At 33.4% G+C, this 60,242-nt stretch overlaps 3 protein-coding genes and 3 pseudogenes across 4 annotated transcripts; 1 reads left to right on the forward strand and 5 right to left on the reverse strand.

Moving 5' to 3' along the window:
* Positions 1–851: 851 nt before the first annotated feature.
* LOC128185597 (paramyosin-like) lies at positions 852–4,110 on the reverse strand (annotated as a pseudogene).
* A 3,980-nt stretch (positions 4,111–8,090) lies between these two features.
* On the reverse strand, positions 8,091–13,586 carry LOC128185424 (uncharacterized; annotated as a pseudogene).
* A 1,647-nt stretch (positions 13,587–15,233) lies between these two features.
* LOC128185704 (uncharacterized) lies at positions 15,234–18,858 on the reverse strand. The gene is made up of 3 exons (XM_052855336.1): positions 17,865–18,858; positions 17,335–17,463; positions 15,234–15,824 (listed from the first exon to the last, which is right to left on the reverse strand). The coding sequence occupies exons 1-3, from the start codon at positions 18,592–18,594 to the stop codon at positions 15,415–15,417; spliced, it is 1,269 nt and encodes a 422-aa protein (XP_052711296.1). The 5' UTR covers positions 18,595–18,858; the 3' UTR covers positions 15,234–15,414.
* Positions 18,859–29,311: 10,453 nt separating this feature from the next.
* Positions 29,312–32,588, reverse strand: LOC128184878 (uncharacterized). Its single transcript, XM_052854510.1, has 3 exons — positions 31,803–32,588; positions 31,273–31,401; positions 29,312–29,734 (listed from the first exon to the last, which is right to left on the reverse strand). The coding sequence occupies exons 1-3, from the start codon at positions 32,530–32,532 to the stop codon at positions 29,325–29,327; spliced, it is 1,269 nt and encodes a 422-aa protein (XP_052710470.1). The 5' UTR covers positions 32,533–32,588; the 3' UTR covers positions 29,312–29,324.
* Positions 32,589–35,331: 2,743 nt separating this feature from the next.
* Positions 35,332–38,765, reverse strand: LOC128184288 (uncharacterized). 2 transcript variants are annotated; one of them, XM_052853719.1, is made up of 2 exons: positions 38,533–38,765; positions 35,332–36,940 (listed from the first exon to the last, which is right to left on the reverse strand). In XM_052853719.1, exon 2 carries the CDS (start codon positions 36,903–36,905, stop codon positions 35,580–35,582), a length of 1,326 nt encoding a protein of 441 aa, XP_052709679.1. In that variant the 5' UTR covers positions 36,906–36,940; positions 38,533–38,765; the 3' UTR covers positions 35,332–35,579. The 2 variants fall into 2 exon arrangements, with proteins under 2 accessions (XP_052709679.1, XP_052709680.1); XM_052853720.1 differs by lacking the exon at positions 38,533–38,765 and adding an exon at positions 37,057–37,132.
* Positions 38,766–42,008: 3,243 nt separating this feature from the next.
* Positions 42,009–51,422, forward strand: LOC128184564 (carbohydrate sulfotransferase 1-like; annotated as a pseudogene).
* The last annotated feature ends 8,820 nt before the right edge of the window (positions 51,423–60,242 follow it).

A 60,242-nucleotide genomic window follows, 5' to 3' on the forward strand; every position in this document is an offset into this window, starting at 1 on the left:
ACTTTTAGTTTACTAAGAAATTAATCAATTAAATTCATTTTACTAATAAAATGTGTTTACATCAATGAAATATTAATCCTAAGTATAATATCAGGTCGTCATCTGCCTCGACTCTCGAGAAGAGTCGGTCATGTTCTTCGAGAAATACTAAAGGAAGACTGTATTCATACGCACCAGATTTGGTCTTCTGTGTAATGTGTAAATATCACTCAAATAAAGAAATGCAGTTTGATAGGGGGAAAGAAAGTCAATGTAAATATATAACTTTACACTGCAACCTTCTGTTCCCCCTTAAGTCATTAACAATTAAATTAAATATCAAATATTGTGATTCCTTACTGTTAACCCACATGTAGGTGCATTACTGTTTCACGTATTTTAAAATTTCGAATGAGGTAAGCATAAATGCGAATTATTGGAAAGTTAATTTATTAATGAACAGTAGTAGTAAAAATATATATAAGTGGTACATAGGACTTCTTTGGGTAATAATTCAATACAGAGAAAACTTAAACTTACAGAGGTTTTTATCTTACGTTACATGGATTTTAATCACTATATAAGGCTGAACAAAATTGTTCTTTTCAACTCCAAATACCATTGATCGTTTTTCTTCCATGCAAATTGGTTGTTTAAAATGCATTTAAATGATTATTTTGGGGGAATGAAAAGCAAACCAAAACTCAGATCAAATCAAAAATAACATCATATATGTCGTTATTGCTCAAATTCATTTCAACTAGAAGACGTTTATCTTAAAGAAATAAAAAGTACTGTGAATTCCTTATTTTTTTCTCAATAATTCTTTGTTTTATTTTATTCGTACACATTTCAGCAATCATGTGTGACAATAATGTGCTGTAAGGGAAGGTTTCATATCGATGGAATACATCACTCAGATCAGAAAGAAATATGAACAACACACCAAAGAACAAATGTTTTCTTGTTCTACAATTTCTGTTAATAATACAATTGATCTCAATTAAATAATTTTAACTAGTAAAGTTTAAATCCAGAAAACGTTGTTATGGGAGTACTAACACTGTAGTAACCGACACCACTGTACCGTTTGACCCACACTCTGTCTGCGTTCTGAAGATGTAAGATAACCAGGTTGGTTCCTGTCTGGTGAATTCTAACGCTGCTTCCACTCTCGTACCAGGCTAAGGCCCTGACCTTACTGGATCCATTCAAAACTATGTCTAACCAGATGTCTTTTTGATGGGCAGACTGGACAGAGATAAAGAACACATATGTCCCCGCTGAGGGCGCTGTAAAGATACCAGTACTGGGGTTGTAGCCGGCTCCTAGATTGTAGATTACTGTGGGGAACACTAGGGTGTCTCCTGTCCAATCATTATCATATGATGACATACCCGCTGTAAACGCATGGTGGCTACTCTTATCTACAATTGGAAAAATAACTAATTGTAATTTAAAGTGTATATACTGCTTAATAGACATGAAGTTTATTACATGGTTCTGTGCTTTTAATGAGTAGGTATGTTTAAAATAATTAAGAGAAACATATTTGAATATAGAATTGATTAAACAATTACAACTATGTATTCTACATATTTCATTTTAAGCATTCTAATTAGAACACTTTGATTTTTTTGAATGAATGCATTACGGAATAAAAAATAGCATAGAACATTCAAAACTGTAGAGAAAAAGGCCCTAACAAAAATTGGAAACAAATTATTAATGTGTGTGTGTGCATGCGAATGGGCATGCAATAACTCATCAGTTTTATTTAAACAAAGAGGAAGTACTTTCTTTGGAGAAATTATTATTTTCAATATTCCATCACACTAAAAATAACTCAGTTGAAAACATGCACGGCTTATATAAGTCCTTTCTAGAGATCAAGATCACTCATACGTGTACAAGTTGTTTAGCTTCATGCACATAAAAATATATTTAATATATACATGTTTACAGATGAAAAATTAGAGTTTTGAATATTTATTAAGTAATGTTTGCAGTTATAGAGCATTGCGTATGACTGGTAGTAGTTGCACGTTATAAACATGTATGTGAAGGATAACAAGATTACTCTCGTCGGTGTTGTCATTTATGCGGTTATGAAGGACGCTAGTACTGCAGTTTAAAACTAATTTTGAATTAAGCTATTATAACATATAAGCACGCACTTCAGAATAGGGCGAAATTAACTGTTTGCAAGTGTAAAAGAGCAAAAAAAATTATAACTTAGGGCAAAAATAAAGCTATTTAGATTCCCTACGTCACAATTGAATAATTTTAATAATTCTATATCAAGTTATGTTTTATGAACATGAAACAAAAATGTAAACTTCAGATTTGTAAAAAGAGTGACAGACTTTTAATGCTGTAAACGTCGATAAATTTGCGATGTCTGTGTAGAAAGCGTCCATATGGTTCTATTTTGGGAGACAAAAATACAACAACAAACGGCCATATATTGTGCATGGTAGTACTATTTTAAAAACTGTTTGCGCTGAGAAAAAATGTGTTTTAACACCCTTAACCCCACGTCACCTACAAGGGGTTTTCTAGTAGACAATTTATATATTTACAATTATACATGTCACAAGATATTATTTTGATAAAATATTAATACGAAATTAAATTTGTCAAAGTTAGACCTCTTTAAGTTTTAGCAACATAATTAATATCAATGATTTCGAAGTATCCTTTTTGCAAAATTCTATTTTAATTGGTTTATTTGTGATTTTCTAGCAACACATGCTTTTATTATATAATAGGTCATTTGGTATGAAAAAAAATGTAAAGTTCATCTTACCGCAGTTCAATCTGGACAAGTTCATGTTGGCCACTTCCAAAGAAGCCACAGCAGACGATAGTTTAAGCTGCTCATACTCCGACGTTTTTAACTGTGTTTCAAGCTTAGTGACTGTTCTATTCAAGATTTCTGAAAAAATGAATTAAACATTTTCTAAAACCAATTCATACAAATATATAAAATGGTTATATAAGACAAATAATACATTTTCCAAAAGAATAATGATAAATAAACCTAATCTTGTATATAAAACTTTTAAAAACTATGTTATTGTACAGATAAACCAGTGTTCGATATTTTAAAGGTCTGCCCACAGGTTTGTATACTAGGAAAAAACAAATTTCACAAATGAAATATCTGCTTAAGATGGAATTCTTATCAAACATGTGCTCTGCTACCATGGAAACAATTAACTAAAAACCATTTACAGTGACTTTTCGGGGTTTTTTAATCAAAGCAAGCACATTTCTATTTTTTACGATATACAACACATGTAAATACCTGTGAAGGTTCCTCTAATTTCCGATTGAGAATCAACTATATTTTGAATGAGCACTTTGTTATTAGTGAGATTAAGTTCGGTTTGAACGATTTCCTCTTTTAATTCTTCAAATAAATTGTTAAAATACCGTTTAAGTTCTTCGTATTTTTTATCCCTCGACTCATTTTCAGTCTCCGTGCTTTCCTTGAAATCTAACAGCGTGACCGAGAGGTAGCGTACCTCTATTTTGATATCATCAAGGACACTATGAGTTTTGTTAAACATTTCTCGCCTTTTATCGTCTGAATCCTTCTGGATGACGTTTAATTCGTCGCGCAGAGTACTAAAGTTCTCGTTAACTGATTGTAATTTAGTTTCGAGCTCCATGATTCTGGCCTCATTTATCCTGCTACTGTTCTTTAGTTCACTAATTTTCCTGTTGAAGAGAGTTCACCTGAATCTTTAGTGCATCAATCGTTTGCTGTTGTCCGGTAAATCTTGCTTCACTTGCAGCTAGACTTTTCTTTATAACGGTAACGTCATTTACCAGTGCATGGACATTCTTTACTAAAGCGAGGCGGATGACAGTCTCTTGGTTAATCATTTGTCGTAGGATGCTCAAATCGTTCCATTCCTGGTCTTTGCTCTCCAATGATGTTGAAGTCTTGTTTTCTCCATCAGTAAGGAACGATGAGATTGGTTCTGCATCAGAAAAACTTAGCAATATCGCTAAAATACAAACCACTCTCATTTTTTCGAACTGTAGAATAAACTGTTTTACACTACAGAATGAGCTATATATTTATAGTAAAACAGCCCTACCCACAATTTTCTGACGTGTAAATTTTGTAAGATTTGGGACAATATTTGAAGTGTCACGTCCACTGTTAGGCAGAGATAAAAACCAAAAACTGCTTCATTGGATACTATGTTTAATTGTTGTCCTCAAAAAAAGCTTTTCCTTTTCATCTCGAAATACATTTTATCTTTCAAAACATACTCACTCTAAAACAACCTAGTGAAATGTTGCCACTAGTGATAACGATTTTTCAAAGTATGTCAAACAATTTTAACATCTTACAATGCCCCCATCCCCGCCGAAATCTAATAACATAAGTGGGATATAAATAAAAAGACATTGTGAAATTATAATTGGGCTAAATATTTAAAATTATTCAAGCTCGATTGCCATAAAAAGTATTATATATTATCAAACCTTATAAATATGAATTGTATGTTGATTTTATTATTCAAAAACTCAACTTCTTATCAACAATAGAAGACACTCAAATAACACCTAATGCTATGATTGACCTTTCCAAAATATAACCAGTGTATCCCAACAGGGTATTAACTTTTGGAACTTAAGATAACTGAAGAACAAAATACCAATGTTAAAAGATATAATATTATGTGGGGATATCTGGTAATGTCATATGTAGTTTAAGACAAAGATATAGAGTGTTCCTTAATTACTATACTATAGACTATTTTATATACATAAAATCAAATAAAAAAAGACAGAAAATTTATATCGATATTGTGTTTTTAGATTTTAAACAGGCTTTCAGTAGCGTTTTGAGAAATAGAAACTGGAAAAAATCATTTTCCTTTGATAAAAGTGGAACATGTTTCTTTTTTTAACTTAAAAAAAAGATGTGTGTTGGCATAAACAAAAAACTTTGCGAGTTGGGTGTTATTATTTATTTTTGAAATGTAAAAATGAAATCGGCAATAGAAAATTTATAACCGTTTCTATTTTCTTATTTATCTGTGATTTATAAAAGTAGCTTACATAAAAGGTAGCTATCAATCTTCTAGAAATTATTATCTAAAATATGGACATTCGTTAACTTTCAAAAAATTAAAGTTTTTTTAATTTTACGTGTTCTTATGTTTTTATTCATGTACTTGATCTCCCATAGTTGACAATCACTTTATCCAGGGTCAAACGATCACATAAAATAGATACATATTTGTGATACGTAATATCATTAGGTTATATCTCATTATATACTTAGCTTTGCACTATATTTAAAAGTCTTTAAAATAAAACATACGAGGCTTAGCGTAATTTCTTCCTCAGCAGGTCAATACATTTTATCATATGTTACTGAAAAAATGTACCCAATTGCGCTCATATTTTACCTTTAACGATGCAAAGTACCATGAATATTATGCCAGGTTATTTCCCACCATTAATATGGTCTTGAAATAGTATATTGACTTATTAGATAATATCGAAATTGGTATTTTGGAGCACATTCTTATGGTATTAGCTACTTTTCGTCTTCCGTAATCGTACTCGAAAACACTTGTAAACACTCGTAATACATGTATAATAAACTTTAAACGGGCAGACTGCAGTCACATCACATCAAAAAATCTTAACAACTCCTGAAAATCCCAATCCCTTGGAGGGGTAGGTACATCTGTAACCCAGTTTTACTGTCTATTTTCTTATATTGAATTCAAATTTTAACATTGTCCCCATAAAATACGGGGAGGGGGCAACTAAATGTTAATTCATTTTTTATATATTTATCATTGTTGCGCCGTTCATTGCAGTCGGAAGCCCATCCCCTGCCCCCCCCCCCCCCATCCCTCCCGATGCTTTGTGCCTAAACTGGCCATTGATGAGAGACATCACCTTTGGAATTTTGGTACAACTCGTTTAGTACGAACACGGATATAGCGAATTCTCGGATATAGCGAAGTTTTTTGAGTGTCCTGTAAAATACCTAACAAATTTTGGCATTATTTTACGGTTATAACGATTTCGAATATAACGAATTTACGGATAAAGCGAACTGATTTTGAGTATTTTTTTTTTTAGTTTTAGTCTCCATTTGCAAAAATAATAATATGGTGTCAATTTATAAAATAGAAATTATAGTCTGGTGAAAGAAAACCTGTATATAGTGAATTCGCTATAAATATTACGAATTCGGTATATGGTTATAACGAAGGAAATCTGTTGATCCTTAGGACTTCGCTACAATCGAGTTTTACTGTATCTAGATTTTTTACAAGACACTTTGTACTAACTTTTGCTCTAAATTTTGTTCTGAACATTATTTAAATGTTAACATAATATTTCTCTGCTTCAAGTGTCATGTCATTTTAATCGGATACCCATAACAAATTTAAAGCTTTGGGCGAATTTTTAGTGAACCGGAAGTGTCCAGCAAAGTCCCTATGGTCATGTTCAGGAAAGTATCTAAAGATCAATCCTATTGGATGTCATAGGATATATCTTACAGTCACTCTAAGACAAATCTTAAGATGTATACCGAACATATTTAAAGTTAAGATGTCTAATATCGACTTAGTTTTCTTTCTAAAAGTAATATCAATAGAATAAATGTGAAAATATTATTGTGAAAGTTTATCACAAACATACATGAATATTAAGTATTAATTTTACATTTCTAAGGTCAGTGTTATTAATGTGATACATGCATTTGGTTTACAATGGCATTTATTTATTTTCGTATTACCATTACATGGTAATATGCATGCCCTAATTTGTTTCTTTTTAATTGCATCTCCTATTTTAAATATCATTGAGCCATGGTCAGTCACCTTACTAGATCAAAATCACCGAGAGTTTTAAACCCTCATACAAGTAGTTATGAGATACAAATTGAACTCATTTAATTCCAGGGTTAAATAGGATGGCCCGGATGAAAATTTTCAAAGCGAAGAAAGAGGGACCTCTGTGCCGTGGAAGCTTTTGGCACTTTACGTGACGTTGATTTGGTGAAATTGTGCTGGTAAATGTAGACACTGGTGTTTATATATGCATGTACATGTCATAATATTTATCATGTGTTCATCACTTTTTTTCTCTCAAAAAATTAGATTAATTAGAGCTATCAATGATATTTTTATCATCATTTTGCCATTACATTAAAATCAGATATATTTTGCTGCATATTATTAATTTGTATGCAAAATGCAAATTATAAAAGGCTCTTTCAGATCAAGAGATCTTTCATAAATTTTAAAACGGAAAATAGTCGAGAAAGTTAGAATACGGATATTGTACCCAATTGACTTATAGGAGTCATGCGCGGATTTGGGAGGGGGGGGGGGGTTGATAAGCGTATATAAATAATTCAATGATATATATTGTTTACTTTTGTTTACTTTTAAGGCCCAAATACAACTAAAATAGAAAAGTATAGGTAAGTATATTAAGTCACGGCATCAATGATATATCTTCTTATAATATTCAAATGCACGTATAACTACAGTATGTGTGCTTTTATATCTCAAAATACTCTGACATGGTGTAGCTATCGGTTTTCTTCTTCTTTTAAAGGTGGATGTTCACATTCAACATGTTTACTGTTGATTTTATTGAGAATATGGCAGAGGTTGTGATATCTTAAAGTTATGATGGTTTTAAGAGGCGTTGTAAGTTAGGAATACGTTATGTTTTCGATCAAGTTTAGAAAGAATCTTCTTAATTTGTCATGAAACTAATTAATATAATTATATATGGTGCGGATTAGAACGCAGCTCCACTTCACTTCCGATGAGAGTCGTTGCATAGAGGAGTAGAGTCTATGTTGGCATACAGAATTTAATGTCATTAAGTCATTTTGTAAAGGATACATAACCATCTGCATCTATTAGTGGAAACAAAACCTTGAATAAACCAAGTACATAAGAAGAAGAAAAACTTCTTGCCATAAAGTTACGCTGTTTTGTAGATGCTATCATGTATATACATATATATATCATTTTTCTTTCGATCAGTCAGTTTGTCCGATTACCAAAATAAATCAATAATACGGTTTAACATTCAGGACATTAAGTAAAAAGCGTGTAACCCCTTTTTAATTCCACAGTTTTTGGTGAATCAAATGTCAAAAAGCGATAAATTTTTCGTCGAATTCGCTCGAATTTTTGTAGTTCCATCGCCACCTTTTGTTTCGCTCGTAGTTCGTCTTCGTCGATAAATTCGGTACTGACATGTGGATCGTGTCTCCTGTGGTGAACCCCAGGCAAACTTCTGAGTTGTCTCGAGTTGAATCGAGGAAGCTGCAGTGGCAGGTGCTGTTCGGTCGAAATCGAGGCCCTTCTTGGAGGGGGCAGACTAGTTGATCTAGTTGTCCCTACAGATATTTAATTTTGTTTTTCGATTAAAACTGTGCGGCCGAGGATTCGTGAGGTCCTTCTTTACCAGAGTTGTATAATTTCGCTGCAGGGAGGGTGTGAACTGTAAGCTCTGCGATCGCTCGAATCTAGATGGCATTTTTATTTCCAGGTCGGATTCGAATGTATCCCTTGTTTCAGCTTCTCGATCGACAGCAGAGTCAACGGATTATGTTGATCCACCAAGCAAAGGAGCTGGTTGGGATTTGTGAAAACTAGAATGTTCTTTTGTGTCAGATGTCCGACGAACGGGTAGCTAATTCACATCCAACTCGGGCATCGATTCTCGACGGCGTTTTTAATGTTTTCTTTTCAATAGAACACAAGTCCCATCTGTGTATTGATCGATGGTCGTGCATATCTTTAAACATTTTAGACAGAGACATTTTCGGTCTATTCGAGTCAATTTTCTTTTGGAAAGACATGTTCTCCCTCATTTTACCAGTTACCCGATATCAAAATCGACCACGCATACCAGGACAGAAGACGCAGAATCCACGCCCAATAATGATCAAGCTAACAAGTGTGATGGACAAGGAAACGGTTATTCACAAATCCAGAGAAATTCCGTACAACAATCGTCCAGGGCTAACTGAGGATTTCCCTCCCGAACTAAGAGACCCAAGAAAAAAACTAATACCATTCCTAATAAAAGCAAAGAATAACGGGGAAAAGGCCTCGCTTACTAGAGATAAGCTTCGAATCGAAAGCAAAATGTACTGTCTAGAAGATTTGGAAAACGATGTTCATAAATAGGAACTCGGCCGCCCACTGTTTACTGTAAATAAGGACATTGTAAATTATGACATTACAAATGATTATTCTAGTGTTATTGAAAATGTACAACCCGCGATGAACATTAGTGTTGTATCATGGAATATAGAAAGCTTAGCAAGTAAATTACGCTCCAATAAAAGTGAAGTGTATTCCCTGATACAGCATTATGATATCATTGGTTTTATAGAATCATTTCAGAGAAAAGACAATGAATTTGATCATGAATTTGAAAGTAATGAATGGGTAATATTTTCAGTCATGCGTACAGTTGGTAATAAACCAGCAGGTGGTGTAACAGTTTTAGTTAAGAGGTCCTTGGTGCTACAACAGTGTGACAAAAATATTTAGTGTTGATGATAGATTGTATTTGCATATTAAGGATATATTTAGTGATCAAGAGTGCCCAAATTTAATTTTGGGTTTTATTTATATACCCTCAAAGGGGTCTATATACTACAATTCTAGAGACACTGAATGTGGAATAGACCTTCTAGCAGAAGATGTATATGAAATAAAAAATGACCCAAGATACAATAACTGTAGATTACTACTGGCTTGTGACATTAATGCAAGAACAGGTGCTAGTGTAGATTATATGCTTGATGATTCAATTAAGTATATCCCAGTGTTAGAAGACTGTGAGGACGAACTGTTTATGTCAGATAAATTCTGTAAAAAGCGAAAAATTCAGGACAAAGAGACAAATCATTTTAGTAAACAATTACTAGATCTGTGTGCAGTGGAGGGAATTCATCTTGTGAATGGTAGAACCAACAGTGACTTGTTAGGAAACTTTACATTTATTTCTAACAGAGGGTGTAGTACAATTGATTACTGCATAGCTGATTCAGCAATGTTTAAGTACATTAGTGATTTTAAAGTATTAGATGTAGATATTTCCCTCCATCTACCTATACTTTGTACATTAAATATTGTAAATAATAGTATTGAAGCCATGGAGGTTGATGTACAACTTGAACATTTACCAAAATTTAAGTGGGATATAAGTAAGTCTGTTAAATTTTCACATAATATGCATAATCCAGATGTGTTATCAGAAATTAAATGTATTACTGAGTCATGTAACTTAAGTACAAAGGAAACTGTCTGTAATTTGAGAGGTGTCTTGGACAGGTGTGGTGAGCACATGGAAGTAAAAGGTGAAAAAACAACAAAGGCAAATACAGAAAGAATCAATCAAAAATGGTTCGACAAAGAGTGTGAACAACTCAAGAAAACAAAGTGCCAACTTCTTCACAAGTACAGAGTAACGCACACAGCAAAACAGCTAGATAAATACCTTGAATGTAAGAAAAGATACAAGGACCTATGTATAAGTAAAGAAAGAGACTATAGAGAATTTATGAAAAATAAATTGTGTGAAGCAACCAAAGACTCTACCGAGTTCTGGAGAACTATAAAGTTGCTGAAGTCAAGCCAATCAACAGTAAAGAAAAAACCTGTTATTTCAGCCAGAAAATGGACCAATTACTTCTGCAACTTATTTAACCAAGAAGAGACAATAACAAATGACTTTACTGAACATGTAAACAATATGCTAGAACAACACAAGGAAGGCTGCGATTTGTACAATTCTGATGAGATTCTTGACAATGAAATCACAGAAGAAGAAATTCAGGAAGTTATCAAAGGTCTAAAAAACAATAAAAGTCCTTGACAAGATGGAATCCCAAACGAATTTTACGAAGTATTCCAACAAAGAAGTAGGAAACCTATTGAGGAAACTTTTTAACCAAATATTTAATTCAGGACAATTTCCAGAGTCTTGGTTCAAAAGTGTGATTATTCCTCTCTTTAAAAATAGAGACAGAGAAGACCCTAATAACTATAGGGGAATCTCACTACTTGATTCCTGTAGCAAAATATTCACAACAGTTCTGAATAAGAGACTCAATTTATGATCTCAGACCATGGGTCGTATTCCCGAGGAACAAGCAGGATTTCGTCATGGATATTCCACAACTGACAATATTTTTGTTCTACAATCTATAGTGCAGAAATACATTACAAAAAACGAGGGAAGATCTATTGTGTCTTTATAGACTTCTCCAAAGCATTTGACTCTATCGATCGTAAAAAAACTATCTTATTGTCTTATCAATAAAGGTATACATGGTAAGATGATCACAATATTACAGTCTATTTATCACCGTGTGCTAAGTTGTGTTAAAATTGGAATATTTTACATGTAATGTCGGTGTTCGTCAAGGATGTATTTTAAGCCCATGGCTTTTCTCGATGTACATAAATGAATTTATTGAGATGTTACGTAACTCTCAGTGTGAAGGAATCCATATTACAGAACAAATATCGGATATAACCGCCCTCCTGTTTGCTGACAATCTTCTTATGACATCAGACACTGTAAATGGACTACAAAAGAAACTAAACGTACTACAAAAATACTGTCTGAAGTGGGACCTAACAGTAAATATGGACAAATCAAAAGTAGTGGTTTTCAAGAGAGGTGGAGTAATTGCAGGCACAGAAAAATGGATGTTCAACGGGAAACCTATGGATGTTGAGTCTTACTACAAGTACCTTGGTACCACATTTTCCTGTCGACTGAAATGGACCCAATGCTGTAAATCACTGGCACTACAGGCACAAAAAGCATTAAATATGTTAAAACATTCTTTGAAAATCCTGAAATAACCGTGATCCCAAGGTGTGTTTTAAACTTTTGACAGCATTATCGTTCCTATTCTAACATATGGAGCAGAAGTCTGGGGAACTGATATCAACGAAGAGATTGAAGCTGTACAGAATGACTTTTGCAAATGGATATTGGGAATAAGCAAAAAAGCCACCAATATAATGGCTACAGGAGAATGTGGAAGAATACCCCTTTATGTTATATACATGATAAAACCAGTGAAATACTGGCTGAAAATACAAAAAATGGAAACTTCAAGATATCCAAGACAGTGTTTCGAGATGCTTTATGATTTGGATTTGGATTTCTTTCAACTCCAAACTGGGTATCTAAATTGAAATCAGTCTTAAATCACTACAGCTTTGGGGACGTTTGGTTAAGTGGTGGCCCTGGAGATCCAAAGGTCTTTATGTAAAAATTGAACCAAAGGGTGAGAGACTGTGTCCTACAGGAATGGAACTCAAAGTTAGACAATTCACCAAAGTGTGCTTTCTATGTTATGTTCAAAAAACAACTTGCATATGAGAGTTACCTCTCCTTTCTAAGCTACCCCTTAAAACAGGCATTAGCCTCTTTCAGGTGTTCCTTACATAAATTACGTATTGAAGAGGGTAGATTTGAGGGAATTGATAGTGCGGATAGATTATGTCAACTTTGTAATTTAAGACAAATTGAAAATGAAGTACATTTTCTATTTCACTGTCCAATGTTAGAGGACTTAAGAAGAAATTTTTTATTTCACTGTCCATCAGAAAGAAAAGATGTTCCAATTTGTATTGACCATCTTTTTAACAGCAATGACCAAAATGTCATCAAATGTACAGCAATTTTTATCAAAAAAGGTCTGTCAATAAGACAAGAAATGTTAACTCTATGACAATCTATGTTAAAACAATACAGTATTGTTACAAATTTTCTATGTATATGCATTATGTATATAACATGTTTATGTGGCATATAAATATGATGCCTAGATGTACAATGGGCAATATCCTTTAAGTACCAAATAAACATCTTATCTTATCTTATCTTCTCCCTCATTTTTTCACAATATGCGCAAGTTTTGTGATTCTATGCAGGTCTGGCTCTTGGTTTTGGTGTTCAATTTCTTTGATCCTATGTAACGAAAAAGCTGTCAACAGTTTTGACTTTTTCTCATCTTTCTTTGACAAAGCAAACAAAATTTAAGGGATGACTTCCGACATTCTTCTCTATTCACCACAAGTACGAGTTAACATTATCCCAATCTTTCTCTTCAGTCAGAAATGTGCCTCGGTGTAGCTTTGGTTTTTCTACTGTCCCTAGTTTTCTTTAAGGTAAAAGCGGACCAGGAACTATTCTATGATGCCTTAAAACAATGGCTCTGTTAAGAAGTGCATATCTGACTTCAAATTTTCGGTAAGCACAAAAACAATTCGATTCATTCTGTTTTAATTCTGTCTTAATAAATTAATTAGATAATGATTGAAAAATGTTGAATCCATTTTGAATTCTTTTGCTGTTGTTATGTATTCGAACATTATGCTTCAATTACACCATCAAAACTTTAAGATACTTCCGCTTTTTGTTTTGAAAAGACGATATTAAGGTTGTATGGGACACTTCCATATTGTGACGTATTGTTTATTGAAATAAACTATAAAATAGAGTGTAATTATATAGGTAGTTTCTTTCCAAAAATGGTCACCTAACTCCATAGCGCAGTGGTTTAGAGGGTTTACTACGAAACTGTAAGTCATGTGTTCGAATCCCGCTGGGGGTTGTACAATCTTTACCTTTTCAATTATTTTTAAAAGCTATTTTTTGGTAAAATATTGTAAAATTTGAAAATTCTAAACCGGTGAAAGTTTTTCAATTATATAGTACTTTAATCCACATTAATATCGACAGATGTCCCATACCACCTTAAATGATAAGTAATAAGTTTTATAATTTCGTTTTGGTCGTCATATCAATAGAAAATTAGGCCTAAAAATTTTTGTTTGTATAATTGTTAAGTCAGTCAAATATTGCCATGAGAAAAATATTTGAATTTTAAAGTGGATTAAAGTGACAATAACTATTGTACCCAGTGTGTAATAAGAATGAAATTTGGCTACGTAAAAAGGATTGAAATTGTTCTAAACTCTTTTCAAATAATAATAATTACTAAATTGGATTAATTAGAATAAAAAACAAATAAAAAAATAATAAAAAATAAAAGAAAAAAGTTATAAACTTATAATGCTTAGAAATTAAGAGGGCTGAATGGTCGTTGCTGTTTTTAGACTCTTCTAATCTCCTTAAAAGAAGAGCTCAAATAACGATATAGCAAAGTATTCAGATTTCAAAGCATAAAGATGTGGGGGGGGGGGGGGTAAGTGGAGGTCATGCTTCTAAAATATAATCAGTATTTTATGCTGCAAAAGCATTAACAGATTATTTCCACTTGAGCTACTTCTTCCTTGAGTGCGTTAACGATTAAAACAGTAGATCAATTTATAAAATAGAAATCGAAGCAAATCAAACTTATCAATCAATGCCTCACCTAGATAATAGAATCCATCTTGGGCAAGTCTACCGGCTTGTTTTTTTTTTCAGATTTTCTGGTGCATTATCAAAGGACCGGATACAAGTTTTTTCACACTTGCATATGCAAGGTTTTTTATCCATGCAGAGTCCACATTCTGCAGACCTGCCATATCACATCATTTAAGTAAGTTAAAAATAGCAAATGGGATTTTTGCTGGAAAAAATATACACAAAGAAAGATAACTCTTTATCCTCATCTTGACTGCCATAACCCGACACGTTATAATTCAAAGCTTTTTTAAACTTTAATTTCTAACGTAAATATGATATATTTAGACTTACTAACATTATAGATCCTAATGATTAAGTTCATTACAGTTTCACATATTCACTCCGAATGAGGTGAGCATAAATTGTAAATTGCGAACTAATGGAAAGTGTATGTATTAATGAACAGCAGTGGCAAAATGATATTTTAAAAAATTATACTAAAATTCCTTATGTAATAATGTAAAATAGAGAAAACTGAAACTAAATGTAAATAGCTTATTAAAAAAACGGTGGTTTGGTTCTTACGTTAATGTTTTTCATAATACTATTGCTGAAAAAGTTATTTTCCAACTCCAAATATCTACGTTTATATTGCATGCAAAATGGTTGTTTAAAATGCATTTTAATAATTTTTTGTGTGTGTGTGTGTGGGGAGGGGGGGGGGGGGGATACAGCAAATCAAACTCAATCAAAAACAAGAACAACATCTTATATATCGGTATCGCTTACACTCATTTCAAAATAGAATATATTTTTGTTAAAGAATAAACAGTTTTCCTTTCAAAAGTCTTTATCATATTTGTTCTGACACATTTTAATCCTATGATGAAATACAATAATGTGCTGTTAAAGAAGGTTCTATATCGATTGAATACATCACTCGGATCAGAAAGGAACAGAACACCACAACTAAGAAACAATGTTCTGTTAATAATGCAATTGATCTCAATTAAATCATTTTAACTAGTAAAGTTTAAATCCAGAGAACGTTGTTATGTGACCACCATTACTGTGGTAACCTGTACCACCGCCTCGTTTGACCCAGACTCTGTCACCGGTCTGTAGATGTAAGATAACCAGGTTGGTTCCGGTCTGGTAAATGGAAACGCTGCTCCCACTACCGTACCAAGCCGTGGCCCTGACCTTAATCGATCCATTCAACACGATGTCTAATTCGATGTTTTTTTGATGAGCAGACTGAACAGAGACATAGAACACATATGTCCCCGCTGAGGACGCTGTAAAGATACCAGTACTGGGGTTGTAGCCAGTTCCTTCACTGTAGATTACTGTGGGGAACACTAGGGTGCCTCCTGTCCAACCAGAGTTACCTGATGATAATCCCGCTGTAAACGCATGGTGGTTACTCTTATCTACAATTGGAAAAATAACTAATTGTATTATAAAGTGTATATACTGCTTAATAGACATGACGTTTATCACATGGCTCTGTGATTTTAATGAGTAGGTATGTCTAAAATAATTAAGAGAAACATATTTGAATATAGAATTGATTAAACAATTACAACTATGTATTCTACATATTTTATTTTAAGCATTCTAATAAGAACACTTTGATTTTTATGAATGAATGCATTACGGAATAAAACATAGCATAGAACATTAAGAACTGTAGAAAAAAGGCCCTGACAAAAATTGGAAACAAATTATTAATGTGTGTGTGCATGTGAAAGGGCATGCGATAACCCATCAGTTTCATTTAAACAAAGAGAAAGTACTTTCTTTGGAGAAATTAATATTTTCAATATTCCATTAAAATAAAAATAAATCAATTGAAAACATGCACGCTTTTCGAGGGGTCAATATTACTCATACGTGTACAAGTTGTTTAGCTACATGTACATAGAAATATATTTAATATATACATGGTTAAGAGAATTTGTCTAATAAGACGGAATATACCGATGAAGAATTAATTTTAGATATTTAAGTAATGTTTGCAGTTTTAGAGCATTGCATATGACTGATAGTAGAAATATGTTATAAACATGTTTGTGAAAGATAACTCTGGTTTACTCTCGTCGGTGTTGTCATTTATGCTGGTATAAAGGACGCTAGTACTGCAGTTTAAAACTAATATTGAATGCAAGCTATTATAACTTATAAGCACGCACTTGTCAGTCGAATAATTACAATTAATAGGGACAAATTCGTCCAAATATTGTTTTAGCCCCTTTTGTTACTAGGCGAATTTAAGAAAGCTCGAATTTACATATTTCCAATTATCTCTCTTTTATCACATCTGTGTCTGCGTTAATTCAGAACAGGGCAAAATTAACTGTTTGCAAGTGTGAAAGAGCAAAAAATAAAATAACATTGGGGAAAATAAAGTTATTTACATTCCCTACGACACAATTGAATTATTTCAATAATTCTATAACAAGCTATGTTTTATGAACATGCAACGTTAACAAACATGTGAAATTCAGATTTGTAAAAAGAGTGACAGACTTTTAATGCTGTAAACGTCGATAAATTTGCGATGTCTGTGTAGAAAGCGTTCATTTGGTTATATTTGGGGAGACAGAAATACAACAACAAACTGCCATTCATTGTGCATGGTAGTACTTTTTTAAAAACTGCTCGCGCTGAGAAAAAATGTCTTTTAACACTCTTTAAACCCACGCCACCTACAAGGGTTTTTTTTTAGTAGACCATTTATATATTTCCAATAATACATGTTACATGGAAGTTAAGACCTCTTAAAGGTTTACGTTTTATCAACATAAATAATATCAATGATTTCGAAGTATCCTTTTGCAAAATTCCATTTTTATTGGTTAATGTGTGATTTTCCAACAACACATACTTTCAATATATACTAGGTCATTTGGTTGAAAAAAAATGTAAAGCTCATCTTACCGCAGTTCAATCTGGACAAGTTCATGTTGGCCACTTCCAAAGAAGCCACAGCAGACGATAGTTTAAGCTGCTCATACTCCGACGTTTTTAACTGTGTTTCAAGCTTTGTGACTGTTCTATTCAAGATTTCTGAAAAAATGAATTTAACATTTTCTAAAACCAATTGATACAAATATATAAACGATACAAAATGTTTATATATGACAAATAATACATTTTCCTAAAGAATAATTATAAATAAACCAAATCTTGTACATAAAACTTTAAGAACTGTGTTATTGTACAGATAAACCAGTGTTCGAAATTTTTTAAATGTCTGCCCACAGGTTTGTATACTAGGCAAAAACCAAATTTAACAAATAAATTATCGTTCCTACCTACTTCTGCCTAAGATGGAATTCTTATCAAACATGTGCTCTGCTACCATGGAAACAATTAACTAAAAACCATTTACAGCGACTCTTCGGGGTTTTTTTTAATCAAAGCAAGCACATTTCTATTTTCTTACGATAAACAACACATGTAAATACCTGTGAAGGTTCCTCTAATTTCCAATTGAGAATCATCTAGATTTTGAATGAGCACTTTGTTATTAGTGAGGTTGAGTTTGGTTTGAACGATTTCCGCTTTTAATTCTTCAAATGAATTGTTAAAGTACCATTCAAGTTCTTCGTATTTTCTAGTTCTCGACTCATTTTCGGTCTCTGTGCTTTTCTTGAAATCTAACAGCGTGACCGAGAGGTAGCGTACCTCTATTTTGATATCATCAAGAACGCTATGCGTTTTGTTAAACATTTCCCGCCTTTTTTCGTCTGAATCCTTCTGTATGACGTTTAATTCGTCGTGCAGAGTACCATAGTTCTCGTGAACTGATTGTAAATTAGTTTCGAGCTCCATGATCCTGGCCTCATTTATCCTGCTACTGTTCTTTAGTTCGTTGTTTTCCTGTTGAAGAGATTTCACCTGAATCTTGAATGCATCAATCGTCTGCTGTTGTCCGGTAACTCTTGCTTCACTTGCTGCTATACCTTTCTTCATAATGGTGACGTCATTTACCAATGCATGGACATTCTTGACCAAAGCGAGACGAATTAATGTTTCTTGGTTTATCATCTGGCGAAGGATGCTCAAATCGTTCCATTCTTGGTCCTTGCTTTCTAGTAATGTTGAAGTCTTGTTTTCTCCATCAGTAAGGAACGAAAGGATAGACTCCGCATGAGAAAAACTGAGAAATATCGCTAAAATACAAACCGCTCTCATTTTGCTCGAATTGTAGAACAGACTGGTCCCATTAGAAAGAGAGCTTGATTTATATACAGAATGTAGAATGACAGCATATTCCAACTTTTTTCTGAAGTTTTAACATGCTTAGAATTCAACGAGTATTTAAAGTATTACGTCAACTGTTATGTAAAGATAAAAACTAACCAAAACTGCTTTGGTTGGTTACATTGTATAATTGTTGTCAACAAAAAGATTTCTTTTACATCTCGAAATAACATTTTATCTTTCACAACATATTTACCCCTAAAAAATCTTGTAAAATGTTGCCACTAGAGATATGTCAAACAGTTCTGAATTCTCGTAATGCCTACCTCTCGACCTTCAAAAACTTTTTAAACGAGTGGTATGAAAAAGGCATTGTAAAAAAAAGTAATGAGCTCAACATTGTAAGATATACAAGTTCGATTGCTATAAAAACGCAGGAAAAGATATATTGTTTAACATGGATCATTTATTGATCTTTCTTCAATTACTTACTACAGAATAAGATAAGTTATTTTGCGTGCTTGTGAATTTTTAACAGGTTTTCGATAATGTTTAGAGAGCTAAAACCTGGTAAAAGCCATTTCCTATGGTATTCATGGAACATTTTTTTAATCAAAAATACGAATGTTGAAATCAGTTAAGATCTAATATGATCGGTGGTTTTATAACTATGTTATCACTTTTTCTTTTTAAAATTCCTATGTTTATCAATGATCTTGAAAAATACCCTACAAAGAGGTTTCAATGTGATTATTAATTGTCTAGAAAAAATCATTTGAAATGCGGAAATTGATAAAATGTTACAAAGATAAGATTTCATTTTGCATGTTCGTAATGTTTTAAACGTCTATTCCCATAAGTTACCACTTCTATCCAGGATAAACCGATTACAAAAAATACCGGCATGTATGCATTTATTCATGATAAGAGTATGCTGTTAATAGCAATCTCTAAATATTTTTAGATTCATACTACATTAAAAAGACTAAGGTTCATAAACCCTCTGCTACAAAATACGTAAACAATTTTATAATCTTCTAATGTACATTTTTATAAAGCAGTATACTTTGTGATGTAAAGATAATTTATTTCAAACCTCGTGCGGTTCTCATACTCTCAAAAATATGATAATTAACCTCCTCCAGATATAAAAAGAGGATCATACACTGTTAAAAAACATACATTTTATTATCAGAGAACGACAATGAAAATGCATGCCATACATAACAAAAATGTATAGTGTAAAGAGAATATGAAGGAATAAATAAAATATAGGAAAGCGTGTCTCAAATATTTCTCCTAGAAAATTTACATTTATTTGTAAACACTCCTGAAAATACTAAGATACAACAGATATGATACTTTTTCTATTATCAACTCTTGCAAGTCCATATATTTTTTGTTAAAAGATTACAAGTACCACCTTTCTTCTGAATTTTCTTTACAAATTATGAGAAGAGAGACCAAATTATGAAATTTTCTTTGCACTATTTTAAAACATGACAATGATTGAAACAATGAACATCAAAGTATCCAAATTATATTTCCTGTCACACTGACGACAACAAATATTAAAAGAACATGCAGTTGTAAATGTGTGTTTCAAAAATGGCCTGTTCACAGTTCCATTACGTGATGGTTAGCAAATATTTTATTTTATAAATTATATGCAGAAGTTTTTTTATAACTTACAGGGTTCTCAAAATAGTAGAAATAGTTTTGAATTGTCATAAAACATAATATAAAGGTAAGATAGAGAAAGGAAAAATATGAGAACAGTACATGGTTGTATTGAACGTCATGTAATTATGAGCTAATTGTTATAAATTTCTGGGTTTCAGTTTACCAAAGAACTTACGACAAACTCGTATCTATTTTTCTCTGCAGCTGTTCGTAAAAGGTGTCTTTATCTGCCTCGTCTACATCACTTGTTGGGCTGTATATTTTTTACAGTATGTTTTATTGTTGTTCCCATTATTTTATAGTAGATGCATTAATAGACAAACCTTAACTAAATGACTACGTATTTCATATTTTTAGAAGAAAAACACAGAAGACAGATGTAAAATTTCGATAAATAAAGCGGCTATCTTAGTATCTGTTTTATTAGCTACACCGAATGTCTGACAACCAAACAAAACACTGTCACATCAACAGACTAACCTTACAAATTCACATAAGACAGCGACTCGCATGTAAATTCAGAATTTTTGATTTACCACATTTTGCGCTTACATTAAACTAAATATCTGATAACTTTAACTCCAATCTCTGCATCGCCGCCATTCTATGCTGAATAAAGTTGTGTAAGTATAGCATCGTTTTTTAAAGGAAATAGGACAGACTATTCCGAAATCAGGACAAGCAAAAGGAAGAAAAATAGGAAAAAAAATTTCTCCAGTTTACAAAATCATAATGCGTGGGGGAGGGCAATTTAGGAATTTTTTCTATAATTTTTTATCCGCTTCCAGAGACGGGAATGGTAGGGGCTCCTTATAATAGGTGCAATACACATGAATCATCTCACTAAATGGCTTTTAGTGTCTTATGGTGATAATTCAATAGAAACAGAGATCACTTTTCCGAGAACGGTGACAAAAAGCAGCTACTGTTTCTACTTTTAGAAACTGCTAAAAATGAGTATGATTGCCTGGGACACTTCTATTGGACATCAAAGTAATGTATAAAGTTATGTAAGAATATGCCCGTATTAATTACTAGATTCAAATGTCGTTTTTAAATACTAGTGTTATATTCAAATGGAGTCAACGTCAACGCCAAAGCCCTTTTTAGTGCCATTGTTTGTTTTTACTGTTCTATACCGAAGTGTCATGTTGTAATCATTATATTTTGTATTTACACCTACCCAATAAATTCAAATTTAAATTACAACTTGACAGTAGTTTGCAAGTACATTCTTAATGTCAATTTGATCACAACAGATATCGATTTTAAATTCATGCACAATCATTTGTAAAGTATTCTGTTTCTTGTGTTCAATTCTAAATTCGAAGTTTTTGGATTTGTGATGTTTATATATTTTTAAAATCAAGCATTGTATTTTTTTAAAATACATTCTTTTTACGCCAGTTGTAACAATAAAGAATGTATTGGGAAAAATATCCAAATGAGATAACGCATGCAATCGATCGCGGATCTCTAAGGGATGGGGAATTCAAACTTATTTAGGTCACTTATTAAATGTACCTTTAATAGGCTTCGACCCTCCTTCAATTAAATATTCACACCCCCCCCCCCCCCAATCCCGGATAAAATTTTCGAACCAAACCCATAAAAACCCTAGATATATAAGGTTAGCTTATGTCAGAAACTCTAACCACTGGGCCATTTCAGACACAACAAAGTGGGATCTTTAAATATTATGTGTCACTTTGGTTACGAATTTACGGACTTGTATTATTTTTTAAAAACGTTCAATTGTTGGGATACAAAATAATATTTTTAATGTATAGTGGGTCATCTCTCTACGTTTTTGTTGATTGAAATCGGTTTGTTTTCCATTAGACCTTAATTAGACTATTATATAAAAAAATGCCTTAAAGTTCTAAAATTGACATTATTTGCAGGTTTTGATACGTACATGCCTGTTTGAGTCAATATATTCCAAGTATTGAACATATTTATAGGTTTAAAATCAATGATTTGTTAAATATATATTGTTTTAAACGATTTTTTTTTTAAATATAAGATTTATTGATATTTTAATTTTTCAGTAGCTTGTCCGACCGTGTATGGGCATTGTACACGCCTTATCCACCCATTTTCAAAAGAATCTGGGGGAATAAGCCGAGGCAAAAAACCACATAGCCATAGGTTCATTAAAAAAATAATATTTTATTTCTAGCAAATTTCACTTTCGTTACATTTATTAAACATATGTGATCATATACATTCAGTGCTGCCATAACCCACAAAAAGTAACTTAATTCACATTTAATTGATACAGGGATGGGGTCAATTACAATGGAAAGTAATTAATTAAATTACAATTACTTGCCTAAATTCTTCAATTAAATTACCATTACCATTACAAGGGTTTTCAAAAGTAATTAATTAAATTACAATTACTTTGCAGATGTAATTAATTAAATTACAAATTACATTTTTTTGAAGTTCATAAAAATTTAATAAAACTATGATTTATCTACAACACATAAACATTTAAGGAGGTATGTCAAAAATGTGAATAAAATTTCGCCATAATCAAAATATTTTCACTGTTTGAGAATTTGCTAACTACTTTGATAAGTAACAATTTTTGGAAAGAAAAAACATAAATTTGGTTTTATTGTTTACTTCAAAACCCAGGTACCGGTAGTCACAATATGGAGGTGTCCCATACCACCTTAATATTCAATAAACATTTGAAAGTCATATCCCCTAACCTACACCTATCATGTCAACTAAAGTATTTCCTGCATGCAAAGCTATTAAATGAAAACTTTCTCCTTGGCATTTTTATACACTTTTTTTTCTTTAAAAATACAATGCCAAAGTACAGGTTAATCTCGGGTAGAGGGCAGACTTTAATTGTTATCAAAACACGATTCACACCTGTTGTTCTCTAACTAATTATCAAATGTTTGCAATAAGGGAACACACCCTGTGGACACGTTTGGCATCTAAGACTTAAAACCCATTTGAAGCCATACATTTTAGCTTTATGTATTTTAGGCTATCAATTACAAATCATAACTTGATAGTTTATATAATTTAGATAACACTGATTTTGTTTGTAAATTAAACAGTTATTTTTGTTTAACTGATTCAATGATAATTGACACACTAATTATTCTAATAAGAAGGAAAATAAGTACTTTTTAAGAAAAAAGAGATCAAACAAATCATCAAATACAGTCATGTACTTAATTAAATTTGGGAAACTTATGATTAAATATTGAATCACTGAAAAATTTCATTCTGAAAAATATTTAGTATGATATATAGAATAAGAAGAGTTCAATGCTTTTTAACTACTCTTCCCAAATTAATTAAATTAATTAACAATTAGTGTGGGGAACAATGGGTAGTGGACAAGTTCATATTTATATGTACACCAGTGTGTAATTGAAAGTAATTGAAAAGTAATTGGAATTACATGCCTTTTTTGAAAGTAATTAATTAAATTACCATTACATGTAATTGAAAATGAGGCCAATTACACATTACTTTCAATTACATCAAAATTTGTAATTAATTACACTCAATTACCATTACAAATTACCATTACCCCATCCCTGAATTGATATTAAGACAACAAAATAGTTATATGCTAATTTGGCAACAAAATGATATAGAAATCGGATGTTCAAATTATATTTTTTCATAGAATGGGTCATCGTACCATTTTTTTAAAGAACGAATATTGTTAACACAAATTAACGTCTATCTTTTTCAAATTCCAAAAAAATGGTATGAAAACCCACTCTATGGTAAAAAGTAAGTTTTTTTCTTTTAATTTTTTAAATTGGTCTTTAAATGACTAAGTCCAGTCGTTTGCGTAAAACTGATAACAATAGAATCAGCTATATCATAGCATCTAAACAAGCGAATCGGTGGTGTAGTGGTAAGCGATGAGTTCTTTAAACAAATGTAACTGTTAAAGTGGGTGTTCGAATCGTATGCGTTGTAGGGTGTTTTTTTTCTTTTTGTTTACATTGTTAGAATGTAATTTTCTTTTTTTACTTAATAATGTACATTGTTAAAATGTAATTTTCCTTTTCTTTTCTTAATAATAAAAAATTGCTTAAAATAACTTGAAATTATTTGATATGCGTTTTCTACTACTTTAATAAAATATAAAATGTATGTTATTCTCTTTGAGATTGCACGATTTCATATTGTAAACAAATGGTTAACGTTGTTGTGCATGCAAGAAACAATTAATTTGCAAGATAAAACGTTCCATCTTTTAATCCTTGAGAGTCTTGTTAACACAACAAGGACATACTCTGGACAAAAGCATGTAATTGTGCACAAAATGCAGAATACAGGCTAAGTCAAATGTACAGTATGCACCTAAAGAAAATTCATTGATTAGCTAGGCATGTATTTCACTTCCAATTGTATCGGCAGGGAAATCACATTACAAATGCCTGTTTTGTTGTGAACGAAAACGCATAGTAGTTCTACCAAAAGACACAAAGACCACTAGGACCAATGACCAACACTAAGTTTGACCAGTGACCTATAACAAGCCCCCTTGTTATACGTTACTGGTTTGACGATCGCTGTCTTCCGTGTGGTATATATCAACCGGGAGGGGGGGGGGCTAAGGGGGACTTTGCCACTCCCCGATTTTTTTGCAAATTTATATATAGCTAGCAAAGACCTTTTTTTGCTTGTCAAGATTTTTTATAAGTCTAGCCCTCCCCCCACTTTCTATTTGCTTCCGACGCCACTGTATATTTTTTTTTAAAATACTTGTTTTGAATACCTACAAAAGGAGTTAACTAAATTCTTTCTGTCTCCGAAGCGGGAAATCGACTCCCCCATACTCTTTGTCGACTCCCATGCGTTAGGGGTTGTATACGATGACTGAGGTAAATTAGTAAATTAAATACTGTTAGAAAGTAATCAACATTTTTGTATTTTAACTCTTCAAATGAGTATTTGTAATTGTTATTCTAAATTTGCCAGTTTTAAGTATATGTAAATACTACAAAATTTAAGCGCATTTACGCCTTTCAAATGTCGATTGCCCCTTTCTCGCATTTTCATTTGGACAATTCTGTCCACCGTTTAAATGCCCAGTTAACTCGTACGTTTATTACTTCTTATAAGACGTCTGAGAGGGTCGTGGGCATTTGCAACGGCTTATTCCCCCAGATTTTACAATAAATGACCTTTAGTTTTGTATTTAAAACCTATTTTCACAATTTTTTAATTGGACAGGTGATTTTAAAAAGTCGGTCTCTAGGTTTGTATAGGCAACAACCGAAGCATACAGTGTATCAATAAATGTCGGATTTGAAATTTGTTACTTTGCTTGTTGTTCTATACGTCCTGCCTACTTGTATTCTGCTTCCAAATGAAAGAGCCGTGGCATCATGGACACAATTTCAACCATTTACAGCGACCCTTCGTTCTTTTTTTTTAAAACAATGCAAGCACATTACTGATTTTTTTTTTGCAATAGAGTGCACATGTAATTACCTGTGAAAGTTCCTCTAATTTCCGTTTGAGAGTCATCTAGACTTTGAATGAGTACTTTGTTTTGAGTGAAGTTGAGTTTGTTTTGAAGGATTTTCCTTTTCAATTCTTGAAATGAATTGTTAAAGTACCGTTCAAGTTCTTCGTATTTTCTATCTCTCGATTCATTTTCAGTCTTTACACTTTCTTTGAAATCTAACAGCGTTACCGAGAGATATCGTACTTCAATTTTGATATCATCGAGAACACTGTTCGTCTTATTAAACATTTCCCGCCTTTTTTTCGTCTGAATCTCTCTGGATGTCGTTTAATTGTTCACTGTTTGTAATTTCGTTTCCAGATCCGTTATTCTAGACTCGCTCATTTTGCTATTGTTTTCAAGTTCTCTATTCTTTTCAAACTGGTGACGTCATTAACCAGTGCGTGGACATATATATATATATATAAGATGGTATATACTTTAATAATATAATAATGTTGCTTATAATTGCTGCCGACATTGATTTATAAACTGTGCGTATTGATACAGTTGATTTATAAGTGTTGACTTTGTAGCATTGGACAGTGGTCGATGAGCATGATGTAACACACGATTTGATCCTATAGGATTTTGTTTCACTACCACGCCACACCATAACCAGTTCTAGGACTACAGCCCCAGAAATAGTGATGAGGGTGGCCTGTGAATGTCTTTATTGAACCATCAGCGCAGACGTCCGTATCTAGATGTCGATGGTTGAGATAAGTGGTACCCTATAGCGATAGGACGAGTGGACAAGAAGTGTTCTTGTGAACGTTTGGCAACATAGATAATATAAGTATTACAGTTTAATTGTGTTTGAAAACTGAACATTATAAGTAAGATCATTAAGCTGTCTGTTATTTATAGCTAGTAATTGTCAAGAAGGGAATTTAATTTTTGGGGATTAGATTTCTTGCAGTCAACGTACGCGTAAAGCAAGCGAACAAGTGAGATCTCCTTACGATATTTCTGCAAGTCAAAGCGTACGGTTATCCTTCGGGTTCATTGAGTGAAGCGCAACTGCATCTTATTTTTCAGATCTTGTAAGGAAACCGTGGTGATTGTTGCATGTCCAGCAGCCAACAGCGTGCTTACGGGAAGCGTACGTCCTTGCAAAATCGTAAGATTTCCTTCCGTCTTGCAAGATTTTCATAAAATTCCGCACGTAGACCATCCCTAGAAGCAAGTATGACCAGTTGTAACAGAGGTTTTAACGTAATTTAAGTTCTGCAAAGCTCTTTCCATCAAAACTTAAATCGCGCATTCAAGAAACGAATTGGTTCAATTTCATTTTTTCAAAATTTGTCAAATTTTTATTTTTATGTATTATACTCTAAATAAATCCCCGCTAAATATATTCATTCTTCACGTAATTATTTCATATTCTACTACAGTTATTGCCGAGATGAAAGAGATGCCGCGGACATTATTCTCCAATATACCACGAATGTCATCAGTAAATTATCAGATCAGAAATGCCTATTTGTCTCGCACTGATCATGAAAGTTAAACTTCAAACCGTAAAAAGTTTAAAAACCATGTCAATTTCACGTGTTACTTCCAGTCAAAACGATGCGTATTGCCTCAAATGTTTATGTTTAAGAGATCAATGCGGCTGTTCCTAGGACCTCCCTAGCATATTTTCACAGCGGTTTTTTTTTAATAAAATATATAACGTGTAGTTGTAATAATCGTAATAAATTGCCCTTGAAATATTAGAAATATGATTCAAAGACATTTTATAGATAGGCAAAGATTATTAAAAATCCCAAAAAAAAGTGTATTGTCTGCATGTGATTCCTTTGATCGATACACATGTAAAGATTACTAACAAAACCGTTGGGGTTACGAAACAGCCGTCAAAATAACCTAGATCGTTTAGGGCTGTTAGTAGAAAAGAAATAAAGATGTTGTTTTCGTGAATGTTGTAGGATAACTTCCTTGGTCTCTAAATGTTTGAAATATAAAATCCTCGGCTTTTATATTTCAAAACAACATTTCTCGACCTCGGGGGTTATTCTGCAACATTCACAAAAACTCGTACTTTATCTATTAATCATTTCATTGGAAGTATATATTTTGATACAAATTCCTACTGGTTTGCATCCGCAAAGGCATGTCCAACATTCTTATTTTTGCTATTTCGAGCTAGTTTATCAAAAATGAAAGTAGGTGTTTAATTAATTTCATAATATTTACTTATAATGTATAATTCAATAAAAGTTTACGGAAATCATTTTACAAGTCTTGAAATATCAAAGATGTAAGCAGTTACTCTGGTGCAGGCATTTCATAGTTTATTGGAAAAATGTCTTTACTTAATTTATAAGTATTAGAGATGCATGTTTACTGTACTTGCTTAACCTGAAATAATGGATGAAACAGCAGGAAAACTTAAACTGAATAATGTTGTTAACTTGATTGCAGTTTGGTTTTTACGTTACATTTATTTATTTTAAATATCACTGTTTTCCTTAAAGATTGGTATTTAAAAAGCAAATCAAAATCAAAATAAAAACAGAAATACCGTCTTATACATACATGTACGCGGGATGTCTAAAAAGTTCGTGGACGCATGTAATTTTATTCAAAATAACGGCACAATTATCAGGAAAATATTATAGCATATTAAAACAGAGAATTATAATGTATATGTATAAACTAAGAGCAATGTACGTTTTTGTATTGAAGTTATTATATATTCATTGCCTACACAGGCCGCACGGCCCAGTCTGACGTTGAATTATAACGACATTTCTATAACGTCGTAGTCCTGTGTTACCTTAGAGTTATATGCCGCATTCACCGTTTGGTCAGAGGGTACAATCGCATACTCCATCAAAATATCCCTTGTACCACTTGAGGATAAGTAAACTCGAACTATGTCTGTTTTTCCTGTTTCCCCCACCGTTTATTTTGTTTCTATCGGTGATTTGCCTCAGTCGACACAATTTTATAACGGCGCGCTGTTCCGTGCGGTTAGTAAACGTCGCTTTTTCAGCTGTTTTTAAAGACATGTTCTTGCCGGAATATCTTTTAAAAGTCCTCTATCTGCTAGTTTCAAAATAGCGTCAAATTACGTATGTAAATGACGTACACCATATAGACTACATCACAATAGAAGATAACGACGTTTTGAAATGTTTTTTAAAAACTATAACTATTCATAAATAAAAACTCAATTACAAACTTTGTACAATTTTTACGCTGAACCGTGCCTACTTTCCGCGACCCATAAAATTTAAGGGTTTTTTTCTATGGAAAACAGTTAAAAACCACTTTAGTTTGATATGTAATTTTATTACAAAGATTTAAATATACAATATGTATATATAAATCCATTTAAAAAGACGAACTTTTGGCAAAACCCTCGTATATACATACGGACATTTTTATCTTGAAAATTGACATGTGTCAAATCAGAATAAAAAATGAACCCAAGTGTAAGTCTTAGAACCAATTTATTTTTGTAAAATATCTGTAAAAAATTACGCAAATATTAATGTTCTCGATCAAAATGTTTTAACTAGTGAAGCTTAAATCCAGAAAAAGTTGTCATGCAATAGGTACCACTATGGTACCCGGTGCCACCATTCCGTCTGACCCACACTCTGTCCCCGGTCTGTAGATGTAAGATAACCAGGTTGGTTCCGGTCTGGTGAATTCTAATGCTACTCCCACTGTCGTACCAAGCTAGAGCCCTGACTTTAGTGGATCCATTCAAAACTATGTCTACCCAGATGTATTTTTGAAGGGCAGACTGAACAGAGATATAGAACACATATGTCCCCGCTGTTGGCGCTGTAAAGATACCAGTACTGGGATTGTAGCCTGTTCCTTCACTGTAGATTACTGTGGGGAACACTAGGGTGTCTCCTGTCCAATCAGAATTACTTGATGATATACCCGCTGTAAACGCATGGTGGCTACTCCTATCTACAATTGGAAAAATAACTAATTGTAGTTTAAAGTGTATATACTGCTTAAAAGACATAAAGTTTATCACATGGTTCTGTGCTTTTAATGAGTAGATATGTCTAAAATAATTAAGAGAAACATATTTGAATATAGAATTGATTAAACAATAACAACTATGTATTCTACATATTTTATTTTAAGCATTCTAATAAGAACACTTTGATTTTTATGAATGAATGCATTACGGAATAGAACATAGCATAGAACATTAAGAACTGTAGAAAAAAGGCCCTGACAAAAATTGGAAACAAATTATTAATGTGTGTGTGCATGTGAAAGGGCATGCGATAACCCATCAGTTTCATTTAAACAAAGAGAAAGTACTTTCTTTGGAGAAATTATTATTTTCAATATTCCATTAAAATAAAAATAAATCAATTGAAAACATGCACGCCTTTCGAGGGGTCAATATTACTCATACGTGTACAAGTTGTTTAGCTACATGTACATAGAAATATATTTAATATATACATGGTTAAGAGAATTTGTCTAATAAGACGGAATATACCGATGAAGAATTAATTTTAGATATTTAAGTAATGTTTGCAGTTATAGAGCATTGCATATGACTGGTAGTAGTAACATGTTATAAACATGTATGTGAAAGATAACTTTACTCTCGTCGGTGTTGTCATTTATGCTGGTATAAAGGACGCTAGTACTGCAGTTTAAAACTAATATTGAATGCAAGCTATTATAACTTATAAGCACGCACTTGTCAGTCGAATAATTACAATTAATAGGGACAAATTCGTCCAAATATTGTTTAAGCCCCTTTTGTTACTAGGCGAATTTAAGAAAGCTCGAATTTACATATTTCCAATTATCTCTCTTTTATCACATCTGTGTCTGCGTTAATTCAGAACAGGGCAAAATTAACTGTTTGCAAGTGTGAAAGAGCAAAAAAAAATAACATTGGGAAAAATAAAGTTATTTACGTTCCCTACGACACAATTGAATTATTTCAATAATTCTATATCAAGCTATGTTTTATGAACATGGAACGTTAACAAACATGTGAAATTAAGATTTGTAAAAAGAGTGACAGACTTTTAATGCTGTAAACGTCGATAAATTTGCGATGTCTTTGTAGAAAGCGTTCATTTGGTTCTATTTTGGGAGACAGAAATACAACAACAAACTGCCATTCACTGTGCATGGTAGTACTTTTTTAAAAACTGCTCGCGCTGAGAAAAAATGTGTTTTAACACCCTTTAACCCCACGTCACCTACAAGGGTTTTTTTAATAGACCATTTATATATTTACAATAATACATGTTACAAGATATTCTTTTGATAAAATATTAATACGAAATTAAATTTGTGGAAGTTAAGACCTCTTAAAGGTTTACGTTTTATCAACATAAATAATATCAATGATTTCGAAGTATCCTTTTGCAGAATTCCATTTTAATTGGTTTATGTTTTCTAACAACACATACTTTTAATACATACTAGGTCATTTAGTTGAAATAAAAATGTAAAGTTCATCTTACCGCAGTTCAATCTGGACAAGTTCATGTTGGCAACTTCCAAAGAGGCCACAGCAGACGATAGTTTAAGCTGCTCATACTCCGACATTTTTAACTGTGTTTTAAGCTTAGTGACTGTTCTATTCAAGATTTCTGAAAAAATGAATTAAACATTTTCTAAAACCAATTCATACAAATATATAAACGATACAAAATGGTTATATATGACAAATAATACATTTTCCTAAAGAATAATGATAAATTAACCAAATATTGTACATAAAACTTTAAAAAACTGTGTTATTGTATAGATAAACCAGTGTTCGAAATTTTTTAAATGTCTGCCCACAGGTTTGTATACTAGGAAAAACCAAATTTAACAAATAAAATATCGTTCCTGCCTACTTCTGTTTAAGATGGAATTCTTATCAAACATGTGCTCTGCTACCATGGAAACAAATAACTAAAAACCATTTACAGCGACTCTTCGGGGTTTTTTTTAATCAAAGCAAGCACATTTCTTTTTTCTTGCGATAAACAACACATGTAAATACCTGTGAAGGTTCCTCTAATTTCCGATTGAGAATCATCTAGATTTTGAATGAGCACTTTGTTATTAGTGAGATTAAGTTCGGTTTGAACGATTTCCGCTTTTAATTCTTCAAATGAATTGTTAAAATACCGTTCAAGTTCTTCGTATTTTTTATCCCTCGATTCATTTTCAGTCTCCGTGCTTTCCTTGAAATCTAACAGCGTGACCGAGAGGTAGCGTACCTCTATTTTGATATCATCAAGGATACTATGAGTTTTGTTAAACATTTCTCGCCTTTTCTCGTCTGAATCCTTCTGGATGACGTTTAATTCGTCGCGCAGAGTACTAAAGTTCTCCTTAACTGATTGTAATTTAGTTTCGAGCTCCATGATTCTGGCCTCATTTATCCTGCTACTGTTCTTTAGTTCGTTATTTTCCTGTTGAAGAGAGTCCACCTGAATCTTTAATGCATCAATCGTCTGCTGTTGTCCGGTAAATCTTGCTTCACTTGCAGCTAGACTTTTCTTTATAAGGGTAACGTCATTAACCAGTGCATGGACATTCTTTACCAAAGCGAGGCGGATGACAGTCTCTTGGTTAATCATTTGTCGTAGGATGTTCAAATCGTTCCATTCCTGGTCTTTGCTCTCCAATAATGTTGAAGTCTTGTTTTCTCCATCAGTAAGGAACGATGAGATTGGTTCTGCATCAGATAAACTTACCAATATCGCTAAAATACAAACCACCCTCATTTTTTCGAACTGTAGAATAAACTGTTTTACACTACTGAATGAGTTATGTATTTATAGTAAAACAGCCCGACCCACATTTGTCTGGCGTGTAAATTTCGTAAGATTTGGGACAATATTTGAAGTATCACGTCCATTGTTATGCAGAGATAAACACCAAAAACTGCTTCATTGGATACAATTAATAATTGTTGTCCTCAAGAAAGCTTTTCCTTTTCATCTCGAAATACATTTTATCTTTCAAAACATACTCACTCTAAAACAACCTAGTGAAATGTTGCCACTAGTGATAACGATTTTTCAAAGTATGTCAAACAATTTTAACATCTTACAATGCCCCCAACCCCGCCACAATTTAATAACATAAGTGGGATATAAATAAAAAGACATTGTGAAATTATAATTAAAAGTGCGGTGGGCAGCCCATCCCCTGCCCCCCCCCCCCCCGCCCCCCCCCCCCCCCCCCCCGATGCTTCGTGCCTAAACTGGCCATTGATGAGAGACATCACTTTTAGAATGTTGGTATCTGGATTTTTTACATTGTACTCACTTTTACTCTACATTTTTGTACTCGACATTATTTAAATAATAACAAAATATTTCCCTGCGACAAGTGACATGTCTTTTAATCGGATACCCATAACAAATTGAAAGCTTTGGGCGTATTTTAATTGAATCGAAATTGTCCAGCAAAGTCCGGGGGCCATGTTCAGGAAAGTATCTTACGATCTATCCTAACAGATGTCATAGGATTAACCGATATATCTTAAGATATCTTATAGTCACTCCAAGACATATACTAGGATCTAAATCGAAGCTATCATAGACATATAAAAAGTTAAGATGTCTAATATCGACTAAATTTTCTTTTTAAAAAGTATTGAAATATCAACAAAATATATTATTATACTTTCATGTTAAATACTGAAATCTGTTTGGTTTAGACGCAGTTAATAATTCGTTCTATTACCCTCAGTGTTAGGAACACCCTTGGCAACGGGTAACACTAAATAAATAGTGCCTGTTTGGGAGGGTAACAGTTGAAATTGACACCCCGAGAAAACCATTGTTAACAGACGCGAAGCGGAGGTTGACAATGGTTTTCGAGGGGTGTCAATTTCAACTGTTATCCTCCCAAACAGGCACTATTTATTTTGTTTACTGAATGTCTTATTTTTTAGAAAATTTTACTGCTTTTATATAGGAATAACGTGAATTCTACAGCGAACCGTACGCGCATAATTTTCGCGCATGTAACATTTTTTAATGTTACCCGTTGCTAAGTGCGTTGCTAACGCTGAGGGTAATAGAACGGATTATGAACTGCGTCTTAACCAATCAGATTTCAGTATTTAACATGAAAGTATAACAATATATGAATAGTGCCTGTTTGGGAGGGTAACTGTTGAAATTGACACACCGAGAAAACCATTGTCAACCGACGCAAAGCATCGAGGGGTGTCAATTTCAACAGTTACCCTCCCAAACAGGCACTATTTATTTTATTATACTAAATGTCTTAATTTTAAAGAAAATTTTACTGCTTTTATACAGAAATAAAGTGGATTCTACGGCGAACCGTACGCGCACAATCTATTAGCATGTAACAATTTGTTGTGTTACTCGTTGCCAAGTGTGTTGCTAACGCTGAGGGTAATATAACTGATTACCAACTGCGTCTAAACCAACCAGATTTCAGTATTTAACTTGAAAGTATAATAAATGTATTTAATTCACAATGACATATTATCAATTTTCGTATTACCATTACAGAGTAATATGGGGGCCCTACTTTTTCCCTTTAATTGCATCACCTATTTTATATATCATTAATCTACATGTATGGTTAGTCACCTTACTAAGAATCGAAACTGAGTTTTAAACTCTTATACATGTAGTTTTCAGATACAAAATAGAACTTATGTATTTCCAGAGTGAGATAGGTTGGGGATGGAAATTCCAAAGTGAAGAAAGGGGGGTCTTCTCTGTGCCATGGAAGCTTTTAGCCCTTTACGTGACGTTGATTTGGTGAAATTGTGCTGGTAAACGTAGACACTGGTGTATATATATACATGTACATGTCTTAATATTTATCACGTGTTCATCATTTTTTATATTGAATCTATTTTTTAGTTTAAAAAAATAGATTATAGAGAGCTATCAATGATATTTTTATCATCATTCTGCCATTACATTAAAATCAGATATATTTCGCCGCAAATTATTAATTTTTAAGCAAAATGCAAATTATAAAAGGCCCTTTCAGATCAAGAAATTTTTAATAAATTTTAAACGGAAAATCGTCGAAAAAGTTGGAAAACGGATATTGTTCACAATATTATGGGAGTCATGCGCGGAAAGGGGGGGGGGGGTGATAAGCACATGTTACTAATTCATTCATTTATTGTTTATGTTACTTTTAAGATCCAAATAAATCTAAAACAGAAAAGTCATGGCATCAATGCTAGATCTTATAATATCTGAATGCACGTTTATCTATAGTATGTGCTTTGCTATATCCCAAAGTACTCTGACATGGTGTAGCTATCGGTTTTCTTCTTCTTTTAAAGATGGCTGTTCACACTGTTGAGTTTTTTTAGGATATGGTAGACGTTGTGAAGTCTTAAAGTTATGATGGATTTAAGAGTTGTTGTAAGTTAGAAATACGTTATGTTTTCAATTACGTTTAGAAACAAACTTCTCGATTTGTCACCACCTAATTTATATAATTATGTTGCGGATTAGAACGCAGCTCAACTTCACTTCCGATGGAAGTCATTGCATATAGGAGTAGAGTTTATGTTGATATACAAAATTTAATGTAATTAAATCATAACCATCTGCATATATCAGTTAAATCAAAACCTTTAATAAACCATGTACAGTAGAAGAAGGAAAACTTCTTGCCATAAAGTTACATTGTTTTGTCGATGCATGCATGTATATACATATAAGTATATACTTTTTTACTTTCGATCAGTCACAGTAATTTGTCCGATTACCAAAATAAATCAATAACACGCTTTGTAACGTAACATAATATCAGAGCATTAAGTCAAAAGCGTGTAACCCCTTTTTAATTCCACACTCTTTGGTGAATCAAATGTCAAAAAGCGATCGATTTTTCGTCGAATTCGCTCGAATTTTTGTAGTTCCATCGCCACCCTTTGTTTCGCTCGAAGTTCGTCTTCGTCAATGAATTCGGTACTGATATGTGAATCGTGTCTCCTGTGGTGAACCCCAGGCAAACTTCTGAGTTGTCTCGAGTTGAATCGAGGAAGCTGCAGTGGCAGGTGCTGGTCGGTCGAAATCGAGGCCCTTCTTGGAGGGGGCAGACTGGTTGATCGAGCTGCTCCTATAGATATCGAATTTCGTTTTTCGATAAAACTGTGCGGCCTAGGATTTGCGGGGTCCTTCTTTTCCAGAGTCGTATAATTTCGCTGAAGGGAGGGTGTGAACTGTAAGCTCTGGGATCGCTCGAATCTAGATGGCATTTTTATTTCCAGGTCGGACTCGAATGTATCCCTTGCTTCAGCTTCTCGGTCGACAGCGGAGTCAATGGATTCTGTCGATCCACCAAGCAAAGGAGCTGATTGGGATTTGTGAAAACTAGAAGGTTCTTTTGTGTCAGATGTCCGACGAATGGGTGGCGAATTTACGTCCAATTCAGGCATCGATTCTCGGCGGCGTTTTTCAAGTTTTCTTTTCAATAGAACACAAGTCCCATCTGTGTATTGATCAATTTCATGGCGATGGTCGTGCATATCTTTAAACATTTTAGACAGAGACATTTTCGGTCTATTCAAGTCGATTTTCTTTTGGAAAGACATGTTCTCTCTCATCTTTTTAACAGTTCGCGCAAGTTTTGTGATTCTGTGCAGGTCTGGCTCTTGGTTATGGTGTTCGATTTCTTCAATCCTATGTAACGGAAAAGCTGGCAACAGTTTTGACTTTTTCTCATCTTTCTTTGACAAAGCCAACAGAATTGACGGGATGACTTCCGACATTCTTCTGTATTCTCCCAACAAGTACGAGTTAACATTATCCGAATCTTTCTCTTCAGTCAGAGATGTGCCTCGGTGTAGCTTTGGTTTTTCTACTGTCCCTAGTTTTCTTTGAGGTAAAAGCAGGCCAGGAAAATCTTGGACAGAAGGCAGGGGTGGCACAGAGTCGACGGGGATTTGTCGTTTTCTGCTTTCCTTCCATTCGTCTCTTACTTTGATCCGCTCTCTCTCTAACTCCATTTCACGCGTGCGCGACCGGATGTGAATATCATTCAGTCTCTCTACTAGAAGTTGGTCTTCCTTGTGATTTACGAGAAGCGATTTTTCTAAATACTTCGGAGGCCGCTTCTTTTTCTTAACTGGATTCGACATTTTTTCTTCCTCAAAATGTCAATACTGGAATTGTTCTACAAAACAGAAATAAATTGTTATCAATCGACAAAATGTAACCGAAGTAAGAATAAATGCTTGGTAATTGTAAAAGAGCAAACAATCGGGTTTTTTTTACTGTTGTAACGTTAACCTATTTCCTATACTAGTCAATCTCCCAACCATGCATAATCAACTACAGCATTCGATGTTTGCAAAGCAGGGTATATAAGTAGATGCACCGAACAATTAATCAGAAGTGGTTTCTTTGGTTTCTCCTTCAGTTTACATCTGACGACTCTCACGTATAAAAACTAGGGGTTATCACAGCCCAATGAACCCTGTTTCTGTGAATTTTGGCTTTCTTTGTCCTCTAATCAGCGTGATTCATAATACATTTAATAAATTGACGAAGCACAAAACAGTTATTCTGGCGCCTGTTTACATACTTTTAATTCTCATTGTTGCAAATGTCTCAAGAAAAAAATGGCCTACTTCATTTTTTGGTACGTGAGTAACGAACGTGATTCTGTTGAAATTTTCCTAAAAAATTCTTCTTTTCTTTTAATATTAGAAATTTTAAATGTCGAAGTGCTTTTTATGAAATAGTATGTATAATTCTATAGCCGCCATAGTATTTGAATGTTATATTGAAATTCTCCTAAAAATTCTACTGTTCTTTTTTTAAAATATTTTTTTAAAATATACAATATTAAGTATAATTCCATTACACAGGGATCATCAGTTTATCAGATAAGAAGCCTGTTTTTTCTCTATATTGAATTCAATAGTTTAAAAACTATTTATTGCCCTTTTTTCTAACATTATTATTCTTCAATACATTGAATTTTTTTAACAAGAAATGCACAAAATGATACGTACGCGCAACGGTCTCCAGTTGTTAATATTCCAACCCAAATTTATAAATATTCCTTGTTACAACTACAATGTCAGACGCGTCATAAACTATCGGATGAATTTGAATGAATCGAGACTAGGTTAATCATTAATATGTACAAGTAAACATTGTAAAAAGTCTATATAGGTGACTTCTGGCCCCAGAGAGTCAATTCGTTTTGAATAAGGTCATCTGTATTTCTTTCAAGTACAAGAAAGTAGCTAACAGGACCAAAGTTATGGACCTTTCGTTCATAAATCTCCCTCGGAATCTGAATTGATTGTTTCGGGGTAAATATTCAGTGACACATATACCTCTTCAAATCTCGTAAGAGGCGAATTATATGTTTGAAATATTACAAATATACTTTGACAAATCGAAAAAGCAAACAGGGGTCGGAGGGAATGATTTAAAGGCATTTCCACGTGCATAAAAGTCAATCTGCGTTTGAATCAACATTTGTCCTAAGAAGAAACTCTAATGGTTTATAGACTTATTTCAACTTTCTTTTAACTTTCAGCTTTTAAAAAGTATTTACAAATGTTTTGTTAGACCGTTTGTATTTTCTAATAAGCTAATATGTACATATTATAAAAATACTTATGTATCCGAAATATTTGAAAGAATAAGAAAAAAAATCAAGTCTACTGAAGGAAAAAAGTGGGACTTAAGTTAAATTAAAAAAAAAATACATTGTACTTGAGTTACCAGAAATTTGAATCAAAATCTTACCGGAAGATGGACTTTTCTTCATTTCATTATTACGGTGATTATCTAATGTTGATCACGATCGAACCTTTTAAAGAAAGAAAGAAAGCACGGGTATATTTTGTTTTCATGTTGAGAAAGTCCTGGCATGCATTTCACACATCAGGCATTTTTAAGTCAACAGAACGTTTTCACTAATGAACACGCTTTATCGTGCAAAAGTGGGCATTCAGCAGAGGTTTGTGGCCCCAAGACAAAGGGCTTCATTGCAAAGTCATTTACCAAAAACGACAGACGGGGAGATTTTCATTTCAAAACCCGACGCTTGTGAAATGAAGATATGCAATTGTATGGCTGCTCTGTTGTTTACCTTGGCAGAGTGATTTTTGTAAATTTTAAATTCCGCCTCCTTTTATCAGCGTTATACAATCAGAGAGATTGTCCGCCATTCACTCTATTTACTTATGTTTACTTCATTCCGTCGGGGAGAGAGTTAAATTCGGATGTGTATTGAATTCAATAATTTAAACCCACCCTTTCATCTTCTTTGGTTTATTGTATTAAACTTTGTTCTGCTTCTAATGAATCTGGTTCATAATCATTGCTCATTATCAGCCGTGATATTGTTCAAACTGAAATATATAGGTCCATCTTTTGGTGTACGTGCAAATATATATATGGATTTTAACATTGTTTTGGGTCAACAAATGTAAAGGAAAGGGTCTTATCGAATAATTTTCTTTGTTTTTATCACGTACACTAATTAAATACAAAAGTCTTTAAAACTCTAATTATTTCCAGAAAGAAAATATGTATTTTTTTCTTGTCACAAAATTAAAGAATTTTCTCTCTGAAGTTAAGATTCTCGAAACCCACAGGTACCTTCGTCTTATACAGCTGAACAAACTACTGTATTTTCTATTCGACGATCACTGTTTTATTTTTAAAAAATTCTACTTCATTGCTACAAAACACACGGTATGAAAAAGATCAATTCTAACGAGAAAAATACGACTTTCTAGATAAAGTTGATGGGAGATTTAAGTAAACATGACAACAAGATCGAAATGACCATATTTGACTTATGATTAGATAACAAGTAGACATGCTGTGTCAAAATTCCACATAATATTACATCGCCATCGTCATCATCATCATCAGCCTATGTACATATACAGTACTGCGGGGTGCATAGATACATTTATTTGAAAATCAATCACATGCTGAGGTTTCTCTACCAGTACATGTCAGATTGGCACAAAAACCTAATAAATTAAAGTTATTGCTTATTTTAGTATGTTCAGGCATACTAAAATAAGCAATTGCAATAACTCTGATTTTATTAGGTTTTTGTGCCAAGCTGCAATGTAATGGTAGAGAAACCTGAACATGTGATTGATTTTCAAATACATGTAAATGTATTTTTCCATCCCGCAGTGTATAGAGTATATGTACATTCAATATAAATTACAATGCAAAACGAATAGCAAGTGGTATTTTTTTTAAATACGCTGTGGGAATTGCGTGACACATACAGAGCGCAAAACCCAACAACGGCATATATATTTCATTTTCATATTCGCGAATGCTATGCATGACCATAATCTTACAAATGCACTCAAAAGCTATTTACATGCAAATATGTTAAGCCAATTTCACAAATAATATAAACAGAAGAATTAAAAACTGACTGGGTTGCCTGGAAGCTTTTTCCTAATATTCTCAAGTTGCGTTTGTTTAATGTTTAATTAACTGTTAGGTTAAACACAAAGATATGTGCCTATACTCAGCTATCCATCAGGGATATGACAACATGTTGCAGCCCATCTGTCGCTCCCATTTTCGCGCCTCTTTTTTCTGATGGCGCATTCTGATGGATCTGATGCGAAGATATGTAATGAGGAGTATATTGACTTCTTCAGCTCTTATAAGTAAAGGCCAATCTACACTGAAGCAATCCATCAATTGCAGTAAGTTGTATAGGTTTAGCTATTGGCCGTCATCGCATTATACGAAAGAAGATTACTTAGTAATTTGATGTCAAACACCAATTATACGAATTAATAATACTAAATTTACATCGAAGAAAAGCATTCTTATAAATTATTTTATAAATGTATTTTATTGATTTCGTGTACTTTCTCCTTTAAAACAGAATTGACTCAAATTACATTTCTTTTTTTTTTTCTTCTTTTTTTACATCTCCAACTTTCAAAAAGGTCATTGGCCTAAAGCACGCTAATTACAATAGAAATTGCTTAATTTTGCAACTGTTAGCAAAACATTTTCTTTAAAAAGGATCTAAATCAACGTGTTTAATTATTACATTTCCGACCAAATTGAAGGATATCAAATCTTTTACCATTATCAAAGTTAAGAATTGATATCAAAGACATCTAAAACTCGCACCAAATAAAATCACTATAATTATTATTGATTATTACAAATAATCAATTATCTACAAATAGAAAGAGGCATCCACAATTACAGCAAACGTCAAGGAGTCTAGCTACATATCTCCTACTCGAGTGGCTAGATTTCATCTGTATATCAAGGACGCATACCAAGTAACCCCCACCCCATCTCTCCCACCCACACCCCGCCCCAACCTCCACACACTTTTTGGGAGTTGATTTTAAATCAACTCTCCTATGCAGTCACGCGGACAAACCGAAAGTGAAACAGTGTTTGGACCTCAGCACAAATCATTGCTCCTGACAAGACTTAGTTCTTGAAAATAATTGATGAATTCGATGTAATGTATGCTTAAACATTGTTTTTCAAGGAAACTTATTTACAAATACCTTAAAAATAGTCAGATTTTGAATGGGACGAACAATTTAAATATTTTTTGTAGTCGTATGTATTCCTACGCCAGAGTTCAATATAGTCTCGTTCAACTCGACGCTCGGCTGTCTCCGTAAACCCTTGTCGGAGATTTACGGTGTCAGCCGAGCGTTTGCAATTGGTTGAACGAGACTAGAGTTCAATATTGCTTGGATCCATACAATTTTCAAGAAATATTTCTACCACTGATACATAGTTTGATTGAATTAATTTTATCTTTAAATATTATTAAACATGATTCATATGAAGGTTTCTCGACATTCTAGTCGAAAAAGTTCAAAAATTCATATTATAAAAATATGCGTAATTCAAATTAGAAATACGTAAACATGTACTTGTCATGCAAAATAACAGATCATTGATTTTAAAATAAATAAACATCGACAAAATCAACTCCCGCCAGTTCTTCAGTACTTTGATTAACTTTAAAAAGCAGCTCAAAGCTTCATAAACATTGATCTGATAATTATGTATAAAGTAATATCTGCATGCCTTTAATGGATGCGCCTGTGTTTGTCAACAAAAGATTTTATTTGGTTGACCACAGCTGGGTGATTCCAATCATCGGGATCTAAGCTCACATTACAGCCCCATGAATAGACACAACCCAGCTGATGTACCGAATCAATAACACCAAAGTTTTGTTTTTGTTCAAGAAAAAGAGGGAATATCACTATAGAAAGGAGAAAATGATTGCTTGGAGATCGACTCTGTCCGTGTATGGTTGTTGTGTGGGATGCAGCGAGGAAGCAATGAGGACGCAGAATGGTGAGCCGAGAAAGATATATATTTCATATTAAGTGTTGGGGGGGGGGGGGGGGGGGGACTATTTTTGCTATGCTCTATTTTCGGCAATCACTAAATCATTGCAAATTTTGCGCATTTTACTTCTAATTCCTTTTTAGCAATTACCTGGATTTAGACACATTTACGTAACTTCTGTAATAAAAAAAAACTAAAATGATGCTTTAATCATTTACATGTAATTCTTTAAGAGAAAATTTTATGAAGAAAATCAATGTTTTTCATTACCCATTATAAATATCTACATGTATGATAAATTCTTGGTTTTATTGAGCAATAGATTATTCGTTCAATTAAAACAACCATAAAAGGTACATGTTGTACCGTCATAGTAAATTGTAAAATTTTAGACACGTTAACTTCAAGACGCTTATATTCAATATGAAAAGTGATTCTGGACTTAACTTTTAAGACCAGTTGAGCTGACGGCACTGGTGGGCTTTTGTGACCATTTGTTCGTCTATAGTGATCGTTATCGTTGTCTGCGGCGATAAACTTTCACATTTTTAATCTCTTCTCTGGAACCGTTTAGACCTCTATTAATCAAAATTTGCAAAGATCACACTAAGGTGAAGAACTATCCGAGTTTGTTTAATATACAAGGAACAACGCTAAACCCCCTCCCCCCCCCCCCCCCCCCCCTCATCCCCCAAAAGTGATTTTTTTTTATCTGCAATAATTATTATTTACATTTTCCAGTGTCTTTGTCGGTGGTAGCATTAATAATCGATTTTGTAATGTATAGTCTAATAGTCAAATTTTATAAATATAAGTAATAATGGATCATGCTTTGAATATTATGAGGTGATAAAATACGATCGGGCGTGACTGAATATATCATAAAGTCCTGCGGAATCTGATTACCCACGACCTATTTGATCTACTCATGATACTCAAAAAGTGATTCCTTATTCTTTAAATAAAGACGATTCTATTTTGTTTAAAAAAGGAACTCAGTATAAGCGCCATAGGGCCAAAATAACAACCAGAAGTTGAATGTAAAAAAAAAAATAGATATAAAAAAAAGGGGGGGGGGTACATGTTACCCGGGTGAGCAATGTGATCCATGGGCCTGTTATTTAAACTTGATTGCCTCGTTTGTACTACCTCATTTTTGAAAAGGGATTATATCTTATAGAACATCTGGGATAAATTACGGATACTTTCAATTCAATGGAATAGAAAAAATTGAAGCAGAGCGGAACAATAACTCAATAGTTATATAATAATAGTTAAAAAGCAAAGAAATGTATAAAAAAGAATTCAAGAAAGGTCCATCATAATGTTTAAAATGCTTCGGATATGATGATGTACCATGTACTAAGTGTGATTGCGCTCTTGTTGGTTAATTGCTCGACTTACTTGTGGGATACTATTGTTGAGATCATTAGTCTATATATAAACAATTTTACCGCAATGCTCACAACTGTTTATGTTTTAATATTTAGATAAATGCAACTTGTTGAAGTAATCTACATAATCTTAAAGGGTGTAGAATGTATTCAAACACATAAAACTAAGGACGGATTTAAAACTTTTTATTAAAATTTCCACAAAAAACAACAACAAAATACGGCAACTCCATGGCCAACATTCTAACGATTCCCTTCTTGTCCTACCCATAATTTTATGCACAACCTATTTTATAATCTATCTGTTGTCTTTATAGCAGTTTTATCAAACAATATTCCCGTGTATGTTGTTATTTAATTTTTAGTACCGTTATAAAACAATAAAGAAATGTTTTGTCGGCCATTTTGGTTTCTGGCACATTTCTATCCAGAGTTACCGTTCCCGCCTTGCTCCAGTTATATTGTGCGTTATCAATATAAAAGTCTTTATACATGAATTTCCATATTTACAATGTACCATATGCATTCTTGTGAGAGCATATAGTAATTACAGTTAATTTTATGGGGAGATAAGTTGTTTAGCATTCTTATGTAAAAGATGTTTTGTATCTGTTTTCTGTTTTCAGCCCGTGAAGTTTTCCGTTAAGGTGGCACTAATTGCAGTGGGTCTCACGCTGTTCATTGTTGATTTAATTCTTATCAAGAGTGAGCATAACCCGTTTGTTTTCATTATTTAGTATTTTCAAAATTACAAATTTATTAATATCATTTTTATAAATAGTTTTGATGTGTTTCAATAGAAACAAATATCAATAAGTTCTCTCAAAAAGAAGTGAGTTATGACATATGCGGGAAGTTCAGTGGATGAGTTCAACTTTTAGACTGGCCCACTTGTTTTATAGATATAAATATGATGTGGATGTGTGGCTAAATTGTTTTATGTTAACTTTCAATATACATGTACATGTATATGTTATAATGTATATGATTATAATATCTCCTCATCAATTGAATTCATGTGGAGTGGCACAGGGTGGTTAAAATTTCGCAAATCATCATTTTTTTTATGGATTGGGGTTCTATATTTTCTTGGATTCGCTGTATATACATGTACTACTGGTGTATATACTTAAGACGCCTTTCGTAATTTATTGGAAATGTTTATCATTGCGCCCGCAAAATCGATGGAAAGTTTGCTACCACAAATAATTATTATTCTAGCTGCAGGTCTGTAGCTCCCGGTCTGAAGAAAATCGGATGGACGACCAGGGAGCTACAGTGCCTCCCATAGTAAAAATTGCCCTAGTTTTGGGCTGATTAATCTTATTTCCGAACACATTCTTATAACTAATGATTTCAAAAAAAAAAATACTTGGACATTTTACTACAGACATTATCACTTTTCTTGCCTCTGATTACCGTCTTCCTTGGAATACGGTATAAAGAGTTGAAATAATTTACAGTCTCCGGGTTGTGCACTTCCTCTCCTTTGTAATTGGTAGAAAATACATGATGTGAAAATTTATATTTATTTCATTGGTTGAAATAGTTTTCGGCACAAGGGAGGTAATTTTCTGATGATCTTTTTCACGTACGACTTAACAAATTTCGTAGATTTCAAATCTTAAAAAGTGAGAAAACGAAAATACAATACAAATTGCTATGAATGAAATTCGGTCTTTGATTTTCAGGTCCAACTGGTTGAAAGCATTATTCTATAATATCTATTGAAACTGTTTGCTTTTTATTTAAATACAAAAATGTAAAAAAAAAAATTGATGCGGTATGGCTAATATCGGTTAAGTTGTTTGCACCTTAGATTTGTAAAACTACATGTAATATTTGTTAAAGAAAATGCTGAATGCAGCGATATAACTTTGATTTTATCAAAATAATACGAGTCCACGACCCTTTTTAAGACCTCTCTCACCCCACTATAATCGATATCAACTAAGAAGCTCGGGTACGCATTTCTCAATTTTAGACACGCAGGTTTTAAAGACACATAATGACATAAAATGTTCCACACGCCATGGTATGTAGAGGAAGGTGACATTTATGTAAAAAGATAAACTTGTATTCTTTTAAACTCCATCACTAGCCCCGTAAAGTGAAGTGACGCAGTTTGTTTACATTTCAAAATGGCGACTCTCGAGCTCGATGTGAATTTAACATACTTCGATTTCCGATGTCGGTAGTGCGTTTAATTTAAGGGAAAGTTTGAGGCAAGTAGAGTAACGATATCAACAGTAAATTGAATGAAGAATTAATTTTATCCACAAAATATGTTCGAAAATAGGGTAAATCAGTCCAAAACTAGCGCATTTTTTGTGCGCCGTAAATTACAGATTTTTACTATGTGAGGCACTGTAGCTCCCAGGTCGTCCATCCGAATTTTTTCAGACCGGGGACTACAGAACTGCAGCTATTATTATTTCACAATGATTGTGATTAAATAAGTAAATTAGAACTTGCAATAAATGTGCTGAACCTATCACAAGACTTACAATGTATTATAATAATATCAATGTATTGTTCCTGCTTTAAAAATGAATAATAAAGAAACAAAAATTACAAAAACAAAAAGTATTATCATTCTTTTCTTGAAAGGCTTGTCCATTGCTCAGCACCTTTTGGAAAAATCAGTTAAAACTGAAAACTCCATTAACTCCAAGACAGCGCACCAGCTCCAGTCTCCATCAGCAAACTCCGAGATCCGCCCGATTATTATTCTGTCCACCTTCAGGTCTGGCTCCACACTCACTGGGGACATACTTCAGCAGGCCCAGGACTCGTTCTACCTGTACGAGCCTCTGAACCCCCTCAACTACTTGATGTACGGTGTGCAGAACGCCACCAGACTACAGTTGGTAAACGGTTCGACACGGTAAGCCATGTAATGACTGTGATGGTCTATACAGCATTGATATACATGTATATAAAACTGTTTACTTTATCATGATGTCGTTGCGTAAATCTATTGATTTATCTGCTCGTAATCATAATAATAATGAAATTGCATTTTTTTAAGCGCATATCACGTTCATAATTGTTTTAAACGTTGGTTATGCACGATTTTCCTATACAGTTGCATTTAAAGGGTTAGCGTCTCGAGAATCGTTATTTTTTTGGCAAATGCTGGACAGATTTGTTTCATCAGGAGTTTTGAAAGTGTCATATACTTAGCTTAAGTGGCACGTGGTATTTTTGTAACAACTCGATCCTATTTGTTTTATTTTAATAGGAAAACCCATTACTTGGATTGCTATGAAATTATTGTTATTGACAAAGACATTTGTAAAAAGTCTGCAAAAGGTTTAAAGAATGGATATTAGGCTTCTCATCAAAATTCGTTTGACTGTCAGTTGTGAAAACTATAAAAAACGAAGTGTATTTTCAAACACTACCTATATGAACCATTGTGCCCAGATTTATCGTATCGATTTCTGCCAGAGCATGCATGACTTTTATCATACGCAGATTTAGGTGGGGACCCCGACCCTTTCCCCCTCTGGAAATTTCAAATTTGTAAAATGTGTATAGTAAAATTACTGAAAATAGGTCTTGGACCACCCCCCTGCAAACATAGATATCCTAGATATCCCTCGGGCCTCCACCTGGAAAAAAATTCTGGATCCGCGCATGTTTATGTTAGCATTTAGTAAGAAAAAAGTCAGTTTGTCGGTATTAAGATTCCTACCGAATTCTGAATTCAAATCATTGATCATTGTGAGAGATACTAGAGAATAGATAAATCATTAGTCTTCTGCGACTTCATTCCTTCCTGATCTTACATCCGGTCTTGTCTCTGTATGACATCATTATAGTTGATAAAATCATGCATTCCTATTCATTACAGAAACAGTCGTGACATTTTGAAATATAATGAGAGACGTTGAAACATTGTGTGTAAATAATATGCATAGTGCAACGAAATAGGTTTTCGAGTGCTGTAATTATAAAGTAGTAGGTCTGTTTTGTTAACTAAAAATACTAACAGTGAACTGGAGCCTTTTTCGAGTTGATAAAATTATAAGCATTTAAGATATCAAGCTTCAAATATTTTCTTTTAACTGAATAACAGGTTAAGCGTAGATCGATGAACAAAAACTTATTTTCACTTTAAATACTTTCTGTGATCAATTTAAATAAGGAATAAGGAATCATTCTTTGAGTATTATGAGGTGATAATTTCGGTCGGGGCGTGATCAAATCCAATAAAGACCGAAGGGCTTTATGATAGATTTGATCGCGCCCCGACCGAAATTATCACCTCATAATATTCAAAGAATGATTCCTTATTACTTATATTTGTATAATTTTAGGCCATCATACGATTAAATATTTAAATATAACTAAACAAACCCCGCTGGCGCCTCAATTCGACGTCATTTGTATTGTGAGTTATGTTCTCCTTCGTTTCACTCATCCGAACATAAAGTATTTCTATTCTAAGTATTTTATAAATAACAACAACACATGTGTTAGAGTGAGTGAGCTATCAACCAGTTTATTCGCCGTAATATACAATCAGCACGCGACTTTAATAGCGATGAACTGGAATTAGGCCCGATAATTGTATATTTCCAAATATATATCTACAAAATACAATGTAAATTTTATATATAAATACATATCGAGTATACTTCATCATACGCACATGTTCCTATAAACAAAACATCGTGTTCGAAAGGGTTGATTGCTCTTCTATGACCTGTCTATACCTGATCGGTTCTATATATACTACAGCCAAACAAGTACTTGTATAACTGCGCTAAAAGAAGTAGTCCGTAAAAAATACAGCTTACAGAAATTTATTTATATAGTACAAAATCGATACGTGGTGTTGTCACAGGCAAAGACACTGGATAATGTAAATATATATAGATATCTGACATAGTATAATTTATATAGAATGGTTCTGTTTACATTTCTTATTGCTTGTATTCATTTGTCATCCTGGCAAACGAGGATGAACGGTCACGTGGTCAATTTTCTGGCTTCATGGTACATGCAGCCTATTTTCAATGCATTTTCAGTCAAGGGTGTTCAAGTAAGTCATTATGTCACGTGATAGGATATTGGATATGTGATTTTAGTTTGTGATGTTACCTGTAGCAACAGAGTTTAGTACATTTAATTATGTTACTTTTAAGACTACAGATTGCATACAGAGAAGAGAAAATGCCTTAGTACATGTATTACTAGAAAGAAGATGTGTTCACTTTTTAAATGTTAAACTTCTCTATCAATTTTATAGATCCGTGGGGGCTTACGACTTCAATAAAATGTCCGTCAACATCCTGACATCTCTGATCACGTGTGACTTCTGGAGCCTCGATATCGACACAGCGTCCCATGGATTTCTCTTCTACAGTCGCAGAAGCATACCTTACATTACCTGTGTTAACTTAACCAAACGCAGGACCACGCTTCTGGATGCCGTTAGAAAATGTATGCCTATTTGGAAGGAAAATTGTGAAAATTCTACGTTCAGAATTTTCAAAGTTGTGCGTTTGTCAATGGATTGGATGGAAATATTGCTCAAGAAATTCCCCCGATTAATGGTGGTCCATTTAGTCAGAGATCCACGAGCTATTCAAGTATCCAGAGGTCACTATACTTTATTTAAAGATAACATCAAAATTAATATTCTAACACACTGATTAAAGAAATAAGCAAACAATATTAAAGAGACAGTACAGCTGAAAACACATGTCTGAAGAACTTCAGATTTACCTATTGTATAGTTAGGAAATAAGAAATAATGTTTTTTGTAAAAGTTGAAATACATGAAAACCCCTTACACATACTTAATTAACGTAATTATGAGCTTCCGGAAATTCAAGGGTCGTACAAACCTGAATAATCTTATATCGTTTATTTGTACCACGTGGACTTTGATTGACAGTAATTGACACGTGCTGAAAACTACAAGATCTTCGTCCTACTACGGTCATCATGAAAAACGAGGTTAAAGCGATTCTCTAATTGAAACACATTCTTACTTACTCGATAATTCATAAATGGTTTACCAAAGTGATTCATTTTAAAATGAATAGACATAAATGTGTCAAATAACCCCTCAAGGGGCCTCATTTATAAAAATAGATTTAGGTTGTAGCAACTCCTATGATAAACACGAAATATACATGCTTACCAAATAATAATTGTGGTTATTTTAAAAACTTTGAACAGTTATTACCTATGAGAAGTAGAAAAGACATATTTTTATCAACAAACCTGTCCAGGAGATTCTTCGCGAGCCCTGCATGTGTTTTGTTTACAGTAAATACGCATGCGTGATAGTATAAAAGGCTGAACCCCGAACACGTTGCGATGTATTTATGTGATAGGTTATACGTAATTATTAATTTTAATGAAATAATTAGATTTATTGCATGAAGAACTTTGTAATTTTCTGAAAGTTTATATATTCATGAGTAGTACAAAAATACCGAACCCGATCGGAAAATTTTTTCAAGTCGGTTTTTTGATAAGATGCGCTGTACTGTCTCTTTAAACAGCTTCAAATTAGGCTCAAAGAAAGATAACTCTAAAAAAAAAATGAAGTTTTAAACCATCGTTTATTTTTTTTTCAGATAAACTCGGTGATAACATGTTTGAAAACCTACGCCATGGTTTCACAAAATTGTGTAATCGCTTGGCATGGAATCTCTACTTTGAAACCAGACTCAATAAAACATATGGCAGAATTTTCCGATTATATTACGAAACGTTGGCGCTTCATCCTTTCAAGACGTCAAAATGGCTGTATAACTCGTTAGGACTTACTTATACGTCAGAAGTCAATGCGCATGTGCATCATTTAACTAGAGCAGGGGTACCAGATGATTGTCCCACTTGTGCAGTAAGAGCTAATTCTTCTGCGCATGTGCATTCTTGGAAAAAAATATTTAATAGAACTCATTTAGACGAGATTAAAGAGGTGTGTGGCTCTTATATGAAGGATCTCGGTTACACGTGAAAAACGTTTTTATTTGAGGATTATCCACGCACATTGTTTTATCGATAAATGTCGAATTGGATTGCACTATATGATTATAAGTAGCCCCCAAAAAGTTAGTAATTTTTTTTTATACTTTCATGTTAAATACTGAAATCTGATTGGTTTAGACGCAGTTCATAATCTGTTCTATTACCCTCAGCGTTAGCAACGCACTTAGCAACAGGTAACATTACGAATTGTTACATGCGCGAAAATCATGCGCGTACGGTTCGCCTTAGAATTCACGTTATTCCTATCTAAAAGCAGTGATGTTTTCTTTAAAATTAAGACATTCAGTATAACAAAATAAATTGTGCCTGGTTGGGAGGATAACAGTTGAAATTGATACCCCTCGAAAACCATTGTTAACCTCCGCTTCGCGTCGGTTGACAATGGTTTTCTCGGGGTGTCAATTTCAACTGTTACTCTCCCAAACAGGCACTATTTATATAATGTTTTGGTAATACACGACGCAAAGGTTGTATTTCGTCATCAATTTCTACATACATTCAAGGTCGCCTGTAAAATCAAATTTTGCTGTAAAACAACATCTTGCTGTGGTTTTACATTGATTTTATATTTATTGGCAAAAATGTTGCTAGCGAACTAGAAGTTGATTATCATGTTTTCAAGGATGTGTATGGTAAGTTAATTATTTCGCGGCAGCTATAAATAATAAAGGAATGAATTCGTATCATTTTCTGAGTAGAGTGGTTTGTTCGTGGTTTCGACCATTGAGCTTTGTTCATAGTTGTAATAAGTTGTTAAGACGCAGTTGTTAATCCGCTCTATTACCCTCAGCATAGCAACACACTTGGCAACGGGTAACACAACGAATTGTTACATGTGCGTAAACGATGCGCGTACAGTTCACCGTATAATTAAAGTCATTCCTATAGAAAAGCAGTTAAGTTTTCTTTAAAATTATAAAATTCAGTATAATGAAATAAATAGTGCCTGTTTGGGAGGATAACAGTTGAAATCGACGCCCCACGAAAACCATTGTCAACCGACGCGCAGCGGAGGTTGACAATGGTTTTCTCGGGGTGTCGATTGCAAATGTTACCCTCCCAAACAGGCACTATTTATATAATGTTTTGAGTGACCTTGCAATGTATGATACACCGACAATTTAAAACATATATAATTTGTGTAATGATATTAAAATCTTTTATAAAAGTATTATGTTTTAATTTTGATGTATCGACAAAAGCTTTTTACAAATTCATGCTACGGGATTTGAAGTGGAACATAAACTTTAACATATACTCAGTTCTGGAGGTTAGGGATAGTTATTATCTTTACATCCACTGAATATCTTTACACCCACGAAGTCTTTTCTCTCACATGCGTTCATACGGCTATAGACAATATGGAATCACGATCTTACATGTATCGCTTCATGAGTCCGCGTAACCGTACATGTATAACTTTAGCTAATAAAAAGCACGGAATTAACATGCAGAGTAAATAAGACAGACTTCCCAAATACGTGTAATTTAATATCTTGCCCAAATATGGTTCCAAGCATTGGCTCTTCCGTCCTACACAAGTCAGTAGCAGATTATATTTTTCTCTAATGATCGCTACCTTCATAGTTGTACATAAACAAAGAAAACATGCACTTCCTGAATACCGTAAAGTTAAAGTTTAGCAACGAATCTATAGGTCTTGGTCAGAATTTGACTTTTTTCAATCGGGAATTCAATTCGTTGAGCCTGTCAAAAACTGCAGATAGATCCCTGACTGTATATTTGAAGCTTTTTTGTTTGTTTGCTTTTGTATTGTTTTTTTTTTTGGGGGGGGGGGTCGTTTTTGTTTTGTTTTGTTTTTATAGATAATAAGTTTGATATTTTAATAATGCAACTTTGAGAACAAAATTAAATAATAATTATATTGTATTTACAAAAAGGGTTACATCGACACACAGTAGTAACAATCAGGTCTTTGCACGTATTTGATTTGCAGACTTGATGTGAAAAATTATGTATTTACAGTAGTAAAATTTTTCATAAATTTCCTCAATTGGGAAACTTTTGAATACATGAATATTGATTTCTGTGTTACCTGGCTCAAGAAAATTCTTCTCAGAACTATCTAATTTCACGTTACGTTAATTTAGGAATTAACATCAAAGTAAACTTCAGACAAATATCCTTTTGCGTTGTAAATTATACTATTTCATATGCGTTCGGTACATGTATATACACTGGGGGAACTGCTGAAAATCGAAGACCTACCAGATTTGAAAGTAAGTTTGAACATCATAGAGTGGGCCGGATCAATGCATGTTATGTACATTATACGTTTCGTTTTGCTTGGGTAGTTAAAAGTTCGGGGTGAGATGTACAGGTAAATATATCACATATGTAAGATTGCCTTTGTCATCAGAAAATTCCATTTATTAACTTGTCTTTTTTTTTTCAAGTGACCCCGGCCGTTTAATTAAATATGTTTAATATATCAATCGTTTTGTATGTGTCTATGAGCTGTATTGCTACTGACTAATAAACATTACAATGTTCGAATTTTTTTTTATGTGGTAATTCACATCTGGTGTTTGTTCCATCAGAGACAAAAATACATGTAACATTTGGTTCCATAAATGATCATAATTAAACCATCAACTCTCAGTTGCATCTATTCATAGGCATATTACGGACTCTTCATTATACACATGTATATCTACATATCAGTATGTTGCATCAAGACGTGTAAATAATCTGTACGGCAGAATCAAAAGCATCCGAGATTATGATGCCTTGGATAATATAGAGAGACAGATGAGCAAAAGATCGCAGTAAGCAGGATTTTTTCTGTGCCGTTCTTTGCCTCTAAGGCTACTAATCTTATGCTATTAAAATAATTATTTTGCATTTGTGGTTGTATAATGATGAGACTTGCGGAACGACTCCATCCTTTTATATTGTGATCCACTGCTCGATGTTCGAAGGGCCCGGGATTATTTATTGATTTATAAGTCCCTTACCGGTGGAACTCGGGGGGGGGGGATTTGCCGGCTATAGTCCTTTTCGCATCCTCTGTCCCCACTGCGTTTTCCAGACATGTTTTCGTGTGTTGGTTAAGCAACTTTCTATGTAGCTTCATAATGATGCCTTTCAAATGAAGTTTGACTTTCGTTGCTCTTAATGAACATTTACAGGTACACGTACTTACATTATTCTTTAAATGGGACTCTGATTACGATCGGGTTAGTGCTGCACTCATGAACAATCAGTCTTCCAATAAAGGAAGGTGAGCAAAGATAAGAGGAACTTGGTCGTGCAGGTCCTACTGTACCAGTCCATCCAACACAGAAATCATCAGTCATGTTACTTAAAAAAAATTATTGCATTGACCTTTCTCTCTCTCCAGACCTATATATTTAGCACATAACCAATACTTGTTTTAAAATGGAGATAGAAGGCATGCATTGCTTATGCAATACTCTCATGATGCATGCTTGTTTCATCATACTTTTTTTATGACTATTTTTAAGACAAGATTATTTTATAATACATTAGTATAACAATTAATTAACATCCCTTTAATCCTACTAATACATAAGAGAGAGAGAGAGAGAGAGAGAGAGAGAGAGAGAGAGAGAGAGAACACGACGTGTCTGGTATATGCATAATTGTTATCTTGGAATCCATTAACACTGAAATCAATGCATGCTGGGGTTAATACCTTCATTTGTCTGTAAACTTATCTGTTACATAAACTTGAAGACAATAATGAACCCGGAATAGCTTGATAATAGACGTGCATGAGGCATCGTATACACGCCTGCAATTTGCATTTACGCGTCACGATATTAAAACCTCTAGCAGTGACAAAGGATCTAAAAACCTTTTTTTGTTCAGGAATAAGAAACCTTGTAATAGACCCGGTGTGTCACGATACGCAGTTCTTTTCATCATACTCTTGTTGAGGTTTAAAATACAGAAAAAAAATCCTGGAATCTTTTTTCAGTTCAGGGCGTTTTTGCAGGCTGCAGAGCTGATTGGAATTATGGAGTTTAACTGTTACATGCAATGCATTCGCTCGTTAAATCTTAAAATCTAATAGTTAGTCTCTCTCTCTCTCTCTCTCTCTCTCTCTCTCTCTCTCTCTCTCTCTCTCTCTCTCTCTCTCTCTCTCTCTCTCTCTCTCTCTCAATAGTTGACGTTGTGCATGGGTAAATGGAATGAATCAAAATAAGAAGACCTATTGTTTGGACGAAGAACATGTATGTGAACGTTAGACTCGGTGATTTTTTTTTTACCAAAACATGTCAGCAAACAAAGTCAAATAAAGCTCTAAATAATGACGTGTGTGTTTTTGAATGCAGCTTAAAAAAAAAAAAGAAACCCAACATATCAGAGAAATATCGCAAAGCAAAAGCTGGGATTAGTGAGGAAAATTGCTCTAGTGTTCCTTTAAAGCGATTGAAGAAACTTAACAAGTTTCGTTTTGGTTTAATCCTACATGGGAAATGAGAAAGCTTTGTATGTTCAGATTATAGTGCTGATCACGAAAGAGTCCTGACAATTTTGGATCCTTTTTCCGTGCATTTTTCAATTTTTTTTTTAATTTGCATAATTAAAACCGTTTTGATAACTATTAAAAGGAATAATAGCTCAACCTTATCTACATAAATTTGCTACAAATAAATATGCGGTTGTGGTTTTTTTTTATATATTTATTATCAATATTAATATTTGGTCTGACATTTGCATGCCCATCACCATAAAGTAAGGTGTATATAAACGGGAAATATTAATAAAGTGGCGTCGGAAGCAAATTGAAAGAGGGCGGGGGGGGGGGGGGGGGGGTAGACTTATCAGAAATCTTGACAAGCAAAAAAGAAAGAAAAAGAAAAAAGGTTCCGACGCCTAAGGAATACCGGGGTATGATATTAACAACTTCTCTTAACGAAAAGAAAGGGAAGATAACTCTAATATTCTAATATAAACGAGGTAAGTGAATGTTGAAAGTGTACAACTTTGAAATTTTTGGACACGGTCCCTACATACATGCATGTACATGTATATTATCAGAATCCACAAAACCAGGGGAGTACACGGCCATGGTATCGTTTAACCTACATGTACGCCCATCCGTATAGAGAATCCAGACACCCCCCCCCCAACCCATCCCCAGCCTTCGCCCGGTCCAAATGCAGTCTTCCGCAACATTCTTAAAATTGTACATCGTTTCAAGAAATGTTAAAGTTCTTATAGAAGTTTTTAGTAAACCACGCTACAAAAATCTTAAGTGATGAACTTTCTAATATTAATAAAGTGGAATTATTATCAACACTTTGTACGATTATTAATACATATAACACCTATGTACATGTACATGTAATATCATCACAGTGCGACGAACATTCATAACATAATACTTATGTTTGGTGTACATAAATACTAGTATACTCTCATAAAACTTATGAATGAATCTGGTCTACTTTTTAAAAAATCCATTCATACTGTTTTTTTTCTTTAAGCAACTTGAATTGATTTTTCATTTCAAACCTAGAAAATTGCACTTTAAAAGTTACATATAATTTTGTTCACTATAATAAAGTATTTCTTTTTATGAAATGCAAATGATTTTTCCCGTTTCGATTTGGTCAACGTTCATGATTTTAATGCCAAGATTTGTATGAAGATGTACACGTGAAAGTAAATGTACATTGTACCATGCACGGATCCAGATTTTTTTTTCAGGGGAGTCGAGGAATGATTGTGTTTTCAAGGGGGGGGGTCCGAGGCCTATTTTCGGGAATTTCACTACGTGAATTTAATAAATTAGAATTTTCCGGAGGGGGGGGGGGCAGTTTGAGACTTATTTATCCTAGAATACAATGTCTGGTTTTTTTTTGGTAACCTCCCTGATCATTTGTTTAATTCTGTGTTGTGTTTTTTCTTTTTCAAAATCGGTTTATTATAAATGCAATTCAAATCAATGTATTGGATTCTCCAATGAAAACGATAAAAAATTCTAAATACAACGATTACATCAAAAAACGAATAACATTTTTTATGCAATATTGTTGTTCTAAAAAGCTTAAAAGGGCTATTTTTATGTCGAAATTGATCAAATACATGTACTTGTGCTTATATATTTGTGTCCTGTTATTATTTTTAACGGTAAATTCATTTAATATTTTTAAGTACTTTTTTTTTAAATATCCGATGCATATGTTTATATTATTTTCTATGAACATATAAAACATGACTGTGATAAACAAAAATGATTTTTACTGCACAGCGCTATTAATAAAAGAAGATGCATGAGAAACAAAACCAACATATTTTAATAAAATATTCTATTAGACAGTATATATTTGACTAAAAACTTTTTAGAAATAATGTTTTGATCTGTATTCAGTTTGAACCGATCAAAATATGGACAGCTATAAAAAAGTGTACACGGCTACACGCACATCTACAATATTATATTTGTGGCCTTTATAAGTTCTCTCTCTCTCTCTCTAAATAAAAAGAAAGAAGAAATGTGAAGGAATAATCCAAAAAGTGGGTAAAAGAAAGAAGTGCATACATCTACAAAACTTAAAAGAGGGAAAGATATACGGTGTAAAAATCCAATATAAACTGATATTAACCCGGGACTCGACTCATCTCCCGAAGAAGCGCCCATTTCTCTTGTCACTTATAGACCCGATAACGTCTTCTGAACAGGTAGAATCTACTAAAAACCCCGCCCACGCAGTGGAATGTCAAGTTTCCCGGCATTCGTGTGGCTCTAATGGCGATTGACAGACTGGAAAAGTAACATAGGCAAGCCAGGTAGGGCAGCGAGGGAAACTCTGTGTATCTCTCGTGTGTGTTTGTTTGTTTGTTTGTTGTGTTTGTGTATTGTTTGAGAGCGCGCCAGTGTTTTGATCGTAACTTTTGGAATAGCGGAAATGATATTGATATGAGGTAAGAGAGCGTGTAACAGCATTATTGATCGATCGCTTTTGTGTACGACCACTGTGTGGTCAACAGAACATTAACACACGATCTGTTTGATTTTCTGTCACACGTGTTAAATCAGTTTTTCCCCTGATATACGACAACAGATCACCTCAAAACAGTGTGTTTGTCGTATGTACACATTCCACATTTCCTCTGTTGTTTTGGGAAGTGGAACTTGCCGTTATAAAATAGGAAACGGATGTTTAGGCATACGTTATTTTGATTTAAAAGTTTAACTGATAAGAAACGATATAAAATTGCAGTCTTATTACGACGTCACGACGATTCGTTCTGATTCTGTGCTCGATTTATATATTGCTTTAATTCACACATTATGTTAAAGCTATGTCTATATAATATATACATCCGTATAAAACCTGCATTTGTAAATCCATAGCCCAGAGATTTGATGAATCAGTTTCGATGACCCACTTTAAAGCATTGAAAGTGCTGAGTTTATTTACACTGCACAAGTACCTGTTTATGGTGGGAAGGCATTTAAAAATGGGAAACCGTGTTTACAATTCTCATTCAAGATTCCCATTTTCCTGCTCATAATGAAGTAAGTTCATCAAATTCATTATTTTTTTTTTGAGTCATCACATTTTATATGAATGCATGTTAAAACTTTATCAATTTAGAATTCATAGTTAACTATAGATTAAGATATGGATTTACCTATGTCCAATGATTTTATTTTATGCCTGTATTTTGAATCGAAATCAGTTAATAAAAGTACATTTTTATAAATCTTCTTACCCCCATCTCCCAAAATTAAAGGGGAAAAATAAAATCTTTGGAAGACTACCTGAAGTGAAACCAAAATTCCCCAGCATTGTTATTATCAGATTTGGAAATAAAGTAAACCGTTTGCATGTGTAAAATAATTTTTTTTTTATCCTTTTACTTCAGTTCTTAACAAGAAAGGTCATGAGTTAAATAGATTTTTTTTTTCGTTTCTTAACAAGTTGCCAATAATGCTTTATGTCAGCAAGATTTTATTGTTGGCAAACATTGTATATGTTGGTGCTGGTTGAAAAAAAAAAAGTTTCGTTTCGGTGAATCATTCATGCACCGATCCAGTGCTTACAACTCATCTCCCTGTTTTGAATAGACAAAGGTGGGTTTCAGAGAAGCTTATAGCGAACATGCTTTATGGGGGGATTTTATGATATTGTCTGTTGCATTGCAAGGAGTCTGGGTGTTAAAGTACTGCATTGTCAGCTTGCTATATAATAGCTCAAATTGTCTGCATTCTGAATAGCAACGTCTGTTGAGTTTAAAGATCAGACTTTAGAAGAACCCATCAAATGCAAGGAATCATCTAGCCAATTTTAAATTAACGATAATAGTCATGCAGTATTAAAAACTTCACCAGAATTATAAATCACCTCAGACACTCACTCGCACTCATATCTATCTGGGCTCCGTCACCAACTTTCCTCAAGTCAATACTCAGCCTCAAATCTGAGGTTTGACCTCAAGTTTATTGCTCTTTTCTTTAAAGGATTTGAATTAAGGAACGAGTTGAGGGATTTGAAAATTTTGGTGACGGTGGAGCCGCGTCTTTATAATCCTCGCCCTGTAATTTCAATCAGCAAAAATTATAAGGAGCTACCTCTACATGTAGGTTATAGGAAGTACTAATCCTAAGTGACTTGAATTGATTTAATATGTAAATTGGAACAGTCATCATTTTAACATTTGGGAAACTCTAGAGAGTTGAATGATTACTGGTATTTTAATTTTAGTTTATATATCATTTTAAAGATGCTAAGAGCTACACTTCAACCGGGAATAGTCTAGCTATTTCATCAGTCAGTCCATTTCATCAGTCAATCCATTTTCTTAAGCCAAGTTCATGTAGCTGAAATTCAATCACAAACACACCTTGCAGTCCTTAGTTTTCCATTCTACCCTCTAGTTGCTTGCTGGGCAGTTAATTCATTATTTTCTTTTCATACAGGGAACAAAAAATAGAAATTAAAAAAAATGAAAAGATGGAGTTAGAATGGTTTTTTTTTTCTTGTTAATCTAACAAATCAGCTGCCTGAAGACTGACACATCTGTTTGGTCACCCATCAGATGAAACAAAAAAATCAAGACTACAGTGCGTTACTACTTTGGCTGCTCGTGGCTTTGCAGTAGAATGACTGGAAATGGTTTTTCTATTGATTTGTGTATAATCATTCAGTTTTTCATCTATGAGAATATTGGCATGTTAGCTAGGATTTACTAATTTGATATTTAAATCCTTGCTGTTTTTCTATTCAGGTAATATTAATACCTTGATTAATTCTTATTTTTTCTAAAAAAAAAAAAAAAGTTCTGACATATTATTTGAAATATTTACCTTTGTATTTTTCTGAAACGTCATGTATTGATAAAACAGAAACTAGCTTTGGCAGTTAATGCAACATTTATGAGAGCTTTGTTATTGAGTGGGAGTAAAAAAAAAAGATTTTTAAATGTATTGATGCTGTGAATATTTATTGCAAGATTTTCTGGTATAGTGTGATGTGGAAACTCAGAAATGCATGAGCGATTTTAATTTTACATCAGGTACATTAAAAAATGCACTAACAAAGCCCAGACGATTTGATTCCCATTTTTTTGGTTATGTCATAATAGTGCTATGGGTATAATCTGGATTTAAGGATAATAGTTCTTGATTAATTAGTTAACCATCCAGTTAATTGTCATTTCATGAGTTATTCAGCAGCACAAATATACAAATCTTCATCAACTTTGTGT

This window comes from Crassostrea angulata, chromosome 5, assembly GCF_025612915.1.
Source record: "Crassostrea angulata isolate pt1a10 chromosome 5, ASM2561291v2, whole genome shotgun sequence".
NCBI lineage: Eukaryota > Metazoa > Mollusca > Bivalvia > Ostreida > Ostreidae > Magallana > Magallana angulata.

Excerpts from the sequence above, each read along its gene's own strand:
- LOC128185704 (XM_052855336.1), bottom strand. The coding sequence starts at position 18,594 with ATGAGAGCGGTTTGTATTTTAGCGATATTTCTCAGTTTTTCTCATGCG. Across the intron at positions 17,464-17,864 it reads AATTAGAGGAACCTTCACAG|AAATCTTGAATAGAACAGTC; the intron begins GTATTTACATGT and ends TCATTTTTTCAG. Across the intron at positions 15,825-17,334 it reads CTTGTCCAGATTGAACTGCG|ATAAGAGTAACCACCATGCG; the intron begins GTAAGATGAGCT and ends TTCCAATTGTAG.
- LOC128184878 (XM_052854510.1), bottom strand. The coding sequence starts at position 32,532 with ATGAGGGTGGTTTGTATTTTAGCGATATTGGTAAGTTTATCTGATGCA. Across the intron at positions 31,402-31,802 it reads AATTAGAGGAACCTTCACAG|AAATCTTGAATAGAACAGTC; the intron begins GTATTTACATGT and ends TCATTTTTTCAG. Across the intron at positions 29,735-31,272 it reads CTTGTCCAGATTGAACTGCG|ATAGGAGTAGCCACCATGCG; the intron begins GTAAGATGAACT and ends TTCCAATTGTAG.
- LOC128184288 (XM_052853719.1), bottom strand. The coding sequence starts at position 36,905 with ATGTCGAATCCAGTTAAGAAAAAGAAGCGGCCTCCGAAGTATTTAGAA.